Genomic DNA, 72,089 nt, shown 5'->3' with positions numbered 1-72,089 from the left:
AAGATTTCAGCTAGTAGGAAAAAGTGTCAAGGAAGGATGCTTGTATAGAATGCTAGCTACAGTACCAGATAAGCATGCCATGTTAGCTCAACCGCAACAAATTCGCTATCTACAAAATGGTATAATAGATATGGTCATGTTAATTTCAAGAGCTTGCTAGATCTTAGGAATCAGAATATGGTAATTCGGATTCTAGAGCTATAGTTTCTTGAAAAAGTTTGCAAAGCATGCTGATTCGGCAAAAAAAAGCGAACCAATTTCGACAGAATCACCTCTCGAGCAAGAGTTATCCTTGATTTGATACAAACAGATGTATGGGGTTATGCCCAGATCCACAACATCAATGGTTCACTTTACTACTTGACTTTCATCGATGACTACAACAGATATTGTTGGGTCTACTTTCTGAAAGAGAAATCTGAAGTGTTTTCCAAATTTCAAGAATTCAAAGCCATGGTAGAAAACCAAATAGGCAGAAAGATCAAAGTCATGAGATCATTTAGAGGAGGTGAATACATGTCTTCAACATTCATGAACTTTTACAGAAGTCACGGCATTCAAAGACAATTTACATGTGCAGATACTCCTCAGCAGAATGCAAGAGCTGAGAGGAAGAATGGTACTTTAGCAAACAGTGCTAGAGCAATGCTTAGTGAGAAGCATATTCTGAATCATTATTGGGTAGAAACAATAGCCACTATAAACTACTCGCTTGATCAGCTTCCTACCAAACCAATTCAAGGTATGACACCTTATGAAGCATTCATTGGACATAAGCCACACATTGGGCATCTTTGCATATTTGGTTGCATAGCATATGTCCACATACATGATGATCATTGCAGGAAATTGGATACGAAGTCGTGCAAATGCATCATGGTTGGCTAAAGTGAAGAAAGCAAAGCATACAAGTTGTATGATCCCATCAATCACAAGGTCATTAGCTCCAGAGATGTAATTTTTGATGAGGAAATCAGAGTGGAAAACCTCAAACACACAAGAGATAGACGCACCCATTTCACAGTCATCTACAGAAAAGATTGATGAAGAAGAGCAAGAATTGCCTAAATACAAACTGAAGTACAATCCAGATGGAAGTATTCAAAGATACAAAGCCAGACTAGTTGCAAAATGATTTGCACAACAATATGGTCAAGACTATGATTAGACTTAAAATAACCTGCCATCTCAAGGAAAGTATCTATGGCTTAAAGCAAGCACCTAGAAGTTGGTACAGTAGAATTGACAAGTATTTTGTTGATCTGGGATACATGACGTCCAATGCCGATCATACTCTCCACTACAAAGTTCAAGGGGAAGACATTACTATTGCAATTTTGTACGTAGATGATTTGATTGTGACCGGAAGCAAGGATAGATTCATCAGAAAGATAAAACAATACTTATCTGTAGAGTTCGACATGAAAGATCTTGGACTTATGCACTATTGTCTTGGTATTGAGTTCTAAAGAGATTAGGACAGCACCTTCATGAGTTAACTCAAGTATGTTGACAGTCTCCTGAAGAAGTTTCATATGGTAGATTGCAAGATTGCAGCCACTCCCATGGAACAGAGTTTGAAACTTACAAAAGATTCAAGAAAAGCCTACAGTCAATGATAGGTACTACAGGCATCTCATCGGATCTCTTATATATCTAACTATCACATGGCCATATATTTGTTATGCAGTAAGCTCACTAGCACAGTTTATGGCAAATCCAAAACAGTCTCACTGGAAATCAGCCAAAAGAGTCTCGAGATACATAAGAGGTACAAGACAATCATGAGACCAGGAGATCCACATAGGGATATGCATTTTTCCTTGGTCAAGGTGATATATCATGGTTGTCAAACAAACAGTCAACTATTTCTTTGTTTTCGACTGAGTTCGACTGAAGCAAAATATAGAGCACTTACTATAGGTGCATATGAGGCTATATGGTTCAAAAGACTATTGTTAGAAACATATTACTTTGATGAGTCAAAGCCAACAAGAATATACAGTGATAATCAATTGGCTCAAGCATTGGCCAAGAATCTAGTATATCACTCTAGGACAAAACACATTGATGTCAGAGAGCACTTCATCAGAGAAAGAGTGTTACTTGGTGACATCACACTGCAGCATTGTGATAGCAAAGAGAATGTTGCAAACATCTTTACCAAACCACTCGGTAAAGAGCTTTTCGAGAAACACCGACTAGCTCTTGGTTTGACGCAGAGGAAGGATATTCCCATTAAAGGGGTGTGATGGAATGTAATGTTTAGTCCTTCTTCGATTCCCCAGAATTATCATCTTGAGGGAAGGCCTACTTCATGATGTTGATCTTGAGGGAAGGTGTTGAGAGATCACGCTCAACATCATGTGATCATATGTGCATAGCACTAACCCAATAGAGTGCTATAAAGGAAAGGGTTAGATGCCTTAACCCTAACACTAAATGGGTTTGTATATATTCTACATTTTTCAACTAAATCTAGTGTATAGCTAGTCATATGTGGTGTGCTCTCTAGATGTGCCCTCTCTCCTCATCACCACTCTTCTCCTCTCCCCTCTTCATATTTTTTCATTATACGCATTGTTCATTACATGCACCAACATAACGTCCTACATAATGATTTGTATGTACAAAACATTATGCTTTATTTTTTAGAGTCATCCAAAGACATGTATCTAGGCATTTGTGATTAGGGAATGATAACACCGAAGCGAACCAACAAGAACTATTTGGCATTGAAGAGTAATAGTCCCATGGCTATTACGTCTTTTGCTCAAAGATTTTACCACACATAGCTTTGGTTTGAGAGTGCATTTCCATTAACCCCCCACCTTTTAGTACTACACAAGATGTGTACGCAATGTCCCACCATATTCTTAAGATGATGTGTACCACTTGACTTATATTGGTCCTGCACAAGCTTTGATTGCGATGCTGTGATGACTTGCAGTCCAAGGAAAGCACACAGAGACCCAGACAGACATCTGCCAACAGTAGAGTTTTGTGGTGTTTTTAATATTGCAACAAGCTGTGGTTTGCAACTCAGTCCCAACCAAGGACTTGGACCAACAAATGTATGATACAACCTTGTACAATTTGTGACATGATGGCTCATAACATGATCTTTTTTTGTATATTGTTGAGTCCTCATGATTACTTAAATATTGTTTGTATAATTTGTAAGTTGTTTAAGTGCGTGCCATTTGGTACGATTAAGTAAATTGAAATTAAGCAATGTTGCTATGATTTAAAAAGTGTCATGTTGCTACAATTTAAAAAAAACAAATAATTTAAAATTAAGTAATTTGTTTAAATAACTGTCACGTCTCAAACTAGGGGCCTTGACTAAGTTGACTACTTTTGTAGGTTACATTAATGCATAGAAGAAGCCTTCAGCAAGAGCCAAAGCTCCCAAGTCTAAGGCTAATGACTCCACAATCAAGGACAAATAGCCAGCCAGCCACCACGACTACAGTGGAGAAGGATGATGAGGACAAGGAGGATTTATGATAGGTCCCTCCCCACTATAAGACCTATATGATCAAGGACCAAAAGATCCTCTACCAACAACAGGCGAGGTGGTCGGTAGAAGAAGGAATCCACCAAGGCTTTGTGAGAGTGCTCTCAACGGAAGCAAGAACGGAAGAGGGAGAGAGAGAAACAGAGAACCACACAAGTTTTGGTGGGTGTAGAACACCCTAATCTTCTTTTTCATTCATTTATATATGTGTTTGAGTATTGTACATAACCTGGGTAAAGACATAGTGACCTTTAACCCCCACAACCTCCCACTTAAAGGACAATGTGCCTTTAAGGGAAAACAACCAGTGAGCATACTATCCAATGCCCATCAATACATGACAATACTCAAACCGCTGACTAGGTAGACTCTTCGTCAGCATATCTACAGGGTTATCATCTGTATGAACCTTGACAAGCTCTATGCACTTGTCCTCAAGTACCTCCCTGATGAAATGGTACCTGACCTCAATGTGTTTGGTCTTTGCATGAAAGACCGGATTCCGTGCTAGCTGAATAGCACTCATGGAATTATTATGCAATGTCGGTACACCTGTATGAATCCCCAAATCTCCCACTAGCTGATCAAGCCATATAGCCTCCTTACAACCCTGTGTGGCTGCAACATACTCAGCCTTTGTGGTAGACAAAGCAACGCACTTCTATGCATGAGACATCCACGACACTACACCACCTGCAAAGGTGATCACATAACCAGAAGTGGATCTGCTACTATCCACATGCCCTGCATAGTCTGAACCTATGTACCCAAGTACACGCATGTCTCCTCTACCAAAGCAGATGCACATCTCCTTGGTACCCTTCATGTACCTCATGATGCACTTAACTGCCTCCCAATGCCTCTTTTCTATATTAGCCATATACCGGCTAACAACTCCCAATGCAATGTCTGGTCTAATAGCTATCATAGCATACATAAGACTCCCAACCGCTGATGCATAAGGAACCTTGGCCATCATGGCCCTCTCCTCATCTGATTTGGGACTATTTGTATGACTCAGTTTCACATATGGAGGCAATCGAGTACTCACTGCCTTCCCCCCCTCCATATTGAAATGCTGCAATACTTTTGTAACATACTCCTTCTGTGAAAGCCAAAGGAGTTTCCTACTCCAATCACGCGTGATGCGCATACCAAGAATATGACTTGCAAGTCCCAAATCCTTCATATCAAAGGCCTCATGCAACTTGGCCTTTAATGCATCTAGCTCATAAGTATTCTTGCTAGCCAATAGCATATCATCCACATATAGTGCTAAGATTATCAGGCTATTATCCTTAGCCCTTTTAGTGTAGAGGCAATGATCAATTTCACTCCTTCTAAAACCCTGGGACCGAATGAAAGCATCAAACTTTTGATACCATTCTCTAGGCACTTGCTTAAGACCATAGAGACTCTTCTTCAGCTTGTAAACTAAATGCTCTTTGCCCTTTTCTTCAAGGCCTTCCAGCTGCACCATGTAAATTTCCTCATGTAGATCCCCATGCAAGAAAGCTATCTTGACATCCATCTGCATAAGCCCCATATCCTCTGATGCCACTAGTCTAAGCATGCATCTAAGTGTGGTCATCTTCACAACTAGAGAGAATATCTCATCAAAGTCCACACCCTTCTCTTGCTTGAACCCTTTAGCGACCAAATGGGCCTTGTATCTAGGCACATCATCACCTGTGACCTTGATCTTGTAGACCCATTTACATGGCAATGCTTTCTTTCCATGTGGCAAAGAAACCAAGTCCCAAGTCTTATTCTTCATAAGTGAACTCATCTCTGATTGCATAGCATACTCCCACTTGCATTGATCCTCATGCATCATAGCCTCTTTGTAGCAAGAAGGCTCCCCGCAATCAGTAAGCATCACATAGTCTACCCCTGGAACAAACCTATTAGGCAGTCTAGACACTCTAGATGATCTTCTCAAGGGCATTTCAGCTTGCTGTCCCACCTGCATATCAGCCACATTTGGCTCATCATTTCCACCAATAGATGATCCATCATCTACCCTTGATTGTATACCTGTGGGAGTACTTGGTGGTACCATTTCTTCCACATTTGGTGCATGAACAGCTTGTTGTCTATCAACATATGCAGGTGGATTCACATCTTGGAAAGTGATTCTCCTCATTTCCACATCCCTCATGGGTGCCTTATGCATCTTCTTCGCATTGAAGACTACATCATGGCTGCATATGATCTTTGCTTCTGGATCCCAGAGATGATAGCCCATCTCTCCACTTTCACCATAACCTAGAAAGATGCATTTCCTAGACTTAGGATCTAGCTTTTTTCAAAGCTCTTTTGGCACATGTGCATATGCCTCACACCCAAATATACACAAATGAGAGTAAGAGGGCTTCTTGCCACTCCATGCCTCTTCAGGAATACCACCATCCAAACTCTTACTAGGTGATCTATTGATCACATGCACTGCAGTCTTCATTGCCTCAGCCCAAAAACCACCAGAAAGACTTGCATTGGAAAGCATGCATTGCAAAATTTCTTGAATGGTATGATTCATCTTTTCTGCAATTGGATTTTGCTTTGGAGTACGAGGGGATGTGAGCTCCCTCTTAATCCCACGTGTATCACAGAAATGCTGAAAGTCATGAGAGAGATACTCTCCACCATTGTCAGTCCGTAGGAATTTAAGCGTTCTACCTGACTGATTCACAACCAAGGGCAGCCATTTTTGAAATATACGGAACACATCACTCTTTCGAGCTATAGCATAAGCCCACACTTTCCTAGTTGCATCATCAATGAATGTCACATAGTATTCAGCCCCGCCTAATGACCGTGTAGGCATGAGACCACATACGTCTGAATGCACCAAATCAAGCTTTTCAAACTCTTTCTTTCCCCTTCTTTTATGGGCTGATTTAGTCTGCTTCCCATAGAGACAATGCTCACAAAATTTAAAATCAGAGAAACTCAAATGTGGTACATAACCCAAATGGCATAAGAGTTTCATCCCATTTCGGCTCATATGGCCCAACCGGCAATGCCACAAAGGAGTACTTGGCTACTCGGTTATTGCAGCAACATGATCAAACACCCCTGATACATGTCAAGGATACAAAGTCCCACACTTGGCACCCTTGGCCAAAAGCATAGAGCCCTTCTGAATTTTCCAACTCTGAAAGCCAAAAGTGGTGTGAAAACCAGCATCATCTAGTTGACCCACTGAAATGAGACTCTGGGTCAGCTTAGGCACATGTCTCACATTTTTCAAAATAAATGTAGACCCATTTGCAAAAGAAAACTTTATGTCACCTACTCCCACTATGTCACATGCATAGTCATTTCCAAGATGCACACAACCTGTCTTTCCACTATCATAAGTGGAGAACCATTCCCTATGGGGAGTAACATGGAATGAAGCACCAAAATCCAAAATCCAATCCTGGGAATATGCATCATCTGAAGTGGTAAACAACTCTGCAAACTAGACATGAAGAGAATGTCATTGTCACTATCATGTGTGACTGCATTAATCTCCTCGATCTTCACTTTTCCTTTGTCCTCCCTTGGACTCTCTTCCTTCTGATTTGCACCCCAATTTGCATTCTTTTTCTTATCCTTTTGCTCTCTTTTCAGCTTGTAGTAATCCTTTTTCATATGGCCCTTCTTGCCACAATGGTAACACTCAATGTTCCATGCCTTGGATTTGCTACGAGACTTCCCTCTTTCTTGGGACTTCCCCCTGAACTGTGATCTGCCCCTTTGCACATTTAAGGCTACATCCTACTTGTTGCTGTCCATAGACTTCCGTCTAATCTCCTCAGCCAACAAGCTACCCACAACATCATCAAATTTCAGTACTCCACTGGGTGCAAAGTTACTGACAGCTGTACGGAAGGTATCCCATGAGGATGGCAATGAACATAAGAGAAAGATTGCGTTAGTTTTCGCATCAAAATTCATCTTTTGAGCCTGAAGCTAGCTAAAAATAATATTGAATTCATTCAAGTGAGAAGTAATGGAGACCTCTTCCTTCATCTGTAGCTCAAACAACCTCTTCATGAGGTAAACTTTATTAGAGGCAGTTTCCTTCTCATAAGTGGCACACAATTTCTTCCACAAATCTTCCGTAGTCTGCTCATTTACTACTGTGAAATAAACTAACTCCGCAAGATGAAGTCTAATAGTAGACTTTGCTAATGCATCCAACAACACCATATTAGGGAATTTGGGAATTTTCAAATAGTTCGGGACTTCTCAATATGGTTAAGATTTGGCCACACGGTCAAATCTGAACCCATTACTTGAAAGTGGAATCCATCCTAAACACCATATTAGGGAATCCTCCCAAGTCCCACTTTCAAATAATGGTTCAAGTTTTGGCCCATGGTCAAATCTTAACCCTTTACTTGAAAGTGGGACTTGGGAGATTCCCAGATTCTCCAATATAGTGTTCAACTCATTCCAATCATCCTCAGACATATTTGTAGGCTTAGCTTCAATCCTTGCCAAGGGTTTAATCTACTTCTTTTGAATGAGCACATCCCTTATCTGTTCTTTCCACAAAGAAAAGTTTGTCCCATCAAACTTTTTAATGTTGAAAAACTCCTTTTCAGACATGGAAGAGGATGCCATGATGCAAATAAAGCAAAATCCCAAATGCTAGTGCCTGCAAGAGAGAATCACACCAAATACTAGGTGCACCCAAATGTGTATGCCATAATAGAGTGAAATATCACCAAAACTCAAAGGTCAAAGCATCAAAAGATCTAGCTGACTCATGTGCATGTACTATGCATCCATATGAGCAAATCTAGCCCAAAAGAAAATGCCAACTGCAATGGCAATCCAAAATGCCAATAAGTGCCAAATGGCTCAAGCATAAACACCGTCCATGGGTATATGCATCAATAATATCTCATCCAAGAGAGCATAACACTATCAGTGCATAACCTGCAATGTGTCAAAGTTGTCCCTCAGCATAAAATAGCATCCATGTGCAAAGCATCCATAAAAATAGCATCCCACAAGGCAATCTAGGCCTATCAACGCATCTAATAAGGATTGCAATGCATCCAAATTTCCTATAAATCATCCACTGCAACCCAATGCACACCACGAATGAGCGCACATGGCTCAAACTACAACCAGAGTGATCTGCATAAGGTATGCTCAAGAAATCATGGTCCCATGGAAATGATTGCTACTGAAAATAGAACCTGAGATGCCTCAAAACATGGGCGCCATTGCATAATCAGACTCAGCAAGAAAATCTGCAAATATCTCTCTTCTGTTGGAACTCCAAAATCCCAACCGATGAGTGAGAAATGGGAGTTAACACTTATCCACTACCATGTGGCATAAATCTAAGGTTTCAAAACCTTAGAATGAAAAATGCATAACAGAGAGACGAAATCCAATACACAGAGATCTATAACTCTGAAAATACTCCACCGAATCGCGCAAGAACTGACAAGTAGGGGTTTTTAGGCTTCCGAAACGCAATGGGACAGACGGTTTTGGAAATCATGGTCTCAATCACTGGGTCCAACACACGGACTGAAAAACGTTTTTGGAAACAGAATTGTTTGTAAACTCCACTGAAGTGCGAATGATGAGCAACATAGAAGTTTTAGGACCTCTTGAGTCCACCGGAACTGACAGATAAAGCTTCCCACAGAGCTTCTCCTTCCTCCCATAGAGCTGCTGAGCTTCCAGGCATTCACGCACGCTCAACTAGATCACCCGGGCTCTGATACCAGTTGAGAGTACTCTCAACGGAAGCAAGAACGGAAGAGGGAGAGAGAGAAACATAGAGCCACACAAGTTTTGGTGGGTGAAGAACACCCTAATCTTCTTTTTCATTCATTTATATATGTGTTTGAGTATTGTACATAACCGAGGTAAAGGCACAGTGACCTTTAACCCCCACACTTTGAAAAACCTGCTAAGGTGAAAGAGGTGAACCTAGGGCGTGGAGCCTCAAAGAATGTATATCATACCCAAGAAAAGGAGGAGGCCTTACTCACTCCTCCTAGAATATAAGGACTTCTTTGCCTAGAAGTATACAAACATGAAAGGTGTCCCGATGGAAGTACTATAACACACCATTCTCATGCTAGAGGATGTAAGGTCTATTGTGACATTGCTACCAAGTCAAGAGAAGGCTACCTTGATTAAGATCCTCATTGATAATTTCACGGTATCTTTGTCTACCCATCTATCTGACAAAATCCATTCTTATTTTTGTGTGGTTGTTAGCAAGGTATGTGGCCTTAGGTCAGTCTTCTACCGCTTGATCCAACACACGTGTAAGAACTCACATGCATTCATAGTTCCTATGTCTAGGTGAGTCCAAAGGGTAGGCATATCACTCACAATACATTGTCACAAGTCCATTGAGTCATGAAATCATGGGGGACATAGTAAGGAGTCAACACTAAGTGATTAGGGCTAGGAGTCAATGCGTTAGGGCACACTGATGCCCACAATAGTCACTCCCCCATGATCTCTACTATAGCATGGTCATGACATCAAGTTTTCGCCTGCTAACTAAATATCCCCTTATAACTCCAAGATTGGCCAAAAAGTCAAAGCAAGCACCAATCATTTAGTCGAGCTACATTAGGTATTAACCCAATGACCCATAGGGTTATCCAGCAATGTGACGACCTGCATCCTGATGGTTGTTGCATCGCCTCTCATCTTGATGGTCATTGTGTTAACTCTCATCTCGACAATCACTACATTACCTCTCAACTTGGTGGTCACTACATTCTCTCTCATCTCATAGGTCACTATGTTAAGTCTCTTCGTAGCATTTGCTGCATTACCTCTCATCCCATCGATCATTGCATTACCTCTCATCCCAATAGTTGTTATGTTATCTCCCATCCTCCAAACACCCCCCTTGCTGCATTAGTACCCGATCTCCTTCCAACAGCCACAAATGTCCTCAGACTCCTCCAGTTCCATTAATTCACTCATTGATAGCCTTCCGCTCCTCTTTCCCACCATGAATCATGAACTCAGCCCCTTTGAGTTCAAAAAGGATCTACATGACATAATATTGAATCCTTAGGTTCAACCCTCCATCACTTCCGCATCCATCATTATGCCTTCCAATCGCTTCCCCTACCACATCGACATGGGTCTTCAACCTGTAGTGAATCGATTCCCTTGCCACATGGATATGCAAGTGATGGCTCTCAAATGGAGCTCAAATGACAACATGACCACCAATGCCACTTGCCTGCATGATGCTACAAACCACCCCCATCACTACCACTTCAACATCGACATCATGTGGGTAGCCTTCAATGTGTACTGCATGAAAGATACATACATAAACAAAATCTCGAGTCCAAGCTAATGGGGTTGGTGTACTACGACACAAGGAAAAATAGGGGTGGAATCTTGTTTGATGACATAGTACTTGCCAGGCTACAAAATCCAACTTGGGTGGTGCAGCTTCCTCACAAAAGTTGACATCATGGTGTGCCACACCATCATCATGCCCAACATGCTAGTGCAGATCCATACAACTCAACTTATAGACTAGGCTAATTACTACTATCATCATGAAGGAGTTCTTTGAGCACCATGGCAACTAACTCGACAACCCAATGATCCTAATCCTATAATCTACCATTTGGCAAGAAGGGAGATGCCATGTACGAAGGATCGACAAAAAGGCAAATGCTCTGCCACACAATCCAAAAAGGAGAAGAAAGCCTCAAGAAAGCTGGAGATGCTAAAGCCAATTAGGATCCCCATATAAATGCCCACAAGAAGGAATGGCAGGAGAGAGAGAGGCCGCCAAAGCATGGTGAGGTGAGCCAAGAAAAGAAAAAATAAGAGATAGTTGAAATGCAACACCTAGACGAGGAAGAGCACTCAAGGATTTCCTGCAACCCAGTGATGTTCTTCCAGGGATGCAAAATGTGCTAGTCATCAATGACATCCTATGCCAAATAGGATGGTGCACCCAAGACCTCTCCAGCTTCTACTCCTCCTTGTAAGCACAAGGACTCCTCCCAAACCTAGCAACCCCTACCACCGCCGAACCATCCACACCTGCCTGGGCTAGGCTACAAGAAACCCTAGCTCCTCTCAATCTTACTCCTTGACCGACGTCTATAATCAAATACATGCACAACACTTAAATCAGGTAGACTGAATGGTGCAAAAGTTGATGATGTCTCTCATCAAGCAGCAATAGCTACTATTCAATATATTCAAATGCTTCCAAAAGGGCCTAAACCACCATAGCCAACCAACTCATCCTTGTCAATATTCACAATGCCAAGCTCTAGAGGTAGCTGAACGTAGAGGTCTTGCTGAAGGCCAACGTGGTCTCACTGAGGCCATAGCCTAGGTGGTCCTCCAGAGAGAATACAAGTACCAATAGGAGGCTAAAGACCTACATCAATGCCTAATCCAAGCCAAAGTAGAGTTGGCCGCTGCCCAAAGTGAAACAACAAGCTAACTCAGAAGAACTAGGTATACGACGCTCTCCTATAGACGGTGGTATGACAATCCAAGGAACACCGTAAGCCAAAGCCTGATAACTCTTGGTCGAAAATGTCTAGATGTGCACATTCCATGCATAGCTTACAGGAGAGAGAGACTCCGATTGGACGCTCCAATAAGGACTGGCAAGAGTTTAGCAAGGCCGACGACCACCCCACTTCTCTATGCTCAACAACAGAGAGAAAACAGAGCTCAAGTGGTATAGGGACACGCCCTATCACCTAGCCACCCACTCACTAACCCCACATATAGTGAGACAAACACTCCAATTCCACTTGCCCCACGCATAGTCACACAAACATTCCAATTCCACTTTGCCACTCTATCTGCACAAAATGTCACCTACAACTTCAACTTCACCAGCCCCTCTTCAGCCTAATTCCATCCTCTCCCTCACCCGCAGCCACCCTGACCATTGTAAACCCATTCTTTAATGCCGACCTACCTTATATCTTCAAGCAAGGCATACTTTTATTTTGCCCTTTTATTTCTCCCTTTATGTGTGGTGAGGTATACTTATATATATTTCATGATGAACACATATGGCTGACTTATTAAGTACTCGTTTGGCCGTGGCACCTATGGATTACTTATTGCGTACTCGTTTGGACATGGCAAGGTTCAATTCCTTTTAGGTGACAATATTTATGAACACATATGGCTAATTGCTTAGGACTCATTTGGACGTGTCATATGGCTAACTACTTGAGTACTCGTCTAGACGTGGTACATGGATTAGCCCTTGTTTGGATGTGACACATATTTATCTGGCTTTCATGATGAACACATATGGATTACTTATTGAGTACTCATTTGGACATGGTCATATTGCATACTCATTTGGATGTGGCAAGGTTCAACATCTTTCAGATGAACACATATGGATTACTTCTTGAGTACTCATTTGGACATGGCACATATGGATTACTTCTTGAGTACTCATTTGGACATGGCATATATGGATTATTTATTAAGTACTCATTTGGATGTGGCACATATGGATTACTATTGAGTACTTGTTTGGACGTGATCACCATTCCCGGATGCCCATTTTCTTAGCTACTTCTGGATGTTCTTTGTAATCTAGGATGCTTGTCTTCCGGGTTGTTCGGTACTTCTGGATGTGAAGAGCTTGTTATTTCATTCCCGCTATGATTATGTAAGCTATGTCTAAGCCACACCAGCTTGCCTCTTATCATATGTGTGTGGCTTATGCTCATTGTATTTTCGGTTGTTTGGTACTTCCGGATGAGAAGAGGTTGTTATTTCATTTTGACCTATGATTATGTAAGCTGTGTCTAATCCACACCATCTTGCCTCTTTTCATACATGCGTGGCTTATGCTCGTTGTATTTTCGATTGTTCTGTACTTTCGGCTGCCCAGTTGTTCAGTACTTCCGGGATGCCCAATTGTTTAGTACTTTCGGATGTTCGGATGCTTGTTGTGTTTCTAGATTATTGGTTCTTGATTTGCAGGATCTTTATGGGCCTTCCTATTGTGTTGCTATGGCATTCTTACCCTATGCAAGAGACATTTCAGCCCTGGCTTTGTGGACATCTCAAATCACCCCTCCATACTCATCTTTGGAGTGACCACATCAATTTCCTCATACATTCATCCTTGGTACAACAGAAAAGGACACTTGAATATTTGTTGTGTTCATATACACTGCATGAAATCGGTCATTTTAGTTGGATGAATTGTGCAAAACATGAAGGCATGATTATAAAGGTTTGAGCAAGTTTGACTAGATTGAACTTAGAGATGAAGAGCTCAAACATCGAACTTGAAGATCTCAAGCCCTGATTATGCATCATCATTATGTCATATGAAGAGCTCAAACATTGAACTTAAAGATCTCAAGCCCTGATTATGCATCATCACTATGTCAAACAAGTTGACATTTCTAGGCAGATTTTTTCATTTTCCACACATACTTTGCACTGTATCATGCACCAAACATAGTGTCTATACTTTGCAATGTACTATGGACAAGTGCTTGTCTTATGCCTTTGTACTATCCACATGCAATTTGCACTGTATCATCCAACATTACACTATATCATTCAAACTGGCATATGGCCATCCTTTGTATATATATTTTAACATAGATATATATAGTGGCTTGGGTTTTGCCCTTGTACTCCCCAAGCAGGGGTGGAGGTTGATTACTATGCAGAGCCAGAAAGAAGAAATGCTTATGTTGGGCTGAGGCATCCAAGAAGATTGGCAAATGAAGGTACATTCTAGCAAGTGGAGTCCGAGCACTCATCTACGAAGAGTTTTGATTTCGAGCGGATGGCCATTTCCTCTATGGAACATCAAAATGAATGGGAATACCAACTCGGACAATGTCCTTGACAGTACTTGGCCATCATTCTAGAGGAATTTACATGGAGAGAGATGTGAAGGCAGAAGACTAGCTACAGGTGATGGACAAAGAAGCAACAGATAGGAAGAGAAATTCTACATGTTTAAGCAATTTTCACAAGTGGTTTTTGGTTGTCTGCCATGGGCATTGCACAAACAATGGAGTCACCACCTTAAATAATTTCGCTCATGAAGGAAAGCTATGGGGGGTTGGCAATGTACATTTAGAAACTACAATACATACCATAAGTCATCAATAAGTTAATCGACTAAGAAAGAACAAACCGCTAGTCTAGCAAGACCTTATATGCACTCGTAAATATATATGAATATGAAAAATAAAGTAGATGTACTCATCCTGTAGGTATGTAATGTGTATTTAGTCCATTTGATTGTATCTAGCCACCTATGCAAACCTGCATGTACTCGGAGCAACTGAGTGTGATGAAAGAGAACATATGATCTCACCATGGAAACAAACGAGTGCCTTGAAAACGACAAAGAAACATGTGAGAAGCGCCTTCACATATGTGAAGTAACGTATCCAAGAAGTAATGATATCAAAGCTAAATAGAAACATTGAAAGAAAACATGTTAGCATGTTAACAATATAAAACATTCGGCAAGTCCTTTTCTTCCATAAGATGGACCAGCTTATGAAAGTGAAGCTAGTGTTGAATACATGACAAGCAAGTCAAGCAAGATGTTAGCTTATAAGAGAGAAAGAAACATTAGATCGACATTTCTTTTGCATATCAAGCACACCTACATGATATTTACCCTACTCCAGATCAAATACAATGGATGGCCCATAGGCACAGGCAAAGAAAAGCTCCAACACATAGATGTATGTCATAGTGGTTGTTGAAAAATAATCAAGTTTTGTGAGGTACTCGAGTATAGATATTGACAGAGCTCTTTGGTTGAAGGACGTTCTATGAATGTTGAGTAGCAAAGCACTTACATAAAGACTCAGCAAGTGATGCACTAAATAAGAAGCTGGTCAATAAAGGATGCCCTAAATAAAAACTAGCTTAATAGATGTGAAGCATCATTGGCTTTTACTTTTGCAAAAGTAGCATGAAACCACAAGTTCTGAAGTGCTAAACTCTTGTTCTCACTGATGACCTAATAGAAATCCAAAATTAGATAACATTTTGTCCAAGTGATTTTCTCAATCAACTTTTTGGTCTGTTGAACGTATATAATTATCACTGCAAAAGCATGTAGATTGGACTGCCTTACTCTTAACGACAAGATTGAGACTCTACTTGGCATCGATTAGATAAGATATTCATACCTAAAGATTGATTACGCTTACAACAACGATCTTGTGCTCTTGGTTTTTATGGATATGATCGGTGGGTGTTGGGTCTCCTCTTTATCTAAAATTTTGTGGAGTCCTATAGCTAAATAAGTTTGCTTTATGTGATTGAGCATCTTATTGCTCCATGTGGGAATGTGAAAGCATGATATGCCAGTGTGAATGCAAATACTGAGTGCAAGATGGTGTGATAAACTGGTGGATGCTGAAAGCGAGAGGGCGACATTGTATCAAGAAGCTTCTTATCATTAAGTCTATTTTTTCATTGCTTTTTCTTTTGCTTCAAATATTATTGATTCTATAAAAGTATGAACCTTTTCCATCCTCATGTCCTTGATCAAGTCCTCTCTAGTTATTCCTGTCCAAACACTCTTCTACCAGTTTATTGACAACAAACAGTTTAAAAAAATAACCTTAACTTTCTTACTTGAAATCGGAATATAGTGGTCCAACCAATCAAAATAACTGGCACATACGCTTTGAATAAGCCAATGCGGGCCGTTTTCATCAATTATTATCACAACGCTGATTCACAATGCATCTTTGATAACTTTTGCATATCAACTCAAAACCTAGCAATCAAGTAGTCGAAACGATCAGAAAGAACGTTCTGTAAATGATCATGTTGTTAGATTGATAAAAGTCATGTCACTTTCTCCTCACAGTCTCGCTAGAGCATAGCCAGGCTCTGATACCATGTTGAGAGGACGAGAAAGAGGAGAGAGACGGACACAAGAGTTGTGTTGAGAGGAAGAGAAAGAGAAGAGACACGGACACAAGAGTTGCTCCCAAGGAAGTGATTCTATTCATAGATCATAGGCATATATATAGTTGAGGACTAGGCTAAGTTAGGGCAAGCTATATATAGCTCTAACATTCTAGAGGTGGACATGTGGAAGAGGAATGCAAGACTAAGTATTGCAACACCTGTACCAAATTTAGGCATGATGAATCAGATTGTTGTTTCAATGGTAAATATTATCAAGTGTCAGCAAATCAAAGTCGCGATTGATGCTCAGCCACCAAGTCCTGAGTAGAAGGACAAAGGTAAGAATGGGAAGGAGAAGATGGATCCCAAGTGTTTTTGTTGTGGAGAGAATCATTTGCATTTTGATTGTCCAATATGGGCCAAACATTTAAAGTTTCTCAAGAATAACATGGAAAGAAAAGAAGTGGATCCAAAATGCCAAGCTATTGTAGCCGACCTGCCAGATGCAGTTGGATGCCTAAGTGTTTACTCGGTCAAAAGGGTCAGTAGCAACATTGAAGACACAAATTATTCAAGTAAATAAATCAATTGGAAGGCCCAAAAGGAGTTAGTAGCCAAAATTGCAAGGGAGTTGAAAGGAAAATCTGTAGTAGTGGAGATGCCTAAGCAGGCTCAACAATCTATTACTGAACAAGGGGAATCTTCAAAATCTAAGGCAAGTGCAATGGAATTGAGTATGTCAAAAGAACCTAGCGTAGACCTATCCCGAGAATGGAAAATATTTAAGAATATGCAAGTCAGTCTGACATTTGTTGAGTTAATGCAAATAGCTCCATACCATCAGGATGTCTTTACTTAGTAGATCAAGGAATCATCCAAGCAACCAAAAGAGGTATATTCTTCAGCCACTATACCTGTGATTCATACTCCAGTAGTTGATAAGGAAGTGCCACACGGATCCGATGGTCAGGCTCATGTGCGTGGACTATCACAGCCAGATAGCCAGGTGGGCATCTTGAAGTAGAGAACAATTGAAGGTGGTGGCTCACAAACAAAGGCAGTGCAAGGAATTATGGACCAAGCACTCTTATTGCTCAATCTAGTAGGCCGAGTAGAGTGTAAAGATAGACACACAGATGTAATGTGATTTTGGGGATGTTGCCACTTTTGAGGACGACGCAGTACAAGTCAAAATTTTGGCAGACACTTGTGAAGTGGGTGTGCAGATCGAGTAGATTTTGGAGGCCGAGGCCATTTTACCCACAAAGGATCTCCCTCTAGTCATCCAACTATGAAAGTTTTGCACCGAGTTCCAGGTCGGAGGGAGATGCCTATATGTTATCGGGTTTATTGGCAAATGGAAGAAGTGGTGTTTACTGCTTCCCCACACTCTATGCATCAAGGTGTCCTCGAGCCAGTACAGCTTGTGATATCAGTGTATGACCAAGCATTTAAAGCCTCCAACCATTTTATCGAAGAGCGCATCCAACGTCAGCGTAATATTTTTAAGACGGAGCACTGATTGATTGTGGCTTAGATATGCCAATTGCTTAAGCCTACAATGGTCGAGCTCCCTTCTTATTACACTAACCTTTTGCGGGAGCTCGAGAAGCTTATTAGAAGTCATGTTATCGAGGTTGCATCAATGCGCAATAATATACAGGACCTATGTGAAGATCCAGGCATTAAGTGGCAGGTGACCCAGGTCCAACGCTACACTACGAATTTGGCAACGGCATTGGACATCAACAAGACTTGTGAAGACCCAGTGGCCAAAGCGTGGACCATGGACTAACTTACCAACCCCGAGGAGCCTCTTGTTGACATCAGCTCACTATATCTGTGGCCCCCAAAGGGCAACAAACTTCTGAAGCCAAGCACCCTAGCTCTCCTCCGTGAGCCTCTACTACAGATAACATTGGCCCTTCTCATCAGCCAGTTTTTTCGCATCCCCCACTATGACAAAGGCATCATCACATCGGTGACCACGCGGCTTTAACCCAAGAGCATCCGCATTTGAATAGCGGCTAGTCCATGCCAGCCCGTGTGAGGGCACAACTAAGGGTATCTGAGGCAAAATGTTAGCCCTCGGGTTAGGCTAACATGGAACCACAGGTCTAAGTGCAGTCACCAAGTGTCGACCTCAGAAGCAGTAGAGTCTAGCCGAGCACCACTCGCAATAGAGGAGGATTACCAAAAAGCAAGCGACAAAAAGCGAGCAAGCCAAAAAAAAGCGAGCGATAAAAAATAATAAAAGATTTATAAATCCCCCATTTTAGTAGCAAAAAATAATAACTTATTCAAAAGTGCATATGTTCCCTCAATGCCAGAAGGTTAAACATGCATATAACTTTAAAGCCATTAACACTAATTTCACATCATCCATGAGACAGTTTGTATGTTTAACTTCCAAGTCATTGTTTGTATCAAAGAAAAACCCTACTGCAATCAAGTTCTCTCTTTCCACTAGAGTAATTGAGATCATCTTTCCAAGGACTCCTTGCATGGATTAGTCTAGATTCCATGCATATGTAAATGCTTAGGTTTTTTAACTCTGTTCACTCTTGGAACAAAACCCATGTTTCTTTGTTACTGCAGAAATATCCTTCCCTAATGATTTATTCTTACCTCCCACTAATCTTACCAATGCAGCAAATTGGCCACAAATTCATTTTTTGGTGCATTAAATTTTACTAGATGGTGCACAAAGACATGATAATCGTCTAAAGTACGCCTTGCCATTTGATTTGATATGTAACATGACCCTGTTTGGACTTGTAAATCAAAAGATACAGGGATGTGAAAATGCGCTCCCTGTTTTGGCCCAAAAGAGGACATTTTCACATCCCTATATTTTGGCAAGATGTCAACATTTGATTGTTTTGGCCCAAAAGAGGACATTTTCACATCCCTATATTTTGGCAAGATGTCAACATTTGATTGTTTTGGCCCAAAAGATGAGTTTTTAACATCCCTGCATCTTTTGATTATCAAATATAAATGGCATAATGTTACATATCAAATCAAATGACAAGGCATGATTTAGATGAATATCATGCCTTTTTGCACCATCTTAAAAACTTGTGTGCATCAGAATATAAATTTTGTGACATATAACCACCTTTTTGAATACTTTGTACTTCAAGCAATTATTTTATAAAAAACTTAGATTCTTTCTTTGCTTGCTTGATTTTCCAACCACTTCAACTAATTGTCGCTCGCTTTTTTGGGCTCACTCGCTTTTTCACGCTTGCTCTATTAACTGCCTCGCAATAGAGGTGCAAAAGATTGCGGTGTCACCACCAATTAGTAGATGTTGCTTGACGCACTGAGTGCGTCTACACTTAGAAGGCGGTTTCATTAGGTAGTTGATATGATTGTAACAGGAAAAAGAGAACAAGAGAGTAGTGTGCCAAGTTCTCTTCCTCTGACCTGAGTTGCTAGGATAGGAAGCGATTGAGTGTTCATTGCAAGATGAGGCGGCTTGGTTGTACTCAAACATTATGAGTTGATTCAATTTAATTAGGATAGGAAGTGACTGAGTGTCATTGCAAGACGAGGTGGCTTGGTTGTACTCAGACATTATGAGTTGATTCAATATAATTTGATTCAGTTTGTCCATATACATGTCTTGTCAATGAATTGCTTGATACTCTTAGTGTGTGTAACTCGGTATTCTCCCGTCATCATATACGGTTCTACTGTGACATCTAACCTCGAACTCCGAGTGTGAATGTTGTCATATGTTCTAACACCCAAGCATGCCACCCTTAGGATTGCAATAGAGGGCATCTTCACCAAGCACAGCACCGGGTTGGGTTAACACCGAGCACCTTTTCTGAGTTAGCCATGGGTGAGGGAACCGAGCCGTCAACAATCTAATAAATAAAATAATCATCCAAGGAAGACAAGTGCATTAGATGTTGTTATTGCAGGAGTTCAACTTCCCAGTGGTACACAAGCCAGGGAAGTCATACATAAGAGAAGATTGCCTATCAAGAATTTCAACACCAAAACGAACAAGGAGTTTCCAACGAGGTGACAGACACACACCTGTTTGCAGTTGACATCCCTGAAAAGGAATATGAAGATGCGTTATGTTACTTGTCCAAGGCAAATTTTCCTAAGAATATGCCTTGAGACAAGTGAAGGCAATTGGCTTTGAAGCCCTGCTATAGGTATGTTGATCGAGGCATATAAAGGACTCAAGGAGGTCACCTTAGTGGAGAGTTAACAGTAAGAAAGTCCTGCAAGCAAGCTTATGGTGAAGCACTCTTCAAAGACTCCACATGTCTTGTGTAGAGTGCAATGTGCACCAATGAACAGGGAGGCTATTGCCTCAACACCACATGCCCCTACAACCAAGTTCACCCTTGCAAGCCTTCCAAAGATGTGGTATGGACATCATGGGACCGTTCAAACAATTTGCCCAACACACACAAATTAATACATCATCGTAGCCACAGACTATGTGATCAAATGGGCAAAGGGAAAGGCCTTGCGAGACAACTCGGCCCAAACCATAGCAAAATTCATCTATGAAAATATCATCTATAAATAGGGGTGCCCAATCGAGTGACCAAGCAACCCAATTCAGATGTCCTTTGCCATAAGAATCACTTGAAATGAGTTGACTGAAGATGCTAACCTAGAGACCCTTAATGTCACTCTGAGTCAAATAGATTTGATGTTGACCATTGGAACAACTTGTTGATCCCAATGTGCCCTTTCAATGATCTTAGCAAAATTGCTTGAACTCATCAAAAATTTATGAAATGAGTTGATTGCGTGAACTTAGTAATCAAGTTTACTTCCAACATTATTACACATGGACAAAAAATACAATGATGTTTACCATTTTCAATGGCTAATGATGCTAGAGTAGTTGATGCAAAAACATGGGCATTCACTGAATGCAAGCTACTAATGAAGATAGGACTAAAATATGTGCAATCAAAATATGGGTACCAAAGGTTCAAAATGGTAACAAATTCGATGTTCGATGCAATGACTGGCTAATTTAAATCAACTTCAAAATGAGTTGAAAAATCGTGGAATCACATTTGATTTGAGCCCTAAAAGGACAAGAATCCTCACCTATCTATGGGATGAAAGGAAAATTCCCTATTCCCTCCATTGGACACTGAGTTGTGGAAAGCACCCACCTCTCACCTTCCACAGTTTCCATGAAGTGAGGAGACTCTTTACCTTGATCTTCCACAAGGGGTAGATAGTTAGGTACATCAAGCTTGCCCTCATAAGATACTTGCTTGAAGCCCTTCCAATTGCTGAAGTTTCTTCCTCCAAATGGCCACCTAGATCATGTGGGGTTTGCTACCCGGTTGCTCTGTACATAGAACTCAAGGTTAAACTTGGTTGAACCCTTGAGACGTGTTCATGAAAACCTTTTTCTTCAAGGACATGGAGAGACATGATTAAACCTTCTTCATTAAGGACATGGAGAGACATGAGCTGTAGATGGATTGATCTATCCAGCTAACATTGGATGAAGATGACGCTATAAAGTCAACCTTGGAGTTGACTAGAACTCAAAAGGTTTGAAGATGTTTGTGTACCTTACTTGATTGGCAACTAAAACACAAGGTTCTGTGAAAACAATCGACCCAAGATTGACCTTGCTAGTCCCCAGATTGAAGATGGTTAAGCACCTCTGATAGCTTGAACTGTCGCTCTCGCCTTCAACGATTGCTGTATAGAAAAGGAGCACTCAAATGGCATCATTCTCCAAAAACAATACTAAAGCATACAACTCAAGGCTTTGAGAGTACCACGATATTTTGAAAGCTTGAGGCGCAGACGGGTGCTGGCCTTTTTTTGCACCACAGACGACAGTCCAAGACAGACTGACGCTGCATAAGTACTTTAACAATAAGAAATAGATGCCACAAGCTATGCAGCTGTACTCAGCAAAGTCAACGTTATGTAGCGCCTGAGCGACTACTCTGCGCTTCTACAGCTTGCCATGAGCCCTGAAGGCTTGGAGAAAGGCTTGCAAAGCTTCAACAACCTCCTGCATATAGCAGTTCTTGACCGCCTTTAGAAGGGAAACAAGCTGCAACGACTTCAAAGAAATAGCTGTGCACACGAAATCTAACAGTTGGTGAATTGAGGAATTGACTCAAGCTTCTAGCTCTGGTAGACGACAGTCTGTCAGTTGCTAATGCAAAATAACTAAGGCAACGATGCCTTTTATACATATCAAAAGACGTAGGTACCTGGAATTTCCACGCTCAGTAAGACCTTGGAACTTGGGACTGCCATCATGACTGTCCTAGGAGCCCGCGCCTTCATAAAGACCACAAATAAACAAAATTCATCTCGCTTCAGATGCAGACCTCCCTTTCTAGGAGTCTTCCTGAACTACAAGTCACAAAAAACAGATGTGGATGTACAGTTCTCCACTAGCCTTCTACTTAGTGACTTCTTCCAAAAGGCAAAATAAGCTCGAAGAACCAGGTACTGTACGAACAACACAGAGTCAAGGACTGTACTTATCGCAGCTTCTCTCCACAACTCAAGAACAATAGCATGCTTCAAATGGTATATCTCAACAAAGGTAGCTCCAAATCGAGAGCTTCTTGACGCAAGTCTAAGAGCAAAAGTCGATCTTTAAGGATTTCTGACAGAAGCCAAAACAAGATGATACATGTTGAAAGAGTGAGGAACATACTACAAATGTGCACTACAATAGACGAGAAGGGTGAGTTATTTATACACATTTTGGATCCCATATCCCACCTACTTAGATCCGCTTGGGACAACTGGTCCACATAAGACTTCTCAACTACGTAGTGCAAACTACATGCTTAACACCCCCTTTTCCAGAATTCAAATGCTTGCAGTTGGAATGTACTGAATACGCCAATCCTCAACTAAGAACACCACCTTTCATAAACTTGTCTAGAATGAGGGGCTTATGCAATATACTTGAATGTGCCTCGGACCTACAAGACAAAGGAGGAAGCATCTACTGATTACAACAAAAACACATGAGAAAGTAGAGACCTACAATGGTCTTAACCAAAGCTAACGAGTAAGTTGCTCTATGTAGTTGAATTCACAGCAAGTTGGTCTAGTGAAATTAGCATTTTTCAGATGGAGGACAGCAAAGGCACCCATCCTTGTGTCAAGCACCTCCTACCTTGTTTTTTGTTTTTGGTTTTCATTTCTTTCCATGTGCCTAGTTAGAACTAGTGTGCCACATGCTATAAATTGTCATTAACAAATCTTGAATGCCATTTTCGAGTCCATTTTCTACATGCAACTGCACCTACAAACACACACCCAAACTTGCATTTGTGAATGCCAACTTTTTGAGTTCCAATTTCAACACAAAGAGAGCTAAAAAGAAAATAGTTCAGCCACAAGGACACATAATTTCTTTGCCGACTTGAGAAGAAAATCAAGCAACTGTCCACACAGCCCAAAGAAACCAACCCCACCCACGCTCACACCGACCAAAAAATCCCACATATGACCCCCCCCCACTTCCCCAAACCAGTACACACATGTAAAAATGCATAATGCACGTATACAAACACAGCTAAATTAGAGAGAATCTTAAAAATACTTTTTGATCCGTTGTACATTGTAAGTGATCTCATTATGTACAAAATCTACATTTCTGGAATTCAATTTCTCCCTTTACCGAGGAAAAGAAAGAGGTCGTAACTTTGGTAGTCACCAACGTGAAGCCTCGACAACAGGATCACGTATGACAACTTGTTGCAAGGACTCAAGAAATCACAAGCAACAATTTTTCTCTCCAAGTTTAATTGGATTTCCTTGATAGGCAGAGAACTCTTATTTAGAATGAAGCTTTGACAGGAGATACAGACATCCAGACGAAAGTAAGATGGATGCAGAAAAACATAGAAGATCTGCCCCGGAATTTATTGGCACCTTCTTGCTTTTTTCAAACATTCCCACTAACAGTATCATTACAATCACATGTCCCAGCTTGGTCTTCAATTCATCCAAAGAATGTATCTCTAACCACTTGGGCCGTTCCTGCAATCATTTGTAAAATAAATAAGGAAACTTGGGCAGAGTATGAAAAACTGATTAAACTAGTATGGAATATGATATCATCGGATCTTGGGTATACCCTCAGACGAAAGAGGCCAAAAAGATTGGAGCCACAAACAGTCGTCCTTTGGCCACCACTAAAGCAATTGCCATTTGGCACCTCTAAGCTGCTTACAAAAAGCTCATAGAGTCCCATTCCAAAGATAAGCATAACAGTTCCCATGAGGTAAACATCTGCCAAAATTGGTAATCATCGTTCAGCACTATATTAAAAAAACAGATGTAACAATTCCAAAAACCCCCAAATTTTCACAAATAAAAGTCGGACTTACCCACTGCTTCAACGAGCAGTAAAATCACCTTCCCTGTACCCACACCCTGCCAGCAGCTATGAAAGTATTCCGTAAAAGACTCCAAAACAAACACACATCCCTGGAATCACCACACAACACTTGAAAGATTAAACACATATGACGGGAATAAGCCGCTTGCTACAGGACATAGAATACATCCTATGTTAGCTTACGTGAATTATTCATTTTGGTTCTGTTTTGAAAATACAGGTCAGTTCAATTTCCATAAGTTTGTTCGTTAACAGAAGCTTTAACACTAGGTCCATGCATATAGGATTCTCCCAGCACACTCTGTTACCTAAATCTCCACCAGTAGTCATCCTTACAATTGAAGAACTCATTCATGCTATCTTACACACTTCACCATTTGTCCAGCCAAGTGTGCAAGGCATTTTGTAAAGGTGAGGGTAGTGTTGGTTGTTGCGGATCAGACAGGAATTGTTACTTGCACAACAGCATATACTATGGAAATGAACACATACAAGGCTTGACTTGAAGCTCAGGTTATTCCCAAAGTTGGTATTATTGACACAAGGAAAACATGTAGTCTCCATTCATCAAGAGTCAAGTCACAAAGCTTCAAACCATTATCTGGAATACTAATATGGACTGCTTCTAAGTATATGTGCCAGCAGTCAAGCAATGAAAAAAAGAAAAACAGTCACCCACACGTTAAAAACCCTTCAATTTTATAAGAACTAACCTTTTATGGCCTCCATCATCACAGGAGATGTCTTCTAAGATTAGTGGAAATACTATACTGATCATCTGACAATCCAAGGTAAACGTTTTGCTGAGCAAATCCCTTTGTCAGACTTCAGTATCCAAATCTGCTCTGTATTTGTAAATGGATCAAGATGCAGATCATTTGTGGTACAAATCCGTGGGTGATTCTGAATCCCAATTAGGTTTGCATTGACAATTATTTGGTTGCTTTTATGGATCTCTCTCTCTGAAATGGTCCATCTACTAGAGCCAAGGATGGGTTAGGCTTGCGCACAGGTGACAGATGAGCCTAATTCGCCTCAAAATTGCAGAAGGACCTGCACGTAATGGAACACAGTGAGATAGCTGCATCCATCCACTATAATCCATTGTTGGTCCCCTTTGCGCTTGATGACCATGTAATGCTCATGAAATTTGATATTGTTGATAGTTTTCCATGCCGAAGTTGGAATCTCAAGCCCTTGTTTCCGTTCGTAAGTCTTGATGAAATTTTATACAAAATGTGGATTGTCTCTTGTCAAAAAGTCTAGCTACTAGAGAGGGCCAACGTTGGCCAACGTTGTAAATGAGGGAGAGGGAGAGAGGATCCCATCTGCTTGCAAATTGCAAAAAGACCTACACAGTAATGGGATGGGGGAACAATGGATGGCTGCATGCATCTCACTAAATCTGATCCCCCATGCCCATAGAGTCTAGTTATGTGAACATCCGTGTGCTCACCATCCTCGTGGAAGTCTGATGGTCTAGATGAGGATGGAAGATGTTATTCTGCTAGGAGACATGAATGCACGGACCAAGACATTTTGACTTGATATTGATCTTGATGCCACCACACGACCCTGGACCAAACAAGATGCATTGATAGAGGATGGGACCGTATATCTAGGACCACATATGGCCTTGATCATCGCAGGAATGCCTTCTGAGATTGTGGCAATAATAGATATTGCTTTTGTTAGAATTATAGATATAATTCAGCAATGACCAATGTAATTTAATAAGCTAGTTAGGGGCACTTTTCCCTCTTTAAGAGGTTTTTCCCCCTAACCGCAGTTAGTCCACTAACTATGGTTAGTGACTACTAAGGTTTTGTCACTAGGACAAAACCTTATCTCACTCCTTCAGTTGTATCACTCTTACACTCTTCTATTGCAACTAAGCTCTCAGCTCACTCTCTTGCTCTCTCTTCACTCACACTCACATTTGGTATCAGAGCAAATCGTGCTCTTGGACCTGCTCCCTGCTCCCGGACTCTAGCTCCCGCGAGCTCCCTTAGCTGGCCGTACCTTCTGTCTGATGCAGTCTCATCATCCCGTACAGTGCCGTACATTCCGTACAGGTCCGTACGGTCCTGCTACTCCAGCACGTACTACATTTGCGCAGTATCCGTACCATCTTGCGTCAGTTCCGTACAGCCAGTCTAAGCTACTTCGCACGACCGTACATTTGCAGCGCCTGTTCCGTACAACTGCAACGCCGTACAGCAGGTCATCGTACGTACCTGCTTCCGTACAGCTCATGCGTACAAGTTATCCGTACATTTTCGTACATCTGCGCTTCCATACCGCACGTGTGGCGCCGTACATCTGCAATCCTCCATACATTGCTGGCTGCTGCTTGCCGTACAGTACGTATGGTTGTTCCTACATCTTCCATACATTTCCGTACAACTGCCGTACAGTTTGAAGGTGGGCTTGGAAATTCGCATTTTTGCAGGACTTTTGAGCAGGGTTCTACTTGCAAGGCTCACTTGCAGGCAAATTTAGAGGTTTAGCCCAAAAATTTGGGGCTTTTTGTGCTTTTGCCCCTTTCTGGTTGCAATTTCAAGCCTATTTTGGGGCTTTTGTGTTGTGAGAGCAATTTTGGAGATTTCAGTTCATACCATAGTTACCAGCCGAAACGGAAACGGAAGAAACGGAGTTTCTGGGCCCCGCCGAAATGGAAACGGAAGAAACGGCAATATGATACAATTTATGTATAAAATTTTATTTTTTATACATAATATAATTATCAATAGAGTGCAATTTGCAAATCATACATAATATAATTATCTATACTTGAAGCTTCAGCCTTCAAGCATCAATGCATCATTCATACTTCTTGGAGCCAGTGCCTCCTTTATAACTATCTAGGAGGGAGACATGGGCCCAATAAGCATCTCTCGGCATTGAGGAGGATGGAGAGGTGAGAAGGAGGATGGAGAGGTCACAAGTGAGAAAGGATGGAGAGGTAGAAGGAGGATGGAGAGCTCAGAGGTAAAAGAGGATGAAGAGGTGGAAGGAGCCTGGAGGATCAGAGCCTAGAGGTAGAAGTGAAGGAGGATGGAGAGGTTACAGGTAAGACTAAAGAGAGGATGGAGAGAAGAAGGATAAAGGGATGGAGAGCAGGCTGCCAAGCTGCAGCTTTTGCAGGATGGAGAAGATGGAGCAAAGGATGAAGAGGATGGAGAGAGAAGGATGGAGGTCCGAGGAAAACGGGATGGAGAGTCCAAGAGCAAAGGATGGAGGGATGGAGAGAGCTTAGAGAAGGTGGAGAGAGCAGCAAGGATGCACAGGAGGAGTGCGATCGGCGGGAGGCGGCGAAAAATGAAGCCAGGCGGCGAAATCACGACTTTTGGGGTTTAGGGCAAAAACAGGTTTTACGAAACGAAGAAACGCCGAAAACGCCGTTTCCGTTTCGCCGTTTCCGTTTCCAGCCACGAAACGGCCGTTTCGTGCAACTATGGTTCATACTGCCTTTCTTGAAGTGTTTTGCAGCACTTTTGGCAGATTCTTGAGAGTTTTTGATGCTTGGACAGATTTCTCACAGTGCAAGTGCAGAAATCTGAGTTGCATTTATAGCCAGTGCTTGGCTGTGTTTTTTGGGAGTTGTGCATTTCATTCCCAGTAAGGGAATTCAGTTTTGTATCTGCTAAACTCTCTTTCTCAGATATGGCCCAGCAAAATCAAAATGATTTCCAGTTCGGTGGTCTTTCACAAGAAGACAAGTTGGATGGTACCAACTACTCCCTATGGAGTTTTATGGTACGCAATATTCTGATTTCTCGCAATTTATGGGATTATGTGAATGGGGATGAGATCCGACCAGCAGGTATGGCACCTAATACCCCTCCCCAGCAAGGAGGTGGAAGAGGTAGTGCACAGGGTGCAGTTGTAGGACAGGTTGTTGGTGCAGCTGTAGCCACCACTCCAGAACAAAAGAGATGGGATTCACGAGATGCCTTAGCTTTGTCATGCATCTCTCTTTCAGTGAAAAGATTTATCATTCCGCATATCCGGTCGTGTAAGACCTCGAAGGCAGCGTGGGATATCTTAGAAAGCATGTATGCAGCCCGGAATTATGCAAGGGTATCTTTCTTGAAAAGAGAGTTAAGTAATACGCATATGGAAGAGGGTGACTCCATGTCAGTCCACCTCACAAAGCTACAGGATCTCAGAGAGCAATTATTGAACATTGACGAGATTATTCCTGATTCAGAGATGATTACCACCACTCTGAATTCTCTTCCTGAGTCTTATGTCAGCTTTCATACCTCGCTGGACTTGTCATTGAGGGGGGGTGCAAATCCTCTCAATTTTCATGAGTTGATAGGATTTCTGCTTCAGGAAGAGCAAACCAGGAAAAACTTGGCTTCATGTGCAGGTGAACAAGCTATGCTCTCAAAGTTCAAGTCAAAAGGAAAGGGACAGACAAAGACATCAGTAAATCAGCCTTCCAGTGGGTCAGGACAGCCTTCACAAAAGGCTAAGAATGATGCAAGTAAGCCCAAGAAGAAGGGTTTTTGTCATTACTGCAAAAAGCCAGGTCATCACATTGCAGAATGCAAGAAAAGAGAAGAAAAACAGCTCCGGTATGGCTGTTTCAGATTCAGCTCCTCATGCATCTGACAGTGGGGATGCTGCAGCCAACTTTGTTGGACAGGATTATGCCTTTTTATCTTGCATTTCAGATTCTAGGCTGGCTGCTCCAGATGCTCGGGATAGTGCAGCCACTTGTAATGATGATACATACGCCTTTTTGACTTGCAGTTATGATCCTTCCACAGATGCATCAGCTTTCAGTGTCAATGAAACACTGAATACTTGGTATTTTGACAGCCGTGCCTCCAAGCATATCACTTCTAGGAAGTGTCTCTTCACTTCCTTGCATCCACCTCCCGTTGGTAAGAAAGTCACTTGTGCCAACAACTCGTCATATTCAGTACATGATACAGGAGAAGTTGAGCTTACCGCCATTGATGGCTCAGTTTTCAGACTTTCAGATGTCTTGTATGTGCTTGGTATCACCAAGCATCTCCTCTCAGTGTCCACTCTTAACCGGGCTGGATTTCAGGTCATCTTTGAGGATGATAAATGTGCTGTCCGAGACAGAGAAAATGATTATGCCTTGAGATTATCTCGTACTCTTCTGCGTGGGCTTTTTCAGCTTGATCTTTTTGAGAAAAGAGCAGCCCATGCTCTTGCAATTTCTACTCCTACTGCTGCCATGCAGAATGCAGAGTTATGGCTTTGCCAGATATGGCCACATGCATTACAACAGCTTGATGACACTTCAGAAGCACTCTATGGTTGATGCATTGCCACCTCTTGAAATACCTCCTCCACATGCCTGTGAAGGGTGCATTTAGGCAAGATGCACAGATTTCCCTTCAAAAAGGATGGTTCAGTTAAAGCTGTCCGAAAATTACAGCTTATACACACTGATGTCTGTGGTCCCATGAGGACTCCATCATTGGGTGGTCATCTCTACTTTGTTACTTTTATCGATGATTACTCCAATTTCACTTGGGTCTTTGGGCTGAAGCGCAAATCAGAAGTGTTCATGGTGTTTAAACACTTTTCAGCCATAGTTGAAAATGAAACTGGACTCAAGATATAGACATTGTGCACAGATAGAGGTGGGGAATACTTGTCTGCAGATTTTGATGCTTTTCTGAAAGGCAAGGGTATTGTGCATCAGCTCACAGTGAGGCTGACCCCTCAGCAAAATGGCAAAGCTGAGAGGAAAAATAGAACTCTTATGGAGATGGACAGATGTATGCTGAAAAGCAAACACATGCCTCACAAATTCTGGCTTGAAGGTCTAATGTGTGCCAACTACATCTTAAATCGGTCTCCCACTAAGGCTTTGAAAACAAAAACTCCCTATGAAGTCTGGAATGGAAGAAACCCTTCAATGGATCATTTCCGTGTCTTTGGATGCCTTGCATATGCTCATGTGCCAGTTGAATTTCGGCATAAGTTGTCAGATAAGGCAATTAAGTGCATATTTGTTGGGTACAGTGCAGAAAGCAAGGGGTACCGTCTCTACAATCTTGCTACACGCAAGATTATTGTCAGTAGAGATGTGATATTTGCAGAAAATTCAGCTCACACTCAGGCTGAATTTCATATGCCTTCTTCTTCAGAGGATGTTTTTGAGGGGTTGCTACCCATTGCCTTGGGTTCCCCTGCTGATATTTCTGATGCAAATTAGAATTTACAGCCACCTCCTGATGCTCCAGTTCAGCCACAGGATGTCTTGCCACCTCCACAAGCAGTGGAACAGGTGGTTCAGCAAGAAATTGCAGACATACATGCAGCAAAAACAGTCCCAAACTGGCTGTTACAGACTCTCAGGGAGAGTAAGATTGATGCTCCATTACCTGGTAGGACTCGCAGTGCAGTAAGGCACATGGAAGGTGCTAATTCAGTGGAATCAGCATATGCATGTACTCTTCTCGATGAGGAGGAGCCTGCAACATTCGAAGAAGCAAAGGACAATGTGCATTGGATGAATGCCATGCACGATGAATTGCAGTCCATTCAGAAAAATCAGACTTGGGATGTCGTAGACTTGCCACCAGGTAAACATGCCATTGGTACACAATGGGTTTTCAAGGTGAAACGGAAGCCAGATGGCTCCATTGACAGATACAAGGCAAGGCTGGTTGCCAAAGGCTATGCTCAAAAAAAGGACATGGATTATGAGGAGACTTTTGCTCCTACATCCCGGATGACCACCATCCGATCTGTTATTGCAATGGCTGCACATTTTGAGTGGAATGTTCATCAGTTGGACATTAAAACAGCCTTCCTAAATGGAGACTTGTTGGAAGAGGTTTATGTCAAACAACCTCCACGCTTTGAAATTTCAGAAAATGCACTTCAGTTATGCAAGCTAAATAAAGCTTTGTATGGGCTGAAACAGGCCCCTCGTGCATGGTATGCCAAGATTCATGCCTTTTTGACCAGCAAGGGGCTGCACAATAGTCCTACTGAGAGCACCCTCTACATCAAGAAGGATGGGGGGGAAATTTTGGTCATCATTCTTTATGTCGATGACTTACTACTCACAGGGTCCAATGAAGATAATATTGCAGATTTCAAAGCTGATTTGCAGACCAACTTTGACATGTCAGATTTGGGGCTGCTTCACTTTTATTTGGGGATCCAGTTCTCTCAAGAGAGACGTGGCACTGTTATGTCTCAGTCCAAGTATGTGCAGAAACTCTTGGACAAATTTAACATGCATGATTGTAAGCCCATAGCCACTCCCATGGAGCCGGGGCTGAAACTCACAATGCATGATGCAGGAGAATCAGTTGATGCCACATTTTATAGTCAAGCTGTTGGATGCCTCATTTATCTATGCAACACTAGACCTGATATTCAGTTTGCAGTATCTCAGGTATATGCACAGCCCAAAAACTATGCATTGGCAGGCAGTTAAGCGCATCTTCCATTATTTGCAGGGCACGAAGTCTTTTGGCTTGTTATTTCCCGGGGGGGTGACTTGCAGATGCATGCCTACAGTGATTCAGATTGGGCTGGTGATTATGACACTAGGCAGTCCACTAGTGGCAATTATTTCTTTTTGGGTAAAGCTTGCATTTCCTGGCTGAGCAAGAAACAATCTACAATGGCTACCTCATCATGTGAAGCTGAGTACAGGGCAGCTTTCACAGCAACAGTTGAATGTGTCTGGCTGCGTCTTCTATTTGCTGATCTTTTTCTGTCATTGGAGGGTCCTTCTCCAATTCTCACTGATAGTCAGAGTGCCATTGCAATGGCAAAGAATCCAGTGTTTCATGCTCGCACGAAGCACATTGAGGTTCACTATCACTACGTCAGAGAGAAGTTGCATGCAGGAGAGATCAGTATGATCTTTGTGTCGACACATGACAATGTTGCAGATATTTTCACCAAAGCACTTCCACACATTTCGCAGTGCCTTGAACTTATATCCGTTTGGTGATTAATCATCCTTGTACATGACATTGGCACTGCAGGGGGGTGTTAGAATTATAGATATAATTCAGCAGTGACCAATGTAATTTAATAAGCTAGTTAGGGGCACTTTTCCCTCTTTAAGAGGTTTTTCCCCCTAACCGCAGTTAGTCCACTAACTATGGTTAGTGACTACTAAGGTTTTGTCACTAGGACAAAACCTTATCTCACTCCTTCAGTTGTATCACTCTTACACTCTTCTATTGCAACTAAGCTCTCAGCTCACTCTCTTGCTCTCTCTCCACTCACACTCACACTCACAGCTTTGTGGGTACTCAAACCATGCGTGGAGCTGCACAATGCTTGCACATAGCATGAAGCAGACTCTTGCAAATCTTGATGTCATTTTGGTGAACCTTATGCCCTGAAAGGTCCATCTACTAGAGTGAAGGACTGGCAAGGCTTGCTCATGGAAAAAGATGGACAAAAGGGGGTCCAATATGCCTTCAAATCGCAGCAGAACATGCACAGTGATGGGAAGCGGTGAGATGAATGCATAAATAAATTGTGCTCCCATGTTGGCTGCGCGTACTCCTATGTTTTAATTATGTGACCATTTAAATGCTCAAGTAAAATTAAATCTGATAGGAAGCCTTCCATGGCATAGAGGCACAGATGGGATCTCCTGCTTTTGGTTCCGTAAAGAAGGCTTGATGGAAATCTATATAAACCATGAATTGTATCTAGGAATAAGAAAAGTCGACCATAGCCATGCTCATATAAATTTCATCTTACGCTATAGGTGCCCGAATAGCACAGACCTGCGTGGCACTGATGCACAAACATGGCCTTGTAAATTGCTGCAAGTCCTGCATAGAAATGGGATGTAAAATGCAAATTGCCTCTTAGAATGAAAAAATATGAATGCCAAAATGCTCAAGTAAACTTAATCTCTCCTTGTGGTTTCAAATGTGCATTCAGCCCTGGTTGGCATCACACACATTGTGTAGCAGGCCCGTTAAACTTCTGAGGTCCTTTTGATGGATCTTTGCTCCAAAAGGGTCCACCTTCTAGAGCCAAGGATGGACTAAGCTTGTGCATGGGTGAGCGATGGGATAAGGGGGCCCAATCTGCCTCCAAATTGCAGAAGGACATGTACACTAATGCTAGGCAGGTGAGATGAATGCACCCATCCACCAATATAATCCAATTTTGATCTCCCTTACTCTTGAGTATAATTATGTAACCATGACGAAGCTGGAATCTCCTATCTTGTTTCCATAAAGAAGGCTTGATGAAAATTCATGCAAAATGTGAATTTGCTCTTGGTTGCTCTTGATAGGCTCTGTTTCTGATCTCTGATTACTTAGCGTCGATTCACAGGCAATCACAGGCGCTGGCATCCCGAATATCCTCCCAGCCTATCTCATGGATCGCATGCACGTCAAAGATACGTAACTTTTATTCCTTCATGTCTATCCACAAGCCCACAATTCCCTAGATGGTTCCCTCCTGCCACATGTCATCATTTTAGGCCTTTAGCTTGGTACACCATTTACCCCTCTCTTGGGGCACAATTAAAACATTTGCCCCTTGGCATTCTTACACATTTAGGTGCACCTAGGCCTAAGCACTCAGAACCACCTAGTCGATGCCAATACACCCTCATCTAGGACCTTGGCAGTTACTTCCCTTGACCATTTTATTTACGCACATAAAATATTACAAAAGTCGGTCATCTAAGAGAAAATGCCCACCGATCTTTCCGAGGTCATGCTATCTCGGCTAGCGCATAACATTCCTTCCCTCTCCAAGCATCAGTGTCCTCGATGATGAAATCTGGGAATACTCTCCGTAATTGGTATACGGATTCCCAAGTAGCTTCTGATAGACCATTTTATTTACGCACATAAAATATTACAAAAGTCGGTCATCTAAGAGAAAATGCCCACCGATCTTTCCGAGGTCATGCTATCTCGGCTAGCGCATAACATTCCTTCCCTCTCCAAGCATCAGTGTCCTCGATGATGAAATCTGGGAATACTCTCCGTAACTGGTATACGGATTCTCCAAGCATCAGTGTCCTCAGAACCACCTAGTCGATGCCAATACACCCTCATCTAGGACCTTGGCAGTTACTTCCCTTGACCATTTTATTTACGCACATAAAATATTACAAAAGTCGGTCATCTAAGAGAAAATGCCCACCGATCTTTCCGAGGTCATGCTATCTCGGCTAGCGCATAACATTCCTTCCCTCTCCAAGCATCAGTGTCCTCGATGATGAAATCTGGAAATACTCTCCGTAACTGGTATACGGATTCCCAAGTAGCTTCTGATAGAGGTAGACCATGCCATGCAATCAACACCGTGGGTATCTTCTGATTGCACACTTGCATTGTTCCTCGGTCCAGGATTCTTGTTGGTTTGCGTCTTGCATTATCCTCTATCTCCTGAAACATAACAACACCTTCGATTAGTGAGTCACCAGTATGCAAAAATTTCTTTAAACGAGAAACATGAAACACTGGGTGCACCTTACACCCCTGTGGTAATTCTAATTTATAGGCTACCTTGCCTATTCTTTTTAGAATTAACCATGGCCCACAATATCGAGGTGATAACTTAGCACACTCTCCTGCAGTCAAAGACTTAGAGTGCGAAGAAACTCTGAGTAAAACTTTTTCTCCTTCCTTAAATTCTCTAGTGGATCGGTTTTCATCCGCATATGCCTTAGCTATATCCATAGCTTGGCAAATGTTAGCTCTCACAAGTGCTAGCATCTCCCGCATCTGAACCACAAAGTTCGCGGCACTAGGCACTTTCTGAGGTACTCCAATTATAGTTGGATTCGCTGGCCTATAACCATAGTTTAGTTCAAACGGACTGAACCCTGTAGAGGAATGTTTTCTATCATTGTAGGCAAACTCTAACAATGGCAACCACTTGTCCCATGTATGTTGCCTCAATGACACATATGCTCTAAGCATGTTCTCTAAAATTTGGTTGATTCTTTCCGTTTGACCATCCGTTTCTGGATGATCCCCACTACTCATTCCCAACTCAGTCCTTAGTGTCTCAAATACCGCAGTCCAAAAATGACCGGTAAATTTGACATCTCTGTCTGACACTATGGATTTGGGTAATCCATGCAGACGAAATATCTGTCTAATAAACAAATCCGCCACTTGCGGGGCACTAAGAGATTCTCTAGTTGGAATGAAGCGAGCCATCTTGGTAAGACGATCAACCATCACAAGGATAGAGTCATATCCACCTTGTGTCGTAGGCAGCCCTACAATAAAGTCCATGGAAATGCTCTCCCACTTACTTAGTGGTATCTCCAAGGGCTGTAAAGTCCGGGTGGCTTCACCCGCTCTGCCTTACTTACCTGACACGAAAAACAACGTGTCACATATTCATGAATATGCTTTTTCATCTTTGGCTAAAAGAAATCTCGCTTCACGAGATCATATGTCTTCTCGACTCCTGGATGTCCCGCACATGGGGTATCATGGCATTGTTGAATGACTCTTTGCCTGAGATCATTCTGATTAGGTACTACTACCTTGCCATTTCGTTTCAACATACCATCCCTTATGGCATATCTTGCATAAGTTTGGCCTTTTCTGGATGCCAGGTCATCCTTTTTCCCGGGTTTCAATACATGAGCCTTAGGCCAAAGGCTCTAGACGAACTCATCCACCTTTTGAGTTTCTCTAATCTCGGTCATTGGAGCACTCTCTAACACCGTGAAACTCATGTTATGCATAATGCGTGACAACGCATCAACAACTTTATTATCGTTCCCTCTTCGGATGCGAATCGTCAAATTAAACTCCTACATGAGTTCTGCCCACCTAGCTTGGCGGCCTCTCAAGTCAGGTTGTTTACAAAAATATTTCAGAGTATCATGATCAACATCCACATAAAACTCTGATCCATACAAATAATGTCGCCATGTTTTCAAAGCATGGACAACAGCATACAACTCTAATTCATAAGTTGGTCAATTTCTTTGAGAGGGAGAAAGCTTCTTCCTTTCAAAGGCTACTGGCTTTCCCTCTTGGAGGAGAACTGCTCCTACCGCAATGCCACTTGCATCCGTTTCTAGGATCAACGGTTTCTGGGGATCAACTATTTTTAACACCGGTTCTGTGACCACAGCTTGTTTTATGGTGTTAAAACTTTCTTGTTGATTCAGTTCCCATATAAAAGGTACTTTATCTGAGGTCAGATCAGTCAATGGCGATACTATTTCAGAATATCCTTTGATATGCCTTCCATAGAATTGGACAAATCCCAAGAATGATCGGAAAGCGGTCAAACTTTGAGGGATTCGCCAAGTCAGTATCGCGGCCACTTTGAGAGATTCGCGGCCATTTTCTTTGAATCCATTTCTACCCCCTCTGGAGTAATTATGAATCCTAAATATTCAAGTCTAACCATTCACAGTATAGTTTTCTTCTTATTTACATAAAGACTGGCTTTCCTCAAAGTACTGAACACTATTCTTAAGTGTTCGTGATGCTCAGTAATACTTTCACTGAATACCAGAATGTCGTCAATAAAATGTACTACAAACTTTCCGATATACGAACGTAGTAAATCGTTCATAAGCATGACGAATGTAGCTGGAGCATTGGTAAGTCCAAAGGGCATTACCAAAAACTCATAATGTCCAAACCAGCTTCTGAAAGCGGTTTTATGCACATACTCGGCTCTAATACGGATCTGATGGTAGCCACACTTAAGATCTATCTTACTGAAAATTATGGCCCCATGTAATGCATCTAACAAATCATCGATCTGAGCCATCGGATACCTGTGCTTACTAGTGATATTATTCAATGCTCTGTAATCTATACAGAGGCGAAAAGTATCATCTTTCTTATTCTTAAAAATCACTGGGGAAGCAAAAGGTGAAAAACTGGGTTGAATCTTCCCCAGCTTGAGGTATTCCTCCAGTTGTCTTCGCACCTCAGCTTCTTCTGTAAAGCTTAATCTATAGAGAGGTCTATTTACAGGTTCTGCCCCCCGCATAAGCTCAATTTTATGTTGAACATTCCGCTCTGGAGGTAACCCATAAGGTAACTCATCCCTAAAACAATCAGAGAACTTCTCCGATATCTCTTTAGCCAACTCGGCCATTTCCCCATCTTGGGTAGCCTCAATGCTAGCCGACACATCATCAATCGACTCTACCAATGCTATACACAGACACAGAAACTCTTTCGGAGTCTTCCGAATTTCCATGGCTGAAATCAATGATCCTCGAGGTAAATCCTTTTCACCTCGCAAAACATATTCTACCCCGTTCATCTTGAACTGTTAAATATGCTTTTTCCAATCAATGGCTGGATTTTTCCAAAAATGCCAAGCCATGCCTAGGGCTATATTTGCATGAGCAAGCCTGGTCAACTCAAAGTCCAGCTTCTCAACATAGTCCTGTATTCGAAGTTCCAACTGGGTAACCCTTTGGTCCCATACTTCAGTTGAACTTCCGTCCGCCATCCTGACCGTATAAGCATAGTCAGTCAGACTAGTTTTTAACTTGAGCCTCTTAATAAGCTTCGAGTTAATTACATTGTGTGTTGACGCTGAGTCAAACAATACAATCACATCATGATTGGCTACTTGCCCTTTCATTTTAATCAACTCGCGCTCATAAAAAACCGTATACCCCGTTGCTGCGGGCTTTGAAAGGATGTTATCAGGTGCACCGCTTACTAACTTAGTAATAGACACACTTAACAACACAGGTACTGACCTCTGAGAAGGTCCCGCCAATTGCATCTGCTTATGTTCCGCATTGGGACTCTCCTACATTTCCGCGTCACATTCAGATATTATCATATTGGCCGTGCGACGGTCTTTGTTTAGTGGACAATCTTTCCACTGATGTCGCTGAAGGCAGTCGAAGCACAATCCTTCTTTTCTAGCTTTTTCTTTTTGCTCAGGGGTCAATGAGGAGTTTGACCAAGCCCGGGCAGCCATTGGAGTCCCTTTTCTTTTCACCCCAACGGTGGTACTTATCTTTGCTTGTCCCTCAACCGGCTTCACATGCTTGGTTTGGCCACTTGGCTGCGAGACAGTTGTCTTTGAAGTCCATTTCCTCTGAAATCCCCCTTTTCCCGGGTACTCATGCTGAGTCCCTGCCTGCACAAACCCACTAGGTCTGCCTCTGGCATCCTCATAGTTCAGGGCTATTGCAATAGATTCATCTAATGTAGTCACATATTTAGCCCGAACTTCGATTTTAATCTTGTCGTTCAATCCATAGATATAGTCTTTCAACTGAACCGACATAGGGAGAGGGTCTGTTATTTTCATAACACATTCCCTGAACTTGTCAGTGTACTCTGCCACCGACAAATTCCTCTGGCGAAGGTTTCTGTAAGCATCCCAAGCTCGGGACTCTTCGTCAGGTGGAAGAAAGTGTTTCTTAAATTCAGCCTTAAACCCTTCCCAGGTGGTAGGGGCAACTTGATCTTTCTGTTGCTTTATCCACCACCTATCCGCTGCCTCAATAAGCAGGTGAGTGGTCTCGCGGATTTTCTTTAAATCAGATCTGACCTCAGATAAAGTACCTTTAAATCATCTTTCTTCCTCTTTAATATCACTGGGAAAGCAAAAGGTGAAAAACTAGGTTGAATCTGCCCCAGCTTGAGGTATTCTTCCAGTTGTCTTCGCACCTCAGCTTCTTCTGTAAAGCTCTGATACCAAATGATAGGCTCTATTTCTGATCTCTGATTACTTAGCGTCGATTCACAAGCAATCACAGGCGCTGGCATCCCGAATATCCTCCTAGCCTATCTCATGGATCGCATGCAGGCCAAAGATACGCAACTTTTATTCCTTCATGCCTATCCACAAGCCCACAATTCCCTAGATGGTTCCCTCCTGCCACATGTCATCATTTTAGGCCTTTAGCTTGGTACACCATTTACCCCTCTCTTGGGGCACAATTAAAACATTTGCCCCTTGGCATTCTTACACATTTAGGTGCACCTAGGCCTAAGCACTCAGAACCACCTAGTGCACTCAGAACCACCTAGTCGATGCCAATACACCCTCATCTAGGACCTTGGCAGTTACTTCCCTTGACCATTTTATTTACGCACATAAAATATTACAAAAGACGGTCATCTAAGAGAAAATGCCCACCGATCTTTCCGAGGTCATGCTATCTCGGCTAGAGCATAACAGCTCTTGCTCCCGACGAAGGTCTACTCTACCTACTAGAGGTGGTGATGGGCCAAGCTTTAAAACACGGGAAAGGGGATCCCATCTGCATCCAAATTGCGGTAGGCTTGCACAGTAACGGATGTGATGAGATGCATGCAGTCATCCAATTGACTCCCATCAGTGTCCCCTGCTTCTAAGGTTTAAATATGTGACCATCCACGTCTTACCAAAATTTAGTTATGGGACCATCCACATGCTATGTAATCTTCATGGAGTCTAGATCAGGATGGGGATTTTACTGTTCTAGGGTTGAGGTGGCACTTTCAGCCTCAACCTTGGTTTCTTTCCAGCTCATTTTGAGTTCTCTGTTCCCTATTTCAGGGGGGTTTCCTCATGCACATCATGATGTATTTCCGCTTTGAGCTTGCTCACACGGGCATTTTTCATACTTAATAGAAGTCTTTTTCATGAAAAAAGAAAGAAAAGAATGCAAGCACTGAGGAATTTTAACTTGATTTGCTTCTGATGCCACCACACAGTCCTGGACCAGACAAGATGATGTCATGGGATAGGATATCTTAGGACTGCACATGGCCTTGGCATCTAAGATTGTGTGGCAATACAGGATTGATCATATGACCAACCCAAGGTAAACTTCTTGCTGAGCATAAACCTTGACTTCTGTATCCAAATCTGCTCTAAATCTGTAAATCCACAAGTTAGCCCCCGCATGTGTTAGAGATCAATGTCCCCACCTGTGTGCCCCCCGATTTGAGGGGACAAAGGGGGCATTAGATCATAGGGGGCTGGGGGGGAACTCAGCACAGGCATGGTACATGCAGCCGGGTCTATGTCTGATGGAAAAGACCTGCAGAACAGCTGCGATGAAAAGGAAGAGGAGCGGGGGTCATATGGCTGTCCATGCAGCCAGTTTGTGTGGGCTGCCAAGGCCTGGATCATGGCCAGGACAGGCACCCTTAGTCGCGATCTGACCCTCGTTCATTGCCAGCGTTTGCAGGTCGGTTAGACCTGCAGGCAGGTCGGCTTTTGTGGATTCCAGCTCTAGGTTCTCACATCGAGGGAAGGAGTCCCTCTACACAAAGGCGACCCCAATTTGGCTCCGGTTTGCGCAGAGTTCTATTCTATTTACAACAAGTGTTATTCGCAGATTTGCTGTGTGTTATTGCAGCAGAGATGTCAAAAGTCAGAAGCCTCTTCAGCCACTGCTCTTGCTTCCTCCTCCTCCACTCATATTCCTTCTTCATTTATCCCTACCTTTGGAGAGTCTGGGAAACTAGACAGGACAAACTATCCTATCTGGAAGGTGAAGATCTGGAGTCATCTAGTAGCTTAAAAGTTGTGGACGCTCACAAAGGGAAGCCAGAGGACATGCTGGGCAGCAAGGGGAGGCTGCTTGTCCCATGGATGCAGAAAAAACCCTCATTTGCCGTCTCATCGACAGAAGTGGAGAGTACGGGGCTGCTTGTACAGCAGCATGTGAAACGTTGTGGCTCATGTGCATCCTTGAGGACATGGACGTGCCTCAGGAGGAGGCTACAGTGGTTATGTGCGACAACCACAGTTGCATTGCAATCACAAATAACCCTGTGTTCCATGCACGGAAAAGCACATTGAAGTCCATTGCGAATTTATCTAGTCTGAGTGTTATCCTCAGAGAGTGTGAGATTAGAGAGATTCTTTCCTCAAATTTCAACAACATATGCCGCTTGCCTCTCCACTATGCTTGCTAATATTGATGATAACCTCCTACTAGAGGGTAGAGCCACCCTGATTTCCCATTTCCTTCAATACACCACTCTCCAAATCTTTCCCCACATGACACCGCTCTCCAATCTTTTCCCCACATGACCAAATCTGCCTGTCTGCCACCCATCATATCGGTCCCCTACAAAAGTTGGTATGATGATGAATGTAAGGCATTGCCCCGTCAACTCAAATTTGAGACCAAGCATCATCTTTCGACTGAGATAGAGACCAAACCGAATATCATATTCTAGTCCATCAGAAGAAGATCCCCACTCAAACACCCAACCATCTAGCGCGCACACACATCCTCTATGAAATCCCTCACCACCCGACACCATACCTTTCAAAACTACCCCCCCTACCTCTTGTTCACTCTTCACAACTGGTGACATCAGATATTGGCTCAGCGCAATGGGACGGTGGCCCAACTAGTTCTTCTGGGGCTTGGTGTCATCTTGCCATGGAGGCAGAGGCAGAAGCGAGAGCCCTCTCCCACCTGAGGGGGGCACGAATGCAGATGCTAGAGATAGACTCCACCACCCCTAAGTCTTGGAGGGATGGACTATACAAACCCTTAGCCCTCCCACGTTGGTATGGACAGTTCTTCAAGAAAGGGGTGTTACGCTCTAGCTAAGGTAGCATGACCTTGGAAGAATCAGTCGACATTTCCCTTAAAGGATCTCTATTTGTAATATATCTGTTTGCGCTTCATGTAAATGATCGGGAGGGAATTAATGTCAAGGTCCTAGGTGAGGGCTGAGATAGCACCAGACTAGGTGGATCTAAGGCTAAGGGCCTAATGCAAGAAATGTGCCTAGGGGCAAAGGAAATTAAAGTAGCCCAAGAGAGGGGTGAAAATATGCATTAGGAAGGCCCTATAATGATGACATGTGGCATCTAGATCCATCTAGGGAGATGGGGCTTGTTGGAGTTAGTGAGAGAAGAGAATGTGCTTTCACGTATGTTTTAAAAAAATTTATGATTTTCTCCGTTAGCTTTCACGCTTCAGCAAGGTTGGCTGGGTGGAACAATATTGGTGCTACTCCCGTGATCTGCCCATAGTTAGAAGAGTTGTTTAACATTTGGTATCAGAGCTCTCAGGTGGACGAACGGGATTAAGAAGAAGAGAGCGTGGAATACGTGAAGTGCATCGTGAAGCGCATAGTTGCTATCAGTTGAAGGGTGTATCACTTGATCTTTGGTAGCGGATAGCACGCTTGGAGCGTAGGTGTGACGAATTTGCTATGCGTGACGCCCAACGGAGGAAAAGTCAAGGGGCTCGTGACCTCCACACGACGGGCTGATTTGACGAATTACAGAGATAGAACTGTTCGTGAAATTTGATCGGCACTGGCCTGCGAAGCGATACGTGATCGACGAAGTTTGGAGGGGTTGCTGCCCGTGACAACGAATGACGTGGTGGTCCTCCCGCACTGATCGTAGTATTTGCTCGGGCCTAACAGGGGCTCGTGTGACGAAGGCCTTCGATATGTTACGTGGCTTACTGGTTTGTAATAGTTGTCGACTTGCTTCCCTGGCGCACTTACAGTCAGAGCCCTCCAAGGCCACGCAGGAAACTCGTAGGCTGAGACGGATTCCAAACAGAGAGCCTATCGTTTCATGGTGAATTGGCTGGGAATACGTGGCGGCTAGTACGGGCAGTGTCGTGACTGATCTGTAGAAGATTGAGAAAGTCTGGTTCATTTGGGGTATCAAATAGAGAGGCAGAGACGTATCATTTTCGATCAGAGAGCAGGCTTCGGGGACTCGAATTGCGTGGAGCTTCCAGGGAGCATCAATTTTTCCCTCATTAGGAAATTTCAGTTTTTAGTGTGCAGCTTATTATTTCTGTACAGCAGAGTTTGCAGTTTACTATGCCTGTATATGTACCTGTGTGTTTCAGTCAAAGTTAGTTTGCAGGAATTTCCCTAGTATAGGGAAAAGCGGGATTTGGATATATGCCTGTGTCAAATGCCTAGTCAATGTGCAAGTGGGATTGCAGGTATTTCCTAGTATAGGGAATTGTGTCAGAGTGCCAATACCCTGAAATTTGTTAGTCTGTAAATACAGTGTTCTAGCGGTGTTTAAAAAAAAAAAAAAAGGCAAAACACCCATTGACCTGAATGGAAGCAGAAGAAGGGGCTTCCAGGAGGGACCCTGGTGAGTCAGGAGTCCGGCCGACCCAGCAGGTGTCGTGCCCAGTAGCTCACACCTTATCTGGCAGGATTGCATTACTTGAGGATGCCTTGTAGCAGTTATTAGCGCAACAGTTACAGGCCAATGCAGGGTAGTCTGAACTTAGAAGAGTGATACACAATATGTCTGCCAGACCTTCTCGAGATGAGAAGGGAAAGGCTCCAATGGAACCGGAGTCTAGTGTCCATACGGTCGAGCCTAGGAAGGCTAAAGTACCTAATATTGCCAATTACAGGCCGGAAAAGTATTCTCGTCGGATGAATGACCGTAGTTCTGATGTCATTGAGACCTGGTTACACAAATGGGACGAGGCGTTCGCCATTTGTGAAATCAGAAATGACATCAAGAAGATCCGCGAGCCCACCCACATGTTTAGTGAGGCAGCGGATCGGTGGTGGATTAAGCAACAAAAAGATGGTATAGCATCCACTACCTAGGAGGGGTTTAAAAGAGAATTCAGAAAACAGTTCTTACCTCCTGATGAAGCATCCCGAGCTTGGGATCAGTATAGAAACCTTCGTCAGAGAAATTTGTCAGTGGCAGAATACACTGATAAGTTTCGAGAGAGCGTAATGAAGGTTGATGAACCCCTACCTCAATCAATCCAAGTGAAAGATTTCATATTTGGATTGAATGATCGGATTAAAATGGAAGTTCGGGTTAAGTATGCGAACACGTTGGATGATGCAATAGCCATAGCCCTGAACTATGAAGATGCCAAGGGCAGCAGACCAAGTGGGTTTAATAGGTCGGAACCCAGTATGGGTACCAGAAGAAATCTGGGTTTAAGAAGAAGTGGATTAGTAAAGGGAGTGGTTCTCAGCCAAGTGGTCAAGCCAAGCAGGCGAAACCAACTGAAACTCCTAAATCAAGTACCACCATTGGAGTGAAAAGGAAAGTAACCCCAATGGCAGCCCGGGCTTGGTCAAAGTCTCCCTTAAACCCAGAGCAAAGAGAAAAAGCGAGGAGAGAAGGCTTGTGTTTTGGTTGCCTTCAGCCTCATCAGTGGAAGGATTGTCCACGTAATAAGGATCGTCGGATGGCTGAGATGGTAGTCTCAGAATGCGACGTGGAAATGGAGGCAAGTCCCAGAGCAGAAGAGATGCAGATTCAGCTAGCGGGATCTTCTTAGAGATTCTACCTTGTTTGTTATGTGTATCTGTTGCTAAGCTAGTAACGAGTGCACCTGATAACATCCTATCTAAGCCCGCAGCAATGGGGTATACAGCCTTTAATGATATGGAGTTAATTAAAATGAAAGAGCAAGTGGCCAATCATGATGTCATTGTGTTGTTTGACTCGGCGTCAACGCACAATGTGATTAACTCCAAGCTCGTGAAGAGGCTGAAGTTAAAGACGAGCCCATCTGACTATGCGTATACAGTCAGGATGGCAGATGGAAGTTCAACTGAAGTATGGGACCAAAGGGTTACCTAGTTGGAGCTTCGTATTCAGGACTATGCTGAGAAGCTTGATTTTCAAATGACTAAGCTTGCTCATGTAGATATAGCCCTCGGTATGGCGTGGCATTCTAGGAAGAATCCAGCCATTGATTGGAAAAAGCACGTATATCAATTCAAGATGAATGATGTGCTTTATGTCTTGCGAGGCGAAAAAGATATACCTCAGGGACCGTTGGTTTCCGTGATGAAAATCCGAAAAGCTCAAGAAGAGTTTTTATTCCTTTGTACGGCAACGGTAGAGCCGGTTGATTATTCTTCGGCTAGCACTGATGTTACGCAAAGTGGTGAGATGGCCAAGCTGGCTAATCTTATAACAGAAGAGTTCTCTGAATGTTTTAGGGATGACCTACCTTATGGGTTACCTCCAAAGCGAAATGTTCAACATAAGATTGAACTGATCATAGACCTCCCTATAGAATGAGTTTTACTGAAGAGGCGGAGGTGTGTAGACAACTGGAAGAATACCTCAAGTTGGGGCAGATTCAACCAAGTTTCTCACCTTTTGCTTCGCCAGTGATATTAAAGAAGAAAAAGGATGATATGTTTCGCCTCTGTATAGATTACAGAGCATTGAATAATATCACTGCTAAGCACAGGTATCCGATGGCTCGGATTGATGATTTGCTAGATCCATTACATGGAGCCGTGATTTTCAGCAAGATAGATCTTAAGTGTGGCTACCATCAGATCCGGATTAGAGCCGAGGATGTGCATAAAACCGCTTTCAGAAGCAGGTTTGGTCATTATGAGTTTTGGGTAATGCCCTTCGGGCTTACCAATGCTCCAGCTACATTCGTCATGCTTATGAGCGATTTACTACGTCCGTATATCGGAAAGTTTGTAGTACATTTTATTGACGATATTCTAGTGTTCAGTAAAAGTATTACTGAGCATCATGAACACTTAAGAATAGTGTTCAGTACTTTGAGGAAAGCCAGTCTTTATGTAAATAAAAAGAAAACTATACTGTGTATGGTTAGGCTTGAATATTTAGGATTCATAATTACTCCAGAGGGGGTAGAAATGGATCCAAAGAAAGTGGCTGCGATACTGACTTGGCCAATCCCTCAGAGTCTGACCGCTTTGCAATCATTCTTGGGATTTGTCCAGTTTTATAGAAGGCATATCAAAGGATATTCTGAAATAGTATCGCCATTGACTGATATGACCTCAAATAAAGTACCTTTTATATGGGGACAGAATCAACAAGAAAGTTTTAACACCATAAAACAAGCTGTGGTCACAGGACCAGTGTTAAAAATAGTTGATCCCCAGAAACCGTTGTTTCTGGAACCGATGCAAGTGGCATTGCGGTGGGAGCAGTTCTCCTTCAAGAGGGAAGGCCAGTAGCCTTTGAAAGCAAGAAGCTTTCTCCCTCTCAAAGGAATTGGCCAACTCATGAATTGGAGTTGTATGCTGTTATCCATGCTTTGAAAACATGGAGGCATTATTTATATGGTTCAGAGTTTTATGTAAATGTGGATCATGATACTCTGAAACATTTTTGTAAACAACCTGACTTGAGAGGCCGCCAAGCTAGGTGGACAGAACTCATGCAGGAGTTTAGTTTGACGATTCGGTACCGAAGAGGGAAGGATAATAAGGTTGCTGATGCATTGTCTCGCATTATGCATAATATGAGTTTCACGGTATTAGAGAGTGCTCTAATGACCGAGATTAGAGAAACTCAAAAGGTGGACGAGTTTGTCCAGAGTCTGGCCTAAGGCTCATGTGTTAAAACCTGGGAAAAACGAAAAGGATGACCTGGCATCCAGAAAAGGCCAAACATATGCAAGATATACCATAAGGGATGGTATGCTGAAAAGAAATGGCAAGGTTGTAGTACCTAGTCAGAATGATCTCAGGCAGAGAGTCATTCGACAATGCCATGATAGTCCATGTGCGGGACATCTAGGAGTCGAGAAGACATATGATCTCGTGAAGCGAGATTTCTTTTGGCCAAAGATGAAAAAGCATATTCATGAATATGTGACACGTTGTTTTTCGTGTTAGGTAAGTAAGGCAGAGCGGGTGAAGCCACCCGGACTTTTACAGCCCTTGGAGATACCACTAAGTAAGTGGGAGAGCATTTCCATGGACTTTATTGTAGGGCTGCCTACGACACAAGGTGGATATGATTCTATCCTTGTGGTGGTTGATCGTCTTACCAAGATGGCTCACTTCATTCCAACTAGAGAATCTGTTAGTGCCCCGCAAGTGGCGGAGTTGTTTATTAGACATATATTTCGCCTGCATGGATTACCCAAATCCATAGTGTCAGACAGAGATGTCAAATTTACCCGTCATTTTTGGACTGCGGTATTTGAGACACTAAGGACTGAGTTGGGAATGAGTAGTGGGGATCATCCAGAAACGGATGGTCAAACGGAAAGAATCAACCAAATTTTAGAGGACATGCTTAGAGCATATGTGTCATTGAGGCAACATACATGGGACAAGTGGTTGCCATTGTTAGAGTTTACCTACAATGATAGAAAACATTCCTCTACAGGGTTCAGTCCGTTTGAACTGAACTATGGTTATAGGCCAGCGAATCCAACTATAGTTGGAGTACCTCAGAAAGTGCCTAGTGCCGCGAACTTTGTGGTTCAGATGCGGGAGATGCTAGCACTTGCGAGAGCTAACATCCGCCAAGCTATGGATAGAGCTAAGGCGTATGCGGATGAAAACCGATCCACTAGAGAATTTAAGGAAGGAGAAAAAGTTTTTCTCAGAGTTCCTTCGCACTCGAAGTCGTTAACTTCAGGAGAGTGTGCTAAGTTGTCACCTCGATACTGTGGGCCGTGGTTAATTCTAAAGAGAATAGGCCAAGTAGCATATAAATTAGAATCGCCACAGGGGTGTAAGGTGCACCCGGTTTTTCATGTTTCTTGTTTAAAGAAATTTTTGCATACTGGTGACTCACTAATCGAAGGTGTGGTTTTGTTTTAGGAGATAGAGGACAATGCAAGACGCAAACCAACAAGAATCCTGGACCGAGTAACAATGCAAATATGAAATCCGAAGATACCCACGGTGTTGGTTGCATGGCATGGTCAGCCTCTATCCCAAGCTACCTGGGAATCCATATACCAGTTGCGGAGAGTGTTTCCAGACTTTATTATCAAGGACGCTGATGTCTGAAGAGGGAAGGAATGTTACGCTCTAGTTGAGGTAGCATGACCTCGGAAGAATCAGTCGACATTTCCCTTAAAGGATCTTTGTTTGTAATATATCTGTTTGCGCTTCATGTAAATGATCGGGAGGGAATTAATGTCAAGGTCCTAGGTGAGGGCTGATAGCACCAGACTAGGTGGATCTAAGGCTAAGGGCCTAATGCAAGAAATGTGCCTAGGGGCAAAGGAAATTAAAGTAGCCCAAGAGAGGGGTGAAAATATGCATTAGGAAGGCCCTATAATGATGACATGTGGCATCTAGATCCATCTAGGGAGATGGGGCTTGTTGGAGTTAGTGAGAGAAGAGAATGTGCTTTCACGTATGTTTTAAAAAAATTTATGATTTTCTCCGTCAGCTTTCACGCTTCAGCAAGGTTGGTTGGGTGGAACAATATTGGTGCTACTCCCGTGATCTGCCCATAGTTAGAAGAGTTGTTTAACAAGGGGCACCCTTGATGATCTAGTATTTGCACTGAGTCCTCGGATCCTTTCTCTCCAATCATTACAAAGTGGGGCTAGGAGGGCTTCTCCAACTAATATTGGATGCAAATCTGAGTATTTGCACCGAGCCCTTGGATCCTTTCGCTCCAAGCATTACAAAGTGGGGCCAGGAGGGCTTTCTCCAACCAGTGTTTGATGGAGATTTGGAGATGGATAGGACCCTATACTTATTAATTGGCAGAGGATCGAAGTCATGGGCCACTTGGTCTAGAAGTGGAGCATAGACCCAAGACCAATCACGTCACAGCAAGATGGTTTATGGTGGTGCCTTTGGTCGTGGGAGGGTTGGCCCCTTCAAGAGGTACAGTGGGATCCACAACGAGTGGTTTTGGCTCTCATTGGGCGGTCAGAGAGTTGTGTGGAGGTGCCCTTTTTCTCGTGCACGACATGCATCGATTCACTTCCAACTGGAGGCAGCCGCCTAGACCCCTTCAAGAGAGCGTCATTGGCTTGAGCAACAGGTGCCCTAGAGGTCAAGTTCAGATTTTTGTCGTGCTTATGGACTTGCTGCCGGCCACAGAAGATTACTTCTATTGGATGGTTCCGCTTTACCCATTGGCCCTTAGCTGGAGCAGATGCGCGTTGATGGGAGGTGCCACCCCTGCATGGAGTGAGACCTTGAGACGATCCCACACTGTCTCTGGGGCATTTGGCAAGGGGTCCTTCGGGTAGTGTCTCAGATGCAGATGTTGCAGCGAGCTTTTACCTAGGGCATGGCAGCCTGGTTAACAGAGGGGGGCCATGCCTTCTCCATCGACACAATTACTCCCGCTTATAGGATCCAAGGATAGAGAGAGCTTGTAGATAGAGGTAAAAGATGCAGCTCCCCCTTCTCGGCAGAGTCCATTTTCTTCCACAGAGGACCATGTTTGGGAGGCGATGTCCGCAGGTTGGTGATGGGAGGCCACTGACCCCCGGCGGCTACACTCGTTGCCATCTTTATACCCTGTGCATCATTTGGGAGTGCGGGACGTCTGGATCTCACTGAGAGGCGGGCGTGTTTCTACAAAGGCTTGGCCTGCAAGTAATTTTATGTACTCACACAGCAAGGTATTAGCTGCATGTATAGTCCCCACCCTATTTGCTAGCTCCTATTTAAAGATTCCTTAGGCAGGGAGCTGGGTTTTCTGAAAACAGGTTGGTTGGCAGCCTGTTTATCTTTGTTTTCCCACCATTGCTGAGAGGCGGGCGTGTTTCTACAAAGGCTTGGCGTGCAAGTAATTTTATGTACTCACACCGCAAAGGTATTAGCTGCATGCATAGTCCCCACCCTATTTGCTAGCTCCTATTTAAAGATTCCTTAGGCAGGGAGCTGAGTTTTCTGAAAACAGGTTGGTTGGCAACCTGTTTATCTTTGTTTTCCCACCATCAGTGCCTCATGGATAGCTGATTTGTATGGTTGGGTTTTTCAAGCAGTAATAGAAGCTCTTTTCCTGGGGAGAGGGGGGGGGATTGCTATTTATTCTGATGACACCACACGACCCTGGTCTAGACAAGATGAGGCCATCATTTAGGATGGGACCAAATATCTGAGGACCCAACATGGCCTTGATCATCATGGGAGATGCCTTCTAAGATTGTGTGGTAATAGTAGATATATCATATTGCTTTGTGTGGTAATACTAGCTTAATTTTTGCTTTGCGTGGCATTACTATTTTGTGGGTACTAAAACCATGCACAGACCTGCACAAGGCTTGCATATAGCATAAAGCACGCTCCTGCAAATCTTGATATTATTTTGTAAATCTTGCGCCTTGAAAAAGGTCCATCTACTAGAGTGAAGGACTGGCAAGGCTTGTGCATAGAGGAGAGAAGGACAAAAGTAGGTCCAATATGCATTCAAATCGCAAAAGGACCAGAACGGTAATGGGAAGCAGTGTGATGAAAATAAATTGTGCTCCCATGTACTTCTGGTTCAAATTATGTGGCGATTTCAAATGGCACAGAGGGAGCTCCCAATGTTGATTGCGTAAAAAAGGCTTGATGGAAATCTGTGCAAAACATGAATGATATCTAGGAATAAGAAAAGGTGACCGTAGCCAAACTTGTACAAATTTCATTTCACATTACAGGTGCCTGAACAGCATGCAGACCTGCATGGCAATGTGAACCAAGGCATTGTAGATTGATACACAACCCGCATAGTGATGGGATGTCAAATGCAAAATGCCTCTTAGAATGAGAAAATCTGAATGTAAAAATGCTGAAATAAACTTATTGGCAGTCAAGACACATTCTGTAGTAGGCCCCTGAAAATATCGAGGTCCTTTTGATGGATCTCTCTCTCCAGAATGGTCCATCTACTAGAGACAAGGACGGGCTAGGCTTGTACGTGAATGAGAAATGGCCCACAAAGTTGTACCACAAATGATCTGCATCTTGATCCATTTACAGATATAGAGCAGATGTGGATACTGAAATCCTACAAAAAGGTTACCTTGGATTGGTCATATGATCAATCTAGTATTGTCATGCAATCTGAGAAGGCATCTCCCATGATGATCAAGGCCATGTGCAGGCTATCCGGTCCCATCCTCTATCAATGATATCATCTTGTCTGGTCCAGGGTTGTGTGGTGACATCAGATTCAACATCAAGTTAAAATGCCTAGATCTGTGCAATTAGAACAGTAACATATCCAATGTCCATCCAGATCTAGACCACCTCAGACTTCCATGAGGATTACACTTTGGTGAGCACTTGGATGGTCTTATATTTATATCCTACAAGCACGGGGGACCCAGATGGTAGCAAAATGGATGACTGCATGCATCTCACCACATCCCATTACCGTGCCGATGGAAGTCTATTTCAACCCCCCCTAAAAAAGGCCAAAATACAACTGAAGTGGAATTGTAGGATGGCCATATAAAAACAAGATGGCAGAGGGTTACCCGAGAGTGAATCATCATGGGTATCATCCTTAGGAATATGAACTAGGACTGGGGATTATAACTTTCGTTTTGAGCACTCTAAAGCCCGTGAATGCTGCAGTTGAGCTGAGGCATCTCTTTGGGCGATAGATACACGGGCAAGATGCACTGGATTCATCTTTGAATGTATTGAGAATAGAGCTGGTTAGACAGCATGTATTGTTTGTACTGGAGTGGCTGTCATTTTGGTTACAATTTAAAAAGGAATTAAATTAAAGGAGACAAAGGGATAAGCTTCACGTCCAGGAAAGTCAAACTCTCAACAGAACGTTGAGGCAAATTCCAAGCAGAAAGAAGACACCGTTTCCGTCGATTCTGCAAGGTGGAGCTAGCCAGTTCACTCAAGAGCTGAGTCACACAAAACTGCACAGGAGAAGTTCAAGCGTTTTTTGTCGTCGGGCTTTCTTTTCAACATACCAGCCCTCAGACTTCAATAACCAATCAAAATTGTTTTCACGTGGTTAGACAGCTAAATATTTAATGGAATCTCCGAATACTAGAATGCGCACCTTAAAGAAGCAGAGAATCGAGCCGGCTAGAGAGCCTACGACGCCCATTAAAGTAAGGAATCTGCAGTTGAATATGGACTGCATAGCCAAAACGAGGGAGCAATCAGAGAATTCTTCCTGCATCCGTAAAACGATGAGGCAGAATCATGCTTGCCTGCTCAATAAACTCCTCCAAGCGCTGAACTCCGGACTTAGTTTTTTGCGTAGGCAACACCGCACTAGAGACGGGAGTTGCACTCAATGCTGTCTGAAACCGGCCATACGAGTTGCTGCTGCCCTGCTGCTCAGACAGAGGCACAATGTTATCGTACGCTGATGCGCGGGTTACAAAATTGCTTCTCGTTCGCAAGTCCTCGCAGCACCTCCAGATCTTGCAGTCGCGACATCTCTGTAAAGGCAAATGGATTCTGAAGGAAGCAGCAGCTGCGTGATATTGTAGCAATCCGCTTGTCTTATATGGAAGGTCTGCTGCTGTGGAAATAATCCCACTGCGTGTTGCCATTCCCTGCGATGAGCTTCAAAACAATCGGAAATACGTTGAATGATAAAAAATGCGACACTCCTACTTATTGGTCTGTATCGTGCCACGTGCAGGCTCGCTGTTGACTTGACCTTTGCCTACGTGGCCCATTGTCAGCATTCCCAGGGCCCAATCTACGTACACACTCCACGTATTCTTGCTCACCTTCTTTGTTAGCAATTTCTAAAATTCTTAACCTCAACTTTTAGATGGTTTTTCGCTTTTCAGCTTTTAGCTTGTGTGTGCTTTTTACCCCCCTCCAACATGGCTATAAATCAATTCAGGAGCTCCACTCTCCCTCCATGCTTGAGCTCTTCCTCGAACGATTGCCTTGGCTTCCTCCAGCTACAAGTCTTCAAGTCACTTCAAGCCTTTCAGTCGAACAAAATTGCTATCCAGAAAAGCAGGTTTGCCTATTTAAAAAAATCTGTTTTCCTCTTGAAAGGGCTTTATGCCAGCCAACAGTGAATTTTAAGTCAGTGTGAGAGCATGCAAATAACTATAGAACCTTGGCAAAGCCTAATGGATCTTGCGAGTCCTCAAAGCGTTTCTTTTTTATTATTTCTTACTAAACAATCTACAATGTCTAAAGACCCGTAAAATCCACAAATTGGAGCCAAGTGCTTTTGTGCATACATGCACCCTTGTTAACATCGGCATTTTAGTCGATGTTTGCCAAAGCTCCTACTCCAAATAAAGCTACACCCTTGCAATCTCCACCTAGGTTTAATTTATGTTAATGTGCTCCCAAACATAGGAATGCGCTCTTATGTGTCTGAAGGATCTACATAGGGCATCTCCTGATTACAAATGTAAACTACATATTGGCCAATAAATATAATAAACATATGCACTCACACTTGTAGGTCCTAGGAAGGGTATAGGAAGGATGGAGTGCATGGGTATATGCATTAATAGATGGTCGGCATGATGATGTTTTATGGGTGACACCGTTATGTTGCATGCGTGTAAGGGTTGCGAGTGGTGAAGGTTCGTTCACTTCCTAACAGCTCCTCGGGATTACCAGGAGTCTAAGACGGAATGAAGCCAAGGGTGACGGAGCCCGAGAGGACTGAGAACCCGAACCATGGAACAGAGAAGAGCATTCACGTGTTAAGGAAGGAATCTTTGAGCTATGATGGTTCGGTGCAAGAGAGGGGGGATCGCTCTGCAACAAACCGCTTCACTCTCGGGCAAGAAATCCGAAGAGCACGATAGACTGGTTTCCTATGCCGAGACGAAGGGTGAGAGATGTAAGTCGAAAGTTTATCCATGCATGTGAGATCCCCATTGATCGTATCAAGCCAGAGCTAGAGAAATTACATCAAGGGCGGTGTACCTTTTCTTCATTGTCGTGTGCCAACACTTAAGGAGTTGGCAGATTTTCTCGATAACTAGTCGGTAGATCTTTTAGGTTCAACTGAGCGGTGGTTTTGGTCATCCTGTGGTATCCTGCATTTGGTGTGGAGTCTTTTCTCTTTCATGAGTGTCTGATTTGGGTGGACTTTCCCATCTTCCATAGTGTGGCTCAATGGCTCGTTGGAGGTCATTGCATGCACACTTGCAAGGGTGTTGCTTATCACCGTAGCTATGAGAACTATTTTTGGACCTAAGTGCCTAGATCCTTTGGGATTGGGCCCAAGACGTGCCAGGTTATATGGAGATTAAGGTGGCACATGGAGGGGTGCATTATCGACAAGTCAGGTTGGGATCATTCCCTCATGCATGTTTTATTTGTATAAGATTGGGGCATTTTCCCTCAACGAGCTCAAAAAGATATCGAGGCAGGGTCTCTGTGAATGGAGGAGGCAATCCAAGCGAAAAAGTCAGACATCAAAAGTAGTTCGATCGAATTGCGAGTTGAGGGGAATGAAGATTCGCCTAAACAAGTTAGTGAGAAGCCTCAATCGATCCCTAATGGAGACGTTGTCGGCTTAGAACAAGGCCAAAGAAGCGGATGACAGTTGGAAGGTGGTTCGCCAAAAGGGCAAGGCTAAGATGGGTCTTGGCAAAGGTTTGGTTGTAGGTGTGCAAGAGAAGACTATGCATGTTCATTGGGGCAATGTTGGTGCAGGACAGGATAATTCTCCACCCTCACATGAGGTTGCTGGGGCTCAAAGTTCTCAAGGCAAGGTGCCTTCCGGCAATCGTTGTCATGAGGCAACAATGTCATCTAAGGTTATGCCTATCGATTGGGATGCCATGGATGCAAAGACGGCTTATAAGGGAGTTTCTATGGCTCAAGCTTCCCAGGCCCAAGGTGATCCATCGAGTGTGGCTATGGATGAAGATTTACAAGAAACGTACCAGAAAAAGTGGGTTCATGAAGAGCGGCCCACTTGTTAGGAGACCTCTCAACGATTTAGCTTCACCAAATAATGGAGCTGCATCAATTAGTCTCGAAGCACATCAAGGAGGTTGCATGTAAGCTGGGAGGTGGAAAGGAGAATCATTTTAATTTCTTTTGAGACACTTATAAAGCCTTCTCAGAATCGTAAGTTGTTGTTGGGGATGTGTAATGCAAAGTTAGGAATAGAGACTGTGAAGATTGTTTCATCGAATCTTAGAGGGCGTTGTAGTATGGACAAGCAGTTAGAGTGTCTGGGGGTTGTTATGAGGTTTCAGTCATTGATGTTTTAGGAGATTAAATGTGGTGAGTCGGATTTGATGTGGCATCGTTTTAGAATGATGGTGTTTATTAACTGTCTAATTCGAGGACGCGAAGGCTTTGTGGTGATTGTGAAGACTCCGGCAATAGGGAGAGACTTGGTTGGTCTGATTGTTGTTGTGCAGGTCAGTTTTTGCAGCTTTTGGTTTTGTATTCTTGGTGTTTATGCCCCAAATGGTTCCAGAGATCGGAGTAAATGTATGGGATTTTGTGAAAGAGAATTTGACTAATGCGAACTAGGTTCTATATGAGGATTGGAACATGATGGTCTATGAGGGAGATAGCATGGTAGATAGCAAATGTCAATTGTGCTAAGAGAGGGGCATAATGCTTGATGTGGGACCTAGTGGATTGGTGGGACCTGGACCTTGACGGATTTAGGGGCTTCACATGGAATGACAAAAGGTCTAGTTATGATTTCATGCTGGGTGCATAGACCGCATGTATGTTATTGGGGAGGGATGGTGGTTAGGTTCCTCGTTGGGGGGTAAGTACTTTGGGTCTATTAGATTTTACCATGCCTAACATGGTTGAAAGGTCGAGAGATATACCTTTTAAATTTGATTCATTCAAGGAGGCGTTGAGGGAGGTTTGGGGCAGGGTCTTCAGCAGGCATATCAAAAACATGTGCTCGATGGGATGTAGTAATCAAGGGGGTAATGACATTTGTTTGTAAATGGAAAAATGATTCTCAAGGGGTGAGGAGAACTTTTGGGGGAATCTTAAGTGTGCATATTTGGGAGGCTCTTCTACATGCCCTTCAAGGTAACCCCTCGGACCCTTATTTTGGCAATGTTGGTTGTTAAGTGGAGACAGTGCTACAGAAATTGGAAATTGGTAGAGTGGAGCATGCAATATTTCTTGGATGTCAGTTGTGGCAGTTGGTGATTGTCCCTCACACGCATTCTTTCAAGCTCTCAAAGGTGAACAAGCTAGGGAATCAATAGACAAGGTGGAGGATTCTGGGGGTAATTTGGTAATTGATTTTTGGAAAATAGCTAATGTCTTCAAGTGTGGGTTGGGGGCTATTGTGGGAGAGCATGCTATTGTGGATGAATATGGTGTGAACCAATCCATAAAGCCTTGAACCTGTGATTTCTAGAATCTTTGGAAGTCCAAGAGTTGGTCTTTCCCATCCTTTCTCAGAGGAGGCATTAAAATAGTCTTTAGAGTCCCTTGGAAAAGAAAAGTTTTCGGGACCAATGGGCATACTAAGGAGTTCTTTGATGCTTTATGAGATGTGTTGAAAGGGGACTTTACTGAAATGGCTAATGCTACTGTAGTGAGGGGCTTTTTGTCTGAGGACATAAATGTTGGTTTAGTCAAGTTTTTCGTGGAAAGATAGGCTCTCCTTAGAGTCAGAGATTGGTGCCATATCACAATGCTAAATCCTTTGTGCTAGCCAAGGCTTTGGCTCTCACTGGACAAGGAGTAGAGACAAGCTTCATCAAGGGCAGAGTGGGTTTTTAGAATATTCTAAATGTGTCCACACTAGCTTGGTTTATGTGTGTGCTGCATGTTACAGGTGTCTACTTTATGGCATTGATCGGGATAAAGCATATGATCTTGTATGCTTGGATGTCTGGTTCTTAGGAAATGCTCTTTATATGCCTGGTGTTGGTAAGGTTGGTGGAAATTCTCTTTGGCAATGCATCAACCATTTTATGCCTGAATGGGGGAGTAGTTGGCTAGTATAAGGTGAGAAGATCTATTCTGTAGGGATGTCCCCTCGCCCCACTGCTTTTTGTCTTGGTAACTGTCCCTCTAATGGAAATGATAAAGAAGGATTCTTTGAGGAGCATCAATAGAAGTTGCCAATTTGTTTGAGGTTTTGAATGTTTTTTGTGCAACTTTTGAGTCAGTATGAAGTTGGCAAGTCTTTTGGGATCAAAGTGGAGTCAAGTCCTAAACTTGATTGGGAGATACCTATACCGATTAAATGGATTAAGAGAGGTATGATTGTTAGGTATCTGGGAGCACCATTGGGGGTTAGGGTCCAGTCTCAAACAACTATTTGAGTGGTTATGTGGGAAGATAGCTCGGTCCTTCTTGCTCCTTTCTTAAAGGGGACTGGTTCCTCCCTTTAGGATCCTTTTCATCGCAGTTAGGCTCGGGCTTTGTCCTTCTTCAATTTGAGGTCCTTGTCTTTTGCAATTTTTGCCCAAATGGCAAATGGAGCTATAGCATCTACTTTCTCATTGCAGATAGCTGTATAGGAGGCAAGCGTGCATTTGATATGTCCATGACGTGGGCAATGGCAAATGACATTCTCTACATATTGAGCTTGTAGACTGGTATGGGATGTGTTTAGGGTGGAATGCCTAATAGTGCATATCCAACATAATTTAGCACCTCCGATTGTGTATGTGGATTCTATTTGGCAATTTAGGAATTCACATTAGGATGAGGTCAATTGTTCACTAAGAGATTCTCGTGGGCGGAGGAAGGGGGTAAGAGAAGGGTGCACTCGGATGTGATGAAAGTAAGTTGAAGGAGGACTAGGGCCCTAATGTTAGGATTTGAAACTTGGTTGTACTCTTCAAATGCATTCCAAAGCTTTGTTATTATTTGACCCCTTGGGGAGAATGTGTTAGGTGGTTGCTTCGAGAGCTAAGGGCGTTCAAACTGGCTTGTGGCTTGATTTGTCCAGGTATGATAAGGTAATTTCTACATTTCCAATTAAACTTGTGGCATCTAATCTGGTGGTCTCTAGACTTATTGGAGCTAGAAAATAATAGAAGAGTCATTGCAATGGAGTAGACGTAGTAGGTTGCAGGGAGACACAAGTTTGTTAGAGGCTATCTACAGTAGAACCCGCACAATCCATTATGTCCTTTACACAATCATATTTGAGGCTCCACCGGTCGTGGCAGTCTCTCCACAACCTACAGAGATCCTATAGGTTGTGTCGTGCGTTCCTAAGTCACCCCTGCTCCACTACCCTTCGGCTTGGACCCCACCCAAGCACACGCACCCCCACGTTGTACTTCACCCACAGTTGCTCTCTTACGCAATCTAATCTTTTATATGAGCTAGTAGAGAAGCTATGTCTATAATCCTTGTGATGTGGGGAACCGGGTTGGGGTTTAGGGAGGACACCCGTGGGTGAGGGCATGGTTGTTCCATTTAGAATCTGTTTGAAAAAAAAAAGAACCAAATACGGCTAAGGAGCATGTGAAAAAAGAACCGAATATGACTAAGGAGAAGGAAATAAGCATAAGCATAGGCAAATGCATATGAGGGAAAGCATTCAAGGGAAAGTCGAGAGAAAGCATATGCTTATGCTTATGCATGAGCATATGAGCATATGCTCATGCATAAGCATAGGCAAATGCATATGAGGGAAAGCATTTGAGGGAAAGTCGAGAGAAAGTATAAGAAAAGCAGAGAAAAAGAGAGGAAAAAGGAGAAAGAGAGAGGGGGAAAGAGAAGAAAAAAAGAGATATGAAAATAAGAAATGAGAGGGAAAAAGAGAGATGAAAAGAAGAAAAGAGAGGAAACAAGAGAAAAAGAGAGAAGAGAAAAGAAGAGAAAGAGAGAGGAAATAAGAGAGGGAAAAAGAAGAGAAGGGTGAGGGGAAAGCATATGCATAAGAGATAAAGAGAGAAAGCATATGCATATGCTTATGAAAAGAAGAGAAAAAGAGAGGAAAAAAGAGAGGGGAAAAGAAGAGAAGGAAGAGGGGAAAAGAGCATAAGCATAAGAGAAGGAAAAACATATGCATAAGAGAAAAAGAGAAAGCATATGCTTATGCTTATGCATGAGCATATGCTCATGCATAAGCATAAGCATAAGCATATGCTCATGCATAAGCATAGGCATAGGCATTGGCATATGCTTATGAAAAGAAGAGAAAAAGAGAGGAAAAAAGAGAGGGGAAAAGAAGAGAAGAAAGAGGGGAAAAAAGATTGAAAGAGGAGAAAAGGAAGAGGGGGAAAAAGCATAAGCATAAGAGAAGGAAAAATATGTGCATAAGAGAAAAAGAGAGAAATCATATGCTTATGCTTATGCATGAGCATATGAGCATATGCTCATGCATAAGCATAAGCATAGGCATAGGCATAGGCATATGCTTATGAAAAGAAGAAAAAAGAGAGGAAAAAAGAGAGAGGAAAAGAAGAGAAGGAAGAGGGGAAAAGAGATTAAAAGAGGGGAAAAGAGCATAAGCATAAGAGAAGGAAAAACATATGCATAAGAGAAAAAGAGAGAAAGCATATGCTTATGCTTATGCATGAGAATATGAAGGAAAGAGTGGGAAAAGAGGGAGGAAAAGAGGAAAAGAGAGGAAGAAGAGGGAATAAGACAAGAGAGGGGAAGAGAGGGTTCCTAGGCCCATCACTGCAGCTAGCGCTTAAGGTGCTAGTTGTAGGCTAATGCAAATAACGGAAATAACAAAAGGAAAAAAGAGGAAGTACTTTCTTACCTAGAAAAGTCCCACTCGGAGTTTTGTGGACTGGCCCTACAAAAGAGAGGAAACATACCATTTTTTCATATAACTAGTTAGAGGAAGGAGTAGTTTGGAGAAGCAACTTTTCAAAGGGATTGGATTGAGGAGACAAGCATAAGCCTACAAACAAGGTGAAAGAGGAGGAAGAGAAATACCAAAAAGAGAAGAGGTGAGTCTTCTTTCTTTCACCAAATCTCGTTTTTTGTCAATCTCTGAAAATCAAGCATGAAAATTAGCACATAGGCTTAGCAATACAATGAGAAACATGCTTCAACACTCACAAAATGAAATCTCACAAAAAATGAACCTACATTGTTTAAAGAGACACACCTTCTTGAAAAACTTCCTTTCACACAAGAAGAGAGGGAGAAGGGTGGAGCACAAGTGTTGGGAGAGGGATTAGGTAGGGGCGAAGAGTGTGGGGAATAGAGAGGAGGAAAGCGAGGTCGTTGAATATAAGGTGGGAGGATCGATTTTTGCTTTTCCCGCAATAGAGATGTGAAAGACGGGGGGTTTCAGGTTTTAGCCCCCAGCGTCGCTATATAGTGACACTGGTCAGTTGCTATATAGCGATGGTTATCTCCTAAAAGCGTTGCTATATAGCAATGGAACACGGCAAAGCATCGCTATATAGCGACGGTTCAGGGCACTTATTGTGAGAAGAGAGGAGGGGAGCTCATGGGTGGCTATTTATAGATTTCCTTGCAGCTCATGTTGTGATTTTGGAGGTGTGCAGATGGAAGGGACGCGTGGAAGCTCGTTAAATGATGCACCAATGCCCGGGAGTGCAGAGTGGCTTACGGAGAGGTTGTATTGTCATTGTACTCAGAAGCTTCTCGCTCATCAGCTAGCAGGAAATTTGAAAAGAGGGCTGGAGCAAAAAAAAATTCAAAATGGTGCGTAGAAATGAGAGGGAAGTAAGAGGAATCAGAGATAATGAAAGGAGTATGGTAGTTGGATGGGAGGATATGGTTTCAGGTCAAATGATACAAGTTTGGTTGAGAAACTGGGTTTCTCAGTTGGTTACAATTAAAAAATGTGATGGGAGAGTTGAGATAGCAAGTGGGTGCTCCACATCTTTGTTTGGGCCATTGAATAAAGAAATAGAGAAGTTGTCAGGCCACTTCCAATATTCTATTGCCTCCACTAGCCAATAATCTATTGGGTTTTATTCATCTTATTCTTCCATGTCACCATCCCAAGGGTTCCTTACAAGGCCCTTTTTGAGTCTAGATTTTTTGTAACATTGTCATAGAGCATTGAGAACAACAAACTATTGCTTGTTTTAGGATCTTCAGTGAAGCTTTCCGTAAGGTGGTTTGGCTTAGTTTGTGCAATATATTCTCTCTCCTGAGGCATTTCGGATTGTTTTAATGTTGTCTATCTCCAGAACTTTGAGTTCTCTCTTGTGGATATAGAAAGTCTAAAATTTTGAATTCAAGCATTCCCCTCTTGTCTTTAAGACTCTTTGGGTGTACACACCTTAATCATTTTTATTTCCAATACGTGGAGGAACCAACCAAGGGTAAGCAATACGTCATGAAAAATGACAATGAGTCATTAGTTGTCGTTCGCAGCATGTTATCTACATCTTTTGCTACTCCTAAATATTGATCAAATTTACAATCTTTTGGTGACATTAAAGAGAACTAATTTCATAACTTTTGCAAATTAAGTATAGTTATATTTTTTATTTGAAATGTGCATATTCATGCTAATTTAAAGTGAGAATTTTTTGTTTTTCATGTTTAAAAAAAAGAAATTAAAAATATAGATCAATGACAAGATCTAACATTCTTAGAGCTACTAATAGTTTGTGCATAACAATGTAATGTATAATACATCCTTTACTTAGAATTACAAAAATATGCTTTATGTTTTGTAAGAAATGAAGTAATTTCATCTCGATCACTGTATAAGTTCATCCCAATAATTGAATTAGAGCATATTTTTTATGCTAATATAAATAGGAATATGAAGTCCATGCTTGTAGAATGTCTCTATAAATAGATATTAACTAAACTATATAAATGGTGAAATTTTAGACGAGTGAGTGATACAATCTGTCATCATTTGGATCAAACGGTTCAATTGTGACCTAATGGCTAATATTTAGATGGTATCTAAATAGATATTAACTAAACTATCTAAATGGTGAAATTGTAGATGATCGAGTGATACAATTTGTCATCATTTGGATCAAAAGGTTCAGTTGTGACCTAATGGCCAATATTTAGATGGTAGTCAAGGTTTGAGATTTATCAATTTACTTTATTCGATCTAGTTCATTGCAAAAACATAACTTCTAGTTTAAATTCCAAGTCATGAAAACAATAATAATTGTTATTCGAAAACAATGATGTGAACTTGGATTTTGGAATCTGAAATTTCATGACAGATTGATATTTCCATCGACGGAGTGTCCCAAAAAAGGGGGTAAAGAAGCGATCCAAAATGAGCGCCATATAAATTTTATTTTAAAATTTCAGCGTAAAAAGTTATCGTCAGTGGAAAAACAAATTATCAAAAAATTCCACCGATGGCATCCGAATTTGGATTCCAAGTTTAATTGACGGGGGAAAAAATCATCGATGGATTGAAATTTTCATCAACGAAAATCTCATTCCATTGATGGAAATTTTTTTTCTTCCATGAAACTTGGGATTCCAAAATCCATTAGGATCTTGGAATTCCAATTTTGATGATGTAAAAAAGTCTAGATGGCCTACTACCCATGAACCTTGCAAAAACTTTATTCTTGTCTACAACGCCTCATAAATGAGTGCTGATTATAACCACTGAGAACCCTTAATCTATTTTTATATAGGCATTAGTGCCTGATGGCCGAGATGCAGGTGCTTTTATCAGTGCTCCATCGCCTTGAGACTTTGGCATTTCGGTATTGGAATCTTAAAAAAAAAAGAGTTAGTTGTCATGAGTGTGCAACATTTTTTAAGAATATAAAAATAAAATATTGAACTCTTTATTGTTTATGTGATCAAAATAACACAATAATGTGAATCTTGCTTGGAAAAACGTTCATGGTACAAATAATTAAGACACATGGCAAGGGTTTTGGCTACTTTAATTAATCATGCTATTTAAAAAGAATAAAGGCTAGGATAATTTTCTTCTTAAATTATTGATTACAAGAAAAACATCTAAATTGTAATGCAATCGAACTATTTGATGTCTAAGACGCCCGCCTAGTTGGCTATAAGATGCTTTGTAGCACAGAACATAAGTACATGCAGTCAAGGTAGCTTGGTGTCACCCCCTGATAAGCTGTTGAAGAAGGCGCTCGTGCCAGGCAAGCTCCAATGGCAGACTCCATCTTCTCCTGGTTTGATTCCCAAGAGCTGAAACGCGACGTGCTCGGGGTTGAAGGTGGAGGTGTTGGTGTGGCATGCGATGATGTTGGTGATGAGCATGCTTGGATCCTCGGTGGAGCGTAGTTGCACCGAATACACTTTCGTGGCGTGAATGGAGTGGCAAGCTTGAGTTTGGTAGGGAGAGTCACCCAGTCAGTGGCAAAACACGTTGTGAGAATCCCCACCAGCGGCATTGCGTAGGTCCGCTTGGTTCAATACTACAAAGGAGCCGTTGTGCATGCTAGTGACGGTGCTCGTTTCGGCTTGGAGGGATCCGGATCCGAGTTGGAGTTGTCTTCAACAGGGGTGGCACAGGTGCGGTTCTCGATGCCGCCATTAAGGGAGCCATGGTATTCGTTGCACGTGTGGGTGGAATAGGCGATAGCGGTGGCCCAGTAGGAGTCAGGGGCGATGCGAAGGGCATGGAGGAGGGAGGAGAGGGGGAGGTGTTGGAGAGCGGAGGCAAGAGAGCGAGGCAGGAATTGACCTTGGGTGAAAGCCAAGACGTGGTTGAAGAGGAAGGCAGGCCATGAGGAGCCGGGGGCAGGCATCTGGGACTCGAGGAAGTAGTGGAAGCGAGCACGAGGATCTAATTCCTGCTGGGCCGAGGCTTTATTCCATTCGTCGTTGTTTATCCACAGAAGCGGACTTGGTGGCGGCGCTGGCTTCAATTGGTGCGAGGGTGTTTGGTTGCCACATAAGAGCCCCGCTGAAACACATATCGCTTCGTCCCCGATCACACCTCCGTTGCTTATCACCGCTTTCAATCCTGCTGCCTCCTCCGACGTTAACCTCGTCACCAGCCCCTCAATCTGCCCTGGCATCTCCAGCTTTCCAACCTTGCTCGCCCAATATCTCATCACCTCCGCATTGGGCACGTCGCCAATATGCCTTTCTTCGCCCTCGCTGACCTGCACGTACCTCCACATATACCATCTCATCACTTGCGATTCTGCCATTCCAACAAAGCCCAACAAAGACTTCGCACTAGAAAATCAACCACATACACTTGAGCTCACTCGAACGCACAAAAGCAACAAAGCGCGAACTGAAGCATGTACTATATATGATCACTGCATGCAATTCGGGCTTTGCAGCAGCAGCAAATGAATTTCATACAACGATCGCGATGCAAGAAAATTCACAACGAGAGAGTTCATGAGCTGACGAGAGCCGCGCACACTATCAGAAACGCCACCACCACGATTATTGCCATCTTGCTGCTCGCAATCTCCAAACCTTCTCCTTCTTTGGGCTACCATAATCGACGTAATTAATATATAGACCCTACCAAGGACGGAGGTTTTGTCTTTACGTTCAAGTGCCGAAGTAGACCTTCCTGCAATACCGAAGATGAGGACGATGATAAATTCCCTATGTATAGCTTGCTTGACACGTTTTCTTTGGTTTTATCAATTTCAAATATTTTTGCAAGTTTATTATTACAACGCATCTCGTGGTCTAGGCATGGATAACCTTGGACAAATTATTGGCTACAAGGGAATATTAATCTTATATATTACAAATTAGGGGTAGACAAAGATCTAGCTTTTATGCTAAAAGATCATATCGATTTTTGCTCTTCCAACAAAGTTTTGTGCTTACAAAGGTATTGCATGTGTAGGTACTCGATGTGCCTCTGCCACCTCCTTTTGCATTTTAATATACATACGAATATGTAAATCTACCTTTCTACTATTTTTTAAGTGCTGACCATCAAGTTACATCTTAATATTCTCACCTTTCATGAACTCCATAGAGAATACCATAACACAATGTGTGCCTTCAATATATCTGGGAATCCTCTTGCTTGTCATTCAGTGAGCTCGATAAAATCTGAAGAGCTCTATGTAAGTAAAGCTACCACCCTGGCTACCACAATGAGATTCTACTTATAATGAGCTACATAACATTTTTTTTAAAATTTGAAGCCTTTTAGTAGAGAAATTTAGGAATATCATAGGTACACTCTCATGGAGGTTCATTGTTTTCCATACTAATGCTTAAATTGATACGATGCTATCTACCTTAAAGGATATAATTTGCTTTTTAATCTCATCATTTGTACCTCTATTTTTCCTAATATCATCTATTGACATAGAAAATTGTTTTATATTGCATCTTAGACTACATGGTTTGTATGGTCAATCACAATGTCCATTTATTTATGGAATTAATTTTACGCACACCATTTATAGTATTTGTATTGGATCTAGGTCATAAGAAAATAGGAAATACCAAAGATATAGGGAAGATTCCTTTCTTAAAGGAGAATATTCAAACATTCGTTACGTGACTATTCTCCTTTCATAAAGGAATCTTCCTTGTATCTTTCCATTCCCATGTCCAAACCCCATCATGGTATATACAATTGGAAACCTCTCAAAGAGTAGGTTCTAAATATGCCAAGTCTGACAAGTTTTGAGCTAATTTGAAAAAAAAATCCTTGTCCCCCCTTTTTGAGAGAATATTCTTAAGTGCATTTCTCTTACAGCCCCAAAATGAGACCCAAATTATTTCCCTAATGATCTTTGACTTGTTTTTGGGAGTGGAATCATGGGTGCATGTGTTCACAATATAAAATTTTTGATGCAATGAAATTTGTTTCAGTTGTTTTCTAATGTGTGCCAAAAATTTCAGCTATGTTATTGCCAAGAAGGCATCTTCGCTCAGTTACATGATTGATGGATACAATATGAACTAATGGGTGCACTGCTATCTATAAATAAGGATATTGCTCACACCAAGAACACATGAATATAATACAGCTCTCAAAAGGACATGTGAGTACTAAGCTAAATTTTGTATGGATGTTGTCTCTAACGATAATATAATAGTGTTAGCATTCTTATGTTATTGTTAGAGATAACATCCATAGAAAGTTTAGAAATTTTTCTTGTGATTAATAATTTAAGAAGAAAATTATAGTCATCACATTCCTAGCCTTAAATATTCTTTTTAAACAGCATCATTAGTTATAGTAGCCAAAACGGTTGACATGGTTCCTAGTTGTTATGGAGCCAAAGCTCTTGCCATGTGTCTTATAGGTTGTTGTGGGGGCAAAAATAAAAATACTTGTACCATGAATATTTTTCCTAGCACAAGATTCACATTATTGTGTTAACTATTTTCACATAAACAAATGTGCTGAAAATGCAAATGATTGCTCATTACGGAGGATTTTGTTGGTATGTGTATCATCTTGAATCTTTTAAAACTGTTCAATTGTTTATTTTTATATTTTTTTAAAATGTTGCACACTACTAACAACTAACTCTTTTTTTGTGGAGAAATGCCTAAGTCTCAAGGGGAGGGAGCATTGATATACGTAGCATTATTTCCATCAGTATTAAAGTAGTTGTATGTCCATTGGGCACCAATGCCTATATAACAATAGATCAAGGGTTCTCGGTCGTTATAACCAACAAACACAACATTGATGCTTGATAGAAATACTAATTCTATGTATGTTTCTTTAAATAAAAAAAGGAGCAAAATGGGCCTAACACCCTAATAATAGTGAGCAAGATAATAGATTATAATGTACCCAAATAGGTTTTTATTATTAAAAAAGCCTACCATTGGCTGGTTTCTCCACGTAGTAGAAATAAAAATGTATAAGGTTTGTGCAATGAAAGAGTCTTAGAGACAAGAAGGAAATGCTTGATTAAAAAAGTTTAAACTTTATATATCTACAAGAGAGAACTCAAAGCACCAAATTATGGACTCAATAGAAAACATTAGAACAATCCAAAATGTCTCACAGTATATTGCACAAACTAAGCCAAACCATGTTACAGAAAGCTTCATATTACCGAAGATCCCAAAACAAGAAACAATTTGTTTTTAATCTCAATGCTTTATGACAAGCATAAACACTTCTCCTATTTCTATCCTTGCACTCCTAAAGTTGCATGCTCCTTAGTGAGCTTCAATGGCCATCCCTAGTACAAGCTCATTGGACAACACCCTCTTGCATGCATGTGTTCTCATATTGGTGGCTAAAGGTATGTATCAATATTGCTCCAAAGCTTACTTTAAATAGAGGGCTGCTTGTAGCCTGTACTGCTAAAAGTCCCCCACAATAGGGCCTTTTTAAAGAGGGGTTTAGGCCCTCGAGACTAGATGACTATTTTGTAAAATAGACCAACCAATCACACATACTCATCTATGATTATTCTATTGACTTGTTCATGCCTTTATAAGCTGCTTGTCTGCAAGCTACTTGCTACTAGCTCTTGCTCTATCTTTGCAGTTGCAACATGTGATCTCCTACACCTGTAATAGCCTACCAATATGTTATCTTTGGGAGCATTGCATAGTAGCCAGGGATTCTCTAGAAAGATCTGCCATTGTTGTTTTAGGTTTGGGGCGATCATGTACTTGTTTCTACACCATCTGCACAACTTTGCCTTCTTCAAGAGCTCCATCATTTGCCCTATTAAGTCCTTTACTATGTAGCAACCCACATGGAAGCCTAAACTTCTCTCAAACTTCTACCCACATGGCTATCCTATGGATGTTTCCCTCCACATAGATCTACATTCAAACTTGATGCACACATAGGAGACATCACTAACCTATCCCTATGCTCTCCTCATGTGGGGGCTTATACCCTAGTTTCCAACACCCTCTCTCATTATCAAACAGTGGGTCCTTAATGACCCAAAGACATATATTTGGGGGGTTTACCAGAGAGAATGCTAGAGTACCACATGTGTTCAAAAGGAGGGGCTTGTAATAGTTCATAAGTAAAAAAGGTTGCGTTTATTGTGGAAAAAATTTGAGATGAGGGTTTCTAAAATATCCCTTGAATGCACATGAATCATAGGGCTTCTTTGTAGTGCATCCCTCGTGGACATATATACTCCTACTAAGCTCTTAGGAACACCTTGAGAAATGTATTGAAATCAACTCCTGATGCCAACATACCATCGAACTCCATATCCAGCTCCGCTATATCCTTGTAGTTACTCAAGAACCAAGTTGGCTCATAGCTATACAACCACAATACCATCGCTAATGGCCTTGTCATATGTTGTCAAAAAATGCTTGTCACATGTACACATACAACTCAAGTAAATCTTTGGGTACTTCTAGTTGTCCACCTCAGAATTTTAAAACTATCCTGACCCTAAACAGCACTAAGTCTCTTAGGTGTGTTTCAACCCATTATGCAACTTGCATGATCCACATCATAAATCCAAAACACACACACACACACACATTTTCTATACCTTACAAACACATGCACAAACACACACACATACACATACCCACACACACAAATTCCCTTTCTTTGATAGAATATGTACCCTTATATTATTGGTCCCCACACCCCTTCCCTCACCCCCCACTTATGAGTTACACAAAATAATCCCTCCCCCCCGTGAAAGATTTTTATTAATACAAATAACCTTTAAAATTTTTTCAGACTGCTCATAACTATGTTTATAATTATAAACAATTTATAATTATGTTTCTTAGACTATTTATAAATATGTGAATTTAATTAACCCTTCCCCCCCCCTTTCATTTAGAATTTAAATTTAATTATATTTTCCCCCCCTTCCATACCCTTCCTCTTTCTATTGATTCATTCCAAGTTACATGTCCCCCCCCCCTTTCCTTTTTCTCCCACACACTTACACTTATGTGCCAAAATAATTTTTCACTCTCCCTTATGAATTATTTAGATTCCATTGGCACCTTTGACCCCCCACTCACACGGACACACACTTAGACTTTTTTTTAATTTTGAAAAAGCCCCTTAAATATGGAAATCCCAATTTGTAGTGGTGCTACACACACACACACGGTGGAGGATTACTTGGGGACATTTATGCATTTAGGCCCTTATAAGCCTCTTATGGTATTGTATTTATGCAAATTACTTTAATAATTTTAGGCCCTTATAAGCCTTTTACCGAACTTTGTCTCTCTTATATATCATGATATGGGAAATAATATATTGACACTATTCCATAGTTAAACAATCAACTATTTCAATAGGGAAGAATTAATTGATCATAACTTTTCCCAAATGGACCATTATGAAATATTCTATTCATACATTAACAATGCAAAATGATTATGAACATTGGATGCTTAAATAAATAGACTATGACCATTGGATTATATTTGATTCCATATAATGATTATGACCTATGGTGCCAACAATCCAAGAATTCCACTAGATCATATAGCTGAAGTTTCTTTTTTCTCTGAAAATTAAAATTTAAGTTTCATGAGCAAGAACATAAAGTATAGAATTGCTAGGATAGCCATCCAATGAGAAAAATTAATCCCTAAGCATATAAATAAGGTACACATAATAGTAAAATAATTAACAAATGTTAAACTTGACTAGGGACCCTTGAACTTTGACTTGTGATGCAAAGTAAGGCTATGGTTTTGTTTTTTATAAATGAATTCCACTAGATCATATTGTACGCCATCATAGAACTTCAATTAACTTAAAACAAAGTCATATATTTCCATCATAGAGAATGTATACATATATTTCCATCATAAAGAGAATGTATAACTTCATTCAATGTCATGGTCCTGGACACAACTGTCCTGGGCCCCCAACACAATGTACAATGCCATTGATAGTTGGGCTTTATAAAGTGGACCAATTGATCTAGTTGGCAAGTAATCTACTAGACAGGGCTATGTTCTCTTCATGGAGTTGTGCCACTTGGTCCACGTGCACCATCCAATGCCTTGGACAATTGTGATTGGGTGATCGTCACTTTTGTACGACCATGTATACGCTTGACCTTATAAGAGGAGAAGTCCACCTGTATACCCTTAATGAAGTGCGCGTACAAGAATTTGACAAAGTACATCGCCACTTCAATATGGTGTGGGGCCTTTCCATATACCTCAATGTAGATTTGCCTAGAATTTTTCCGAATCCGTTCGTCTCGGCAATTGGCTATCTTCCATCTGCCATGCTGGTCTAAAGCTTGGGTTGGGGTGCTTCCATCTCTCTCTATTCTTCTACGTCTCCTTGCTTGGCTGCCTGAGGTTGCCTCTTCATTGACCTCTAAGGGCTAGATTGCCAAAAGCTCTTGTTTGGAGACCAGCTTGTTTACTTCTTTCCATTGCATGCCTGGCAAAACCAATGCCCATGGTGTTGAATGCTAGTTCATGATAGATACTTATTGATAATATCTTCAGACAAGAATTGAATTATTAAACATACAGACCTCTAGGCTAAGCGTACATAGATGTACATGCAATAGTCTTTGGCACATGCTCGAGTGCTATGCTGGAAGCCCTTTGTAGCCGCTCAAACTATAAGCATTGATGCTTGGGATAGCGAGCCTCCTCTTCATCCTCCTCTTGCATAGATGGACTCTTGCCTGCTCTTCTGGAGACTTCCTCCTCCCTTTGCGGAGGAGGAATAGCCTCTCTTTGTGACATTTTTTAATAGTATAGTTTGGATAGCGTAGTACAAATAAATTCTTAGAGTGCAACAGTATGCAAAGTTTGCATGCATCAAATTCAACATTTGTGAGTTCAAGATGTGCGAGGTAGGACACAAGATGCAAATGTCATGTGCAATATGCTCTATAAAAGATGAAGATGTTACATATGCTATGCAAAATGTACATGTTGCAATCTTGGATAAATGCTTTCAAATGTTGCAATCTTTCCATAATATAAATGGTTGTACATCCACAACATAAATGGCATCTTTTCGAATTATAAATTCTTTCAAGCCCAATAAAATTTTTTTTGAACAAGAAGTTTATTACAATAAGTTTGACAAACACATGGTGTCTCAAAAATATTATAAGGCAAAAAATGTGGCTTATGTTGCAAGCCTAACAGCAAGAGTCAACTCTTCCATAGGCCTCATATCCAATTTCTCCCTCACATTCTACTCTCTTTTAGATATCACTGGTCTCTGCAAGTGGCTTTCTCTGATCGACAATGAGATGCATCATTTGTTCATGCACATGACGCTCAATGGCATTAATAACATGAGAGGGACAAATTTTTTGATCATTCTCAAGATAACCCCAAGCATCTTCAAAAAATTGAATCATCTCAACAATGATCCATCCCAATGCATAGGTATCTACATGGCATGTATATCTACCTCTTAAGGCTACTTCTTGTAGCTCGGGTGCAAGCCACTTTTTCTACCCATGCTCTTCCTCTTTCCTACAAACTCTCTCAACAAAGTTAGCATCTATCTCTAAAGATTGCTTCTTTAGATGCTTTCAAATGCCTTTCGACTCTCCGAGAAGTCCATTGCCATCCCCTAGTCTATGATGCCTACTCGACACCTAGACTTTCCAACAAAATCCAATAAGATGTTGTCCGGGTGTAGGTTTGTGTGCATCCTCCTTCTTGCGTGTAGCCTTGCCAAACCATCCACAAGTACATGGATCATTTGGATGATATTCTCACGAATGACATTAATTCGAGCAATATCTTCCTTCTCCAATGTAGCTTGGACTTCCCCGCTTGCTGTGGCCATCAAATCCGCTCCTCATCTTAGAACATGGTGGAAGTAGCATGTAAACCTACCCTAGTCCATTGGCAGAATTTGAAG

At 42.1% G+C, this 72,089-nt stretch overlaps 1 protein-coding gene across 1 annotated transcript; it reads right to left on the bottom strand.

The window, feature by feature from the left end:
* Positions 1-23,970: 23,970 nt before the first annotated feature.
* Positions 23,971-53,034, bottom strand: LOC147882273 (uncharacterized). The gene is made up of 5 exons (XM_087401784.1): positions 52,663-53,034; positions 52,509-52,586; positions 24,820-24,919; positions 24,567-24,721; positions 23,971-24,469 (listed from the first exon to the last, which is right to left on the bottom strand). The coding sequence occupies exons 1-5, from the start codon at positions 53,008-53,010 to the stop codon at positions 24,263-24,265; spliced, it is 888 nt and encodes a 295-aa protein (XP_087257910.1). The 5' UTR covers positions 53,011-53,034; the 3' UTR covers positions 23,971-24,262.
* Between the last annotated feature and the right edge of the window lie 19,055 nt (positions 53,035-72,089).

This window comes from Dipteris shenzhenensis, chromosome 30 (genome assembly GCF_047967505.1).
Source record: "Dipteris shenzhenensis isolate YYH24624 ecotype China chromosome 30, Dip_SZ_1.0, whole genome shotgun sequence".
Classification (NCBI taxonomy): domain Eukaryota; kingdom Viridiplantae; phylum Streptophyta; class Polypodiopsida; order Gleicheniales; family Dipteridaceae; genus Dipteris; species Dipteris shenzhenensis.
This window is presented reverse-complemented; position numbering and strand designations above follow the sequence as displayed.

Bases quoted from the DNA above. Each gene is read 5' to 3' on its own strand.
- LOC147882273 (XM_087401784.1), bottom strand. From the start codon at position 53,010: ATGGCAACACGCAGTGGGATTATTTCCACAGCAGCAGACCTTCCATAT. The intron at 52,587-52,662 runs GCAAGCATGATT...TTGGCTATGCAG, and splicing joins TGGAGGAGTTTATTGAGCAG to TCCATATTCAACTGCAGATT. The intron at 24,920-52,508 runs GTGCGCATTCTA...TGGTGATTCCAG, and splicing joins CGATTCTCTGCTTCTTTAAG to GGATGTGTGTTTGTTTTGGA.